Source organism: Diabrotica virgifera, chromosome 6, assembly GCF_917563875.1.
Source record: "Diabrotica virgifera virgifera chromosome 6, PGI_DIABVI_V3a".
NCBI classification, from domain to species: Eukaryota; Metazoa; Arthropoda; class Insecta; order Coleoptera; family Chrysomelidae; genus Diabrotica; species Diabrotica virgifera.
The window spans coordinates 252,075,450-252,147,538 of NC_065448.1; the positions used below are offsets into that span (position 1 = coordinate 252,075,450).

Below are 72,089 nucleotides of genomic sequence, written 5' to 3' on the forward strand. Positions count from 1 at the left end.
TAAAGATGGATTTATCAAGTATAGTAGTATTTGTGTGGCTATTCAATACATAATTCGGACTCCAAGTATTGCTTGCTTTGAGTGTCAAGATGGTCATAAAAGCTCCCCCAGAAATATACAATTCCAGCTGAGGGAGACCTGTGATAGCTCATGAAGCTGTTCCTATACTATTCAAGGCTCCTGTTGTATTTAGAACAGTAGAACAGTAGTTCGGATTATCAAAGTGTTCGGATTATCGAACATATGTTCGAAATACATACAAAGCTCATAAACATAGTACATATTTACATATGTACATACGTTTTAGTTACAAGGAATAAAACACCTGCATAATAAACAAATATATTGTATGTATTTCTGCATAAACAAAACAAAAATCCGCGGTCATATTTTGCCCATATTGTCATATTAAATCCAAAAATTCGGTCCGCGATCATATTTTTTAATTTTATAATTTTTTTTGCGTTCGGATTACCAGGGTTCGGATTATCGACGCTCTACTGTGGTTGTCTTTGTAGGGTGGTGAGAAAGGTCAATGGAAAAGCTGTCTTTCTCCACCAAAGTACTGAACCATAAGTAACTGTCGGTTGTATCACTGCTGTGTATAACTAACAGATTACCTTTGGTTTCAATCCCCAGGTTTTACCTACAACTCGTCTGCAGTTCCAGAAGAGTCGTTAACCTATTGGTCATATTGTTAATATGAGTATTCCAATTGAGTTTTATACTTAACTTTTTATATATAATAATTCGATAGTAATTAATTTTTTTTAAAACTGGTACGTTTGGTTTTAAAGCTGGTAGTTTTTCCTTTAATTTCCATAAATAAATCCGAAGAACCAACAGACTGAATATATAGAAGATTATTTTTTTCACCTGTCAAATTCTGACGTTTTTGCTTTTTCAGCCAATCACCACGCGTCGTTCTAGCCAATCATTGAGTGTAATACTGCTAAAACAGCCTCTTCCTTGATAAAACAGTATCTTCCCTGATAAAACTTAAGGTACCCTAAATTTCACATAATACGTACATACCTGTGTTTAACAACTTAATTTATGAACAGCCCTGGTACATAGATATTTTAAAAACACTAACCACGATATACTCAGATTTTCTACAGTTTTTTTTTTTTCAAAATAAATATTTCTAAACTTTTCATAAACGTCAAACAGAACCGATGTAAACCGTACACAGAACACAGAACTAAGTAATTCTTCTATTTTGTTGCCGATTTCAACAAACCAGTGTTATTACATAAAAGGATTCGAATATTTACAACGTAATATTTTGGAACAATAGTTACTTTTAAAATACACATTATATTAGTAGAATTAGTAAAATAGTTCTAAAATTACATTCTCCTATTTTATTATTACAAAAACACGGGTGAATAATAATTAAATAAAATGCATTCACCTGGGGGTTAGGCAAAACCAATTACACCACTGCACTGTGGTGAACTCACCCAGCGTAGCTGGGTAAGACCACGAAGCAAGTAGGCCGCGCAATTTTGACCGATTTAAATTTTCGCGATTTAACATCGTCATAATTTAATTTAAACAAAATGGACGTTAGCGTTAGATTTGGTGACAATAATCATGAACAAATTAAAGATTTTTTAAAAAATAATACGCCTCAAAATGCAATTAAGACAAAAAGGTCTGTTTGGACACAATTTGAGCAATTTTGCACAGTAAGGAACTATCAGTTGAATGATAATACAAGTATTCAAGAAATTGCAAAAGTTCTTGAAGATTGGGAAATGAATATGAAGAAAATGAATGGTGAAGATTACAAGCAATACTCTGTTAAAACTATTTGGAATGTAACAGCCAAAATGATTCAAGAAAAATATTTTTCAGAGTTTAATATAAGTTTTAACCCGTTTATCGACATTGAATTTAAGAAGGCAAGAGACGTGAGAAATGCAAAAAGGAAAGAGTTACAAAGTCGTCCCGAAAAAAGAAAACAAAGTGCTATAGCGCTGGATGAAAAAGAGTATTTGAGTATTATAGACTCGTGCGATGAAAATAATCCGCTAGGATTAGAGATGAAATTTTTTCATGTTGTCTCTTACGAGTTAGCATGGCGCGGTGGTGAGGGTATTCATTGTAGAATTGATTATTTCAAATATGAAATAAATAATGCCGGCAAAGAAACAGGAAGGATTGAATATAATCCAATTTTTACCAAAACATGCCAAGGTGGCCAAAAAAAGTGTTCGGATTCAAAATGGCTGACACCAAACATTAAAGATCCAGAAAGGTGCCCAATAAGACTATATAAAAAAATCATGGAGAAGCGTGGTAAAAATATTACCAGCAATAGATTTTTCCTTGCCCCAAATCCATACTGGCAAACAGGTAATGGAATATGGTATAAAAATAGTTGAAAGACTGATAAGTTTGTACACACTTGAATGAATAAGGGAAAATGAAAATATAGTATGTCAAAGTGTGTAAATAATTTATTTCCTTAGCTGAGCGCTTTCGACATAAACGTCATCATCGGAGCTAATGCTAAAATAAAAAAAGAGATCTTGTAAGAAAAAGAAGTACAAAACTCTTTTTTTACTTACGTCAAATACTAAAAAAGTACCGCTACATAGAGGTGTAAACAAGTGCATCTTAGGAATGTAAATTTGATTTTTAAATTGTGAATGCTAACTTAGTCCTCCGTACAACAGCAAACAGCAAAAAAACAGAAAGAAACGGCCACATACACGTTGCACAAAAACATATAAACTTTTTTCATGGTACGGGTGTCGATATCACCCGTCCATCCTTGGCCTAGTAACAACAGCTGACTGACAAGGTCGGATATTCAAATCTGCTTTTATCTGTTCTGCGTTGACGTTGAAAAAGCAGATTTGAATATCCGACCTTGTCAGTCAGCTGTTGTTACTAGGCCAAGGATGGACGGGTGATATCGACACCTGTACCATGAAAAAAGTTTATATGTTTTTGTGCAACGTGTATGTGGCCGTTTCTTTCTGTTTTTTTGCTGTTTGCTGTTGTACGGAGGACTAAGTTAGCATTCACAATTTAAAAATCAAATTTACATTCCTAAGATGCACTTGTTTACACCTCTATGTAGCGGTACTTTTTTAGTATTTGACGTAAGTAAAAAAAGAGTTTTGTACTTCTTTTTCTTACAAGATCTCTTTTTTTATTTTAGCATTAGCTCCGATGATGACGTTTATGTCGAAAGCGCTCAGCTAAGGAAATAAATTATTTACACACTTTGACATACTACATTTTCATTTTCCCTTATGGTATAAAAATACTCCCATTGGACCAAATGAAATGGCTAAATGGTTGAAGAACTCTGCAAAAAATGCGGATTGGACACACAAAACCGAAAAATAAAAAAATCATTCAAGCCGATCCAGTGTAGTATCTCATCTTGTTAAGGCAGGAATTCAAGAACAGGAGGCAATAAAAATAACTGGACATGCCACAGCTTCTTCGTTAAAACCTTATTTACAAGTTAATGAAGAACATCATAAAAAAATTATTAATAAACTTAGAACAACTACTACAACTGAGTGCATTGCCAGTACATCAACTGCGACTGTAAATAATGATACTGAAAGTGACGACAGATTAGACGTTACGAACGACATTGGAAAATCTCATATTAGTTATAAAAATTGTGTTTTTAATAACTGTTCATTTTCGATTTAAACAGTTTTTTATGTATTAACAATATAATAAATAAATTGGTTCATTTTTAAATCATAAAATAATTTATCTATAACCTTAAGACATTGATCCTAGTTGTCTTAAAAATATTTCACAGGTGCCCGTATTTACTAATAATACATATTGGTTCACAAAATAATCTTTTCAAATACCACTCGTCCTCTAAATTTTGCTTGATAAATTTTTTCGTTTTCATACTTAAACTTCTTTATTTAGGGTAAAATCACTCAAACAAACCGAAATGGATAAAATCACTCGTCCTTCGGACTCGTGATTTTATCATTCGGTTTGTTTTCGTAATTTTACCAAATAAAGAAGTTTTCGTGAAAATAAAAAAAATATCGATAAAATTTAGAGGACTCGTGGTACCTTTGAATAATTTCATTGAAAGTCAGAAATATACCTATTAGTATGGTATAGTTAGACTCAAACCCGGACATCCAAAGTAAAAGTTCTATAGGTTGTTCTATATGCTCCACATATAGTTCACTAAAAAGTTACACTATTTGACTATTTCGTTACACGTTATACTATTTTTAGCCCAGTAAATGAACGCGAAATTCGGCGATACCGTGTAATTTTCAGGGGCAACTCCGAATTGCATGAAAATTTGGATTTAGGTTCTACTTACCCTCCACTTCAAAGTTGAAATTGTGCCGTTGGTTGCTTTTACTTAGGGGTGACAGTCACCCCTTCTCGGGGTTGAAAAAACATACGTTCAAGATAAGACCGGAAATGGATAAATTGACTGATTTTAAACAACTTTTATTCTATAGAGTTTTTTACGTAAGACAGTACTTTTCGAGTTATTTGCCATTGAAAATGTTGATTTTTCGACAAAAAAACTACGTTTTCAGACGGTTTTTCGCAAATAACTCAAAAAGTAAATATTTTATCGAAAAAAATATCCTTAGCAAAAGTGTAGCTTATAAAAAACCAAAAAAAATGGTGTATCAGTAAAGTCTATCAATCAAATAAAAACAAAGTTGTAGCTCATGAAAAATACGTTCTTATTCGTCTAATTCCAAATCGAATATTTCAAGATGAAATCACCGAAAAATTAAGCACTTTTCGGGAAAAACCCATTTAACCTTTGTTAAAGTGTTTATAAAAAGCTTTGTTTTAATTGTTATCAAAAGTTTTAGCATTAAAAATAAGCGAGTTACGCTCAAAATAAAGTTGGCCCTCATTTTTTTTTTGTAAAAAATCATGAAAATCTCGCCGTGTTTAGCTCCCCAAATTAAATTAATCGCTACCGCTTTACAAACAATTTACTTACCTATCTTTTTTTATATGATCTGTCAGTCTCGCCGGTTTAAAGTGTTTATTTTTGAACGGGTTATAATTGAGAAAGCTTGAATGGGTCACTAATCACGAGTGTATGCAAATTTTGAACAGCCATATCTTAACCAATTTTTGTCTTACGGCATATGTCTACGGCATATGTCTAACAAAATGAAACTAGCATATTTATAATAGCAAAACCTACATTTTTTTACTCTTTAATATTTGTCTTATCACTAATACTTTTTAAGTTATTTTGAAAAAATGAAATTATTCAAAAATCTTAGAAACATTTTTTTACTATAAAACCAAATGTTTTCAAAAATAAGCACTTCAAACCAATCAAACTTACAGATCATATAAACAATACACATAGTTAAAATAGATGGTAAAGCCAAACGATTAATTTCATTTAGGGTGCTAAATAGAGGGAGGTTTTCACGATTTTTTTTACCAAAAAAAGGGGCCAAATTTTTTTCAGTGTAACTCGTTTATTTTTGATGCTGTAAACTTTTGTAAAAAACAAATAATAAGCTTTTTTTCGATACTTTAAAAATGTTAATGTTTTCCCGAAAAACGCTTTTTTCTTCGGTGATTTCGCGTTGAATTATTCGATTTGGAATTAGACGAATAAGAACGTATTTTTCATGAGCTACAACTTTGCTTCTACTCAATTTGTAGACTTTACTGGTACACTAATATTTACTTTTTGAGGTATTTGCGAAAAATGGTCTGAAAACGTAGTTTTTTTGTCGAAAACTCAACATTTTAAATCGCGAATAACTCGAAAAGTATTGACTTACGTAAAAAATTTATAGAACAAAAGGTGCTTAAAATAAGTCAATTATCCATTTCCGACCTTATTTTAAACGCGCGTTTTTCACCCCCGGAGAAGGGGTAAATGTCACCCCACAAGTAAAAGCAACCAACGGCACAAATTCAACTTTGAAGTGGAGGGTAAGTGGAACCTAAATCCAAATTTTCATGCAATTCGGAGTTGCCCCTGGAAATTACACTCCAAAACGGTCATTTATTGGGCTATTTTACGTTTTTCGCAAATATTTCGAAAACTAAGGGTTTATCGTGAAGGTTTTATACAAAAATGTTCTACGTCAAAGTTAAAACAAGAAAGGCTGTATGCATAATTGTTCTAAAATCAACAGTTAGGGAGTTACTTAGGGTGTAAAGTGGAGGTTTTCCATATTTTTTATACGTTCTGGGCAAATTATGATACTTATTATTACTGTGGAAACTATTTTTTTAAAAGGCTTGTGTTTTCTAAATATAATTTGCTATTTCAGTGTCCGGTGGTATGTTACTCATAAGCCCTTGAAGGAACGTCAACCTCACCACTTTCAAGAGGCTTCCACGGGCCTAGGCCATATAAATCTATGGTACGGAGAAACCCACTCTGAACTTTCTATGGACAATGTCGCATTAATATAGTTCTAACAGTAAATTCCAACAAAATATCCTCTATTTGTAACTGTTAACTCTAAGGTATTCAAATTTAGTTAACTTTTCAAATTTATACTCTGTCATTCTTCCTTAGAGTGATTTCATTCCCATATACTTGGTTTTAGATTAAAAATGTAATGAAAATATGCTAATACATTTTAATGGTTGTTCAAATACACTCTGTATACATTCAACTATTGTATTTTTTATTTATTAAACTTGTGTGTAGTAATTCACTAAGACATTGAGTGTTTGATGGCTTGAACTAATGAGAGTTTGCAACATCATGCGGCTGGATACCATGCGGTAATTTTATTGTTTTTTTGCCTCTGTATTTTAGCCATATATCTTTCGAATGGTCCACGTGATGGCCGTAAATACCGAGCAACTTTTTGTCTTTGCGTAATTTACTGTAGCGCATAAAGTTTAAATGGCTTTTATTGTTGCCCAGCTAAATGGTCTAATGTAGTTGAACGTTGTTTTAAGACCACGTTTTCCTGGTTTCCCTAAAAGTTTAAAAAGGCTCAGAAAATGCGACAACGGTCATGAAAATCGTCGAATTAAGGGAAGGAGAAGTTTTGTCTGATGTAAAAAATATGATAATTTGAAAAAAAATTTCAGCAATACAGGGTGAGTCATGAGGAACTGTACATACTCCTACCTCGTATAGAGGCTCCTCTGGGGAATAACAAATGACCATTAAAAAGTGTCTGCTCCCCTTGTTTAATAATATAAAGGGCGAGTTTCGCATTTTGACAGAAATTTATATTCTTCATAATTTTTGAACGGTCAGATCGATGTGTCTCTTATTTTGGTCAATCGTTACACTATTACCACCTAATCAACTGATTTATTCAAACTAGAAAAAAATCAGGTCCGGCTTTAAAAAATTAGTTCGTTTGTGTCTTAGAAAAAATTTCACCCTGTATACGCTTTTTGAAAACTCTAATACGAATTTTACGAATTAGACAAATAAGCAATTAAAATGGCATATTTATTTTTTCCCCACATGATTACTTAATTTTTTATAAAAAAATCAAATTTGACTATGAATAATAATTAAAAGTTTGGTAAAGTGAACCATATATTTAAAAAAAAATTAATTTTTGAAATAAAAGAATAAAAATAAAATAAAAATTCTTTTATTACAAAAATTATTTTTTTTTTAAACAAATATTTAATTTATGTTACCACCCAATCAACTGATTTATTCAAACTAGAAAAAAATCAGGCCCGGATTTAAAAAATTATTTCCTTTTTTTTTTCTTAGAAAAAATTTCACCCTGTATACGCTTTTTGAAAACTCTAATATGCATTTTACAAATTAGACAAATAGGCAATTAAAATGGCATATTTATTTTTTTCCCCACACGATTACTTAATTTTTTATTAAAAAATCAAATTTGACAAAATCGGAATTTTAACCTAAAAATGAAAAAAAAAAAAGATGAAATCACGGTTTAACTCGCTACAACGTTCCATTTAAATTTTTTTTTTCTAAAATTTTAAAGCACATATCTCTTACCATTGTGAAGACTATGACAATTGTTGTAGACTTTCAGTCTTCTTCTCGTAAAAGTTATGAATTTTTAAAAATAAAAGGTGCAGCTTCGTGAATTGCAAAGTGAAATCGCAAAAATTAAGTGAAAAAATTTAAAATTTATCTATTTGATCACGACTATGTTAAACTATAGAGTCCAAAGAGAAGTGTTATGGATAATATTAGATCTAGACGTGTTATAGAACAAAAATGGTGAAACTTTTAATTTTAAGAAAAACGTTGTTTAATTCTTTTTATTTTTATGGTAAAATTGCGATTTTGACAAATTTGATTTTTTAATAAAAAATTAAGTAATCGTGTGCGGAAAAAAATTTATATGCCATTTTAATTGCCTATTTGTCTAATTTGTAAAATTCATATTAGAGTTTTCAAAAAGCGTATACAAGGTGAAATTTTTTTTAGAGACCCAAACGAACTAATTTTTTAAAGCCGGACCTGATTTTTTTCTAGTTTGAATAAATCAGTTGATTAGGTGGTAATAGTGTAACGATTGACCAAAATAAGAGACACATCGATCTGACCGTTCAAAAATTATGACGAATATAAATTTCTGTCAAAATGCGAAACTCGCCCTGTATATTATTAAACAATGGGAGCAGACACTTTTTAATGGTCATTTGTTATTTCCCATAGGGACCTCTATACGAGGTAGGAGTATGAACAGTTCCTCATGACTCACTCTGTATTATAATGACAGCTATAACATTAAAATGACACTAAAATGAAAGACCGTTTATGTTACATTTCGGTTCAGAGATGATCAATCATCCCCTTACGTACGTTTCAGTCTCCACTGAACTCATCAGAGGGGCTGTATGATTACCTCTGAATAGAAACGAAACCAAGCTAAATTAAGTTAAATTATAAAATATATTCTTCTGATATATTTTATAATTTAACTTAATATTTAATTAATAAAATTAAGTTCTATAAAGATCTAATTTACGATGTATATTATTAAAAGGGCCGGTTTCACCAACGGCAAATAGTAGTTTATTCTATGAATAAAGTTATTCGACCAATAAACTGACATTTCTTAATTTTACTAACGTCAAATACGACTTATTTTATTTATTTATCAAATTAATATTTACTCTTGGAGTAAATTGGCAAGTTAATATCGCTGTAAATATCTAGAAGAAAGTAAATTGTCAGTTTAGCTTTAAATTATCAGTAGTAATTGCACAAGAGCTCTGGAATTATTGAATTTTTCCCGAGTGACACTTTGACAGTTTTAATTTCACGAGCCGAAGGCGAGTGAAATTATGTCAAAGTGTCACGAGAGCAAAAATTCTATATTAATTTCAGAGGTCGAGTGCAATTTGCTGCGATTATTTCATGAATAAAACTGTTCAAAACCAAAATTTTATTGTAATTTATTTATGTAAGTAACATTAAACACACAGTTTTTCTAAATATTTGACGATTGAAAGTCATCACTTTTATAATTTTTAAAACATTAATTGTGATTAATGTCACTGAATGTATTTTTTCGTAGCAACGAAGGGCATCTGACGTAATATACTTAACGACGGGAGATTATTAAAAATTATCGATTTAATTCAGATTTCTGTAGCTTTCTATTGGTCAGGATCTCCTATGAATGAAATAATCAAAATTATATTGAAGCAAAATAAAAATATAAACGTCTAATAAAATTTATTCGACGAATACCTATTCATTGATTTATTTGTTGTTGGTGAAACCGGACCTAATTCTTTTAAAAGAAGTAAAGAAGTACATTGTTTGCCTCAAAGAGATGAGATGGAAAAAAAGTATCAAGCAATTGTGTATGGCACTTAAAAAATTAAAAATTAGTGGAGCTAACTGAAATATGCGTGACAGACTCATATTATGCACAGATAAAGATAGAAAATAGAACATCGATGCCAGTTAGTATAACATCAGGGCTTAAACAAGGAGACCTCTTAGCACTTTTGCAGTCTTTTGCAGTCCAAGGAATTTTCAGAATACGCCTATATAGCCATATTTCGAATGCTTCCAATTTTTTACGAATTGGGCTTACTCGCAACCGTTATCTCAACTCACAATGTTATATTTAGTCGAAACCTAGTTGCGACATAACATTCGACTAACCTCAATCTGATGATAGTTATGTTAGGTCACTTTAATGTTGATTCTCCTTTGTCTCCTTATAATTAGATCCAATTACCCTGACTTTTCTCTGTTCATTCTCTACACTCTATTACCCAGAGCGGGGTAACGCATATATGCCGTGTACTCCAAAGGATAAAACTTTCAGCCACTTATAAATTTTATTATCTTCTCTCACATTCAGCCACGCTTTGCTAAAACGAAATTTCAACTTTTAGCTATATAAGCTGAGTATGCAACTAGACATTTTTTCAAAAACAAGATATTGTAAAATGTGATCCTACACTGAACGAAAAATTTGTGGTTTGAATATTATAATATTTACTTCAACCATTTTAAGCAATAGTGCTTTTAAACAGTTTGCCAACAAATTTTGATACATTTTTTCAGAGTATATTTTTTCTTTTTATGTAATATATAATACATCAAACTCTCCTTGTTTGTTTAATTATTGGGCGTTCTTTGTTAACAGAGATTGCCTTAGCTTTCTCCGTCATTCTCTTTGTCATTGTCCCTATGCGGGGTGGGCTTCCCTAATTGCATTTCTTCATACGTTTCTATTGCTTTAGCATTTAGTATTGCTCCGTAGTATATTATTAATTAATAATGCTCTGGAATTCAGGACATTCTAGCATTATTACTGTAAATTGGTTGCGTTGCTTCCTGTTGCGTTTCTCTTTATTGATCATTTTTAAGTTTATTTTACTTTTTCAAACTTGGCTACACCGTGCTGATGACGACCAACTAGTCTGAAATACGTATATATGGTTGCCTTTTTCAGTATGCATTTTTAATCCTGTCTTACAAAATTAGACCAAATTAGCAACATAATACCGAAAACCGCATGTCGATACCTTTTTTCTATCTCGAGATATCTTAAGAAACGTGTAAGTTTTAAACAACTGTTAATGTCACCGGTAAACGAAGTTAAGGAAAAGTAGTGTGCTATGGAAAAAACAAAGAAACATTTTCCAGATGTAAACGTATATAATTAATTAAAACAACAATAAGACAAACAACACTATAAAATATAACAAAGAAATAAAAGCAACTACATACTTACTTAGTGACGACTCAAATGTTCAAATTGTTGCCCATCATTTTCGATGCAAGTATTTACTCTTTCAAGAGTAGATTGAACAGCAGTCCCAATTTCTGCTTTCGCAGTGCTTTGAATGGCGTTTCGTATTCTCTAGATTCTAGATCATGTTTTCTCGAATAGTGGTCCAAGCGGCAAAAACAAAGTCTTTAATCCGTCCCCATAAATAAAAGTCTAAAACAGTTAAATCTGTTGCTATTCAATCTACTCTTGAAAGAGTAAATGCTTGCATCGAAAATGATGGGCAACAATTTGAACATTTAGGCAGTCATTCAGACTAAGTAAGTTGTTGCTTTTATTTCTTTGTTATATTTTATAGTGTTGTTTGTCTTATTGTTGTTCTAATTAATTATATACGTTTACATCTGGAAAATGTTTATTTGTTTTTTCCATAGCCCACTACTTTTCCTTAACCTCGTTTACCGGTGACAGTAACAGTTATGTTTAAAATTATTTACACATTTCTTAAGATATCTCGAGATAGAAAAAAGGTATCGACATGCTTTTTTCGGTATTATGTTGCTAAATTGGTCTAATTTTGTAATACAGGGTTAAAAATGCATACTTGTATTTAATATTTTTCAAAGAAAACTAGATTTCTGAAAATAATTAAATAACACCTAGCTTGCATTACTTATTAGGCTATTTCGAAAATATGACACTTACATTGACAAAAAAGAGCTGTTTTCAGCAAGACGAAGTATGCAAAATTCGATTTAGCAGAACTGGACTTACAGCCATTTTTTCATAAGAAGGTTCCCACTCACCCCCACCTCTTATTTGCAAAGGTAGACTTAAACTTGTGAAATCAAATATGCGCAGAATTTTATGAAGAATACGATGATTGGATTTCCAGTGCCCTTTCATTAGGTAAATTTGGTAAAATTTAGATTTATTAATTTTTGATATTCAATTACGCCCTCTAGCGGTGGACCTACAATTATGAAAATAATTTCTAGGCTTTTCCCGAGATGGCTTTTGTTATAAATATTTTTTTCTCAAAGCTGTACTATAAACGGTTCCTGAGATATGGCCGAGAGCCATTCTTATTGGGACACCCGGTACATATAGACAAACGAGGCAGGTCAACTCTTATTTCAAAAGCTTCAGTGACAGTGTGTTCGAATCATGGCCCGGTATGGAGAAAAATAAAAATACTAACACAGTAGTTTAAAATTCGAAATAAATCTGCTTTGACTTGCTCTTAAGAGAGGAATCAACATCTCCTTCTGAGACTGAAAGTTCCGGTGACGAGCAGAAATGATCAGATCTGTGGGCCTATCCTCACATAAAGAGTGAGGGCTCCCAGAATTAAGGGAAGAGCTAACTCAATATCTCCATATTTTCGTAAGGAATCTAAAAGAAAGTTCATTCCTGGTAACCGATGGGTATATATTTTATATATTAAGAGAGATAGAGTTATCTTGTACCTATATCATTGTGAAATAAAAGAGCATTTTGAAAAATAAAAAAAAATGTATAAAAATGGGATAAAATATTTGTCTGTTGACAATATAGTGAAGTTTTATATGCTCTAATCCATTTTCTATTCATAAATTTAAAATATATGGCATTACTTTTTGAGAAAACTTTGAAACATAAAACAACGGAAATATTCAAGTTTTCAAGATACATGTACATACATTTACTAGCGACGTTATATTCCCAAATGAATCCGGTCTACCAAAGTGCATATAGTCCAGGGCGCATCTGTTTTGAGATGGACGTTGAGAGGTGACTCAAATTTTTTTGCAGAAATTGCTTGAAAATAAATCATATAATGATATTTGAGTTATCGTCCCTCTCAAAAAGGTCCGGAACATTGTTTAAATAATCAAAATGTCAAAAAAAGAAGGAAAAATTCGATTTTTTTCTTCGTTTTTTGATTATAACTTATAAAGTATTCATTTTTGAGAAAAGTTGTACTAACATAAAAGTTGCGTAATTAAATTTCCTACAATATGGAATTGGTTAAGAATTTTAAAAAATAGTCACCCTTGTTGCAAAATAGCAATAATTGCGAAAAAAACATACAAAAACAAGTATTCGCATTTTACGTTCTTAAACCATTTAAACTACACTTAGGACCTTCATATTGCACCCAGAAAAACTTTGTGATATATTAAAACAATACTGTAAATTTCATTAAGATCGGCTGAATAGATTTTGCAAAATAAATTTTGCAATCCAGCTTTCGCAAAAAAAAATCATTTTTTCAAAATGTTACAGGACCGAAAATAAAGCAGATAGCAAGTTGAAATTTTTTTTGCTTATAGAAGTGTACTGTACCTTCCATTTGCAATTTGCAAAATTAAAATCGATTAATTACCACGGCGTAACGAAATTTTTTAAATAAACATTAATTTTTGGTGCTACGCGCAGGACAGCGGTGTTTGATTCACATAAGTTGATTTCCACCAAAATTTCTTCTAATCTTTATCTAATATATTATTTTCTTACTCTATATTTTGTTGTATTTTAATATTTTAATTCCATAAAAATCAAACTAATTTTATTATTGTTTGTGAAATATTGTTTAAACAATTGCATACGTTTAAAAATAGTAAACTTTTATTCTCTAATTTAAAATATAATAAACAATAAAGATTTTGCTAATAAAGTGTTATTTCAAAGGGTAGAGTATGTGTTTTTATTTTGCAATAAACAAATTTATTTATTTATACCGAAATGTAATAAAAATTAAAATGTATCAATCATTATCAAAGGTCATTGGAATGCCCAATAAGAGCAAACTGTCCGCTGTCCTGCGCTTAGCACCAATAATGAATGTTTATTTAAAAAATAATTTCAATTCAAAATCAAAATAAGTTGGTTAAATTCAGAACCGTCAAAAGTTTAATCCGTTTAATTAGTTGATCTTCGCACATGATGACACATGGTCTCCGTGGGTAAAAGTTTAAGGTGAATGAATTTCAATACTAAGTGCGCTGATAAGCGGGTTCGAATCCCAATGGAAACTTTTATTTTTTTATACATTTTATGATTGTAAGTTTATTTATTATATAATTTTTTTTCAGAAAATACGTATTTAGTTAAAATTTTTTCCTACATTGTTCAGAAATCATTTGTGGCATTTTTCAATGTGTTTGTCTGTGTGTGTTGTATTCTTTTATTATTTTAATTTTTGGCACTGTTTTAATAAAAAAATTTGAGAAGTAGGAAGTATTCAAATTAGTTTAATATTTAAATAAAATATAAATAAACTGTTTAAAGTATATTAATTTCGTTGAAATCATATAATAGAAGTATAACTTCTTACGTGCGTGCAAAGTACACACACGTTCTTTTTTTTTATTGGTACCCCATTTTGCTTATTTAAAGTACGCCTTAGCATGTTTAAATTCAACTTTCAAAAACGCATGTGTTACCATGGCAACATCAACCGTTTTAAATATTGATCTCATCTGACAGAAGTACATAGCTTGTAACGTCAAATAAATAAAATATGAATAAAATATTACTAACAAATGCCAAATGTTTCAAAAGTTTTATTCGAATATTTGAAAATCTTAATCATTTAAATCAATGTGAAAAGTACTGTAAATAAATACTTGTATTGTTCCGACATTCATTTTCTGAAAGTAAGCAAGTACAACTCGTTCATCTGTATGTTACCTTTTGCTCTTCCGTCCATTTAATGAACTTGTATGCTTTTTTATAAGCTTCTTCCGATTTTTGCGATGTTAAATTTGCTTTGCTATTTAAGTAATAACTATAAAGCAGGCCGCACATCAAAGAAACATGAAACGTAAATTACGTTTCAAGGAAATAAACCACTGCTAAACAAATATATGTCCGGCCATTTATGAAACTCTCCGAAAATAAAAATGTGTCATGAGCATGAATCACACTCGTTTCATTGGTAGGCGGACTTTGAGATTTGTTTAGCAGTGTTTTCTTTTCATGAAACATGTTTTTCGTTTCATGTTTCATGTTTTTCGTTTCATGTTTCTTTGGTGTGCGGCTTGGCTTAGGCACATCAAAGAAACATGAAACGTAAATTACGTTTCATGGAAATAAAACACTTCTAAACAAATATACGTCCGGCCATTTATGAAACTCTCCGAAAATAAAAATGTGTCATGATCATGAATCACACTCGTTTCATTGGTAGGCGGACTTTGAGATTTGTTTAGCAGTGTTTTATTTTCATGAAACATGTTTCACGTTTCATGTTTCATGTTTTTCGTTTCATGTTTCTTTGGTGTGCGGCTTGCCTTAGGACTCATTTTTAAGCAATATACAATCAGTAATAACAATTAATCTTATGTGACAGATTGCAAATTCATTTTTGTTTTTTTCATTTCCATAACAACGAAAGGTATACTGATGCACATCACAAATTCAACCATTTTACATTATGGTAGGGGAGCCCAAGCGGGGATTTTTGCAGTTACTCGAGCGCGTCAGATTATCATATGGGGAGAAACCTGCTACCCTGCAGATGTACCTCTACCATGTATTAGCTCGTAACACAGGGAAGTTCGTTAAGGGGGGCCCGAAAAAAATATATCCCTAAAAATACTCGAAATTGTCAGATTAAGATAATGGAATGGTACTAAACATGACCCCCACGGAGAGGGGTAGGAGGTAAATTTTTAAAATTTTAAATACAAACCCCGCGATATTTCGCAAAATGAACATCACATCGAAAAACTGCAAAATACACTTTCAAATTTTTTTTGAAAAATCTATCGAATGTTGTTCTGAAGCTATTTCCTTGTGGCATTTTTATGATTAATTATTTATATGGGAAATAAGCCACAATTAAAATGAAAAAATAATTTTATTAACGTTTCGACGCCCAAATCGGGTGCCGTTGTCAAAATACAAAATATTACTAAAATAAACAAAAGTGTTGTTGCTAAGCAAAAAAATTCTTCTAATAATTTATTTAATCTCACTCATTTATATTGGCAATTCAGACATATATTATACATTTTAAAGTAGAAGACTTTAAAATGATATTGCCAATATTTATGAGTTGCGTTCCTGGGACGACTTACTGAAAGATAGTTCATTCGGTTACATGAAATCAACCCCAACTCAACAATATCCGTCATAAAAAATTATAGCATGTGATATGTCTTTAAAAAGACAACCAAATGCAACGACAGTAAAATTCTCGCGTTAGAGAAAATTATTAGAAAATCGTCGAAACGTTAATAAAATTATTTTTTCATTTTAATTGTGGCTTATTTCCCCTATAAATAATTAATCTATCGAATGGTACTAAACATGACCCCCACAGAGGTGGGGTGGGAGTTACTTTAAAATCTTAAATGGGACCCCCAAATTTTTATTGCAGATTTGGGTTCTTTACGTAAAAATAAGCAACTTTTATTCGAGACGTTTTTTCGAATTATGGATAGATGGCGCTATAATCGGAAAAAACGATTGTTGGAAATGGAAGATTAAATTAAAAAATGGAAAGTCCCCACTAAAATGGAAAATTTTACTTAACTTTTTTTGGTTTTAGGACCTAATAATCATAACCCAATAGGTCCCCATAACGCTCGAGAGACTGCAAATTTGGCATACTTTGTTCCCCTACCATTATTAGCTCTCGTTTCAATTTTTTGTAGTATGTAATAATACATGATTTCCAAGTGTACCAATAAAAAAAAGGAAAAGTATTTTTGGATAACTCGTATTTAAAACAATTGCTCTATTTCGGGCACTCGTGCGTGTTTTAAAGACCTCAGTATCCACTTTAATACTTCTTTTATACTTCATTAATACTTATACTATTTTTCGACATCCTTTATTTTGAAAACGGATGGCGTTACAAAAAATTGTTAACCAATTATTATTCAGTTTTTTACCTATTCTAGAGACAGTGTTACCTTTTTTCAAAACACTCTGGATATAGCGTCTTTATGTATGACTATAAAGTGGGTCCTAAAATGAAACCTGCTCAACAATTGCAATTTGAACCATGACAGTCATCCAGTATAAATGCGATCGTGAGAAGGGTAATATAAACTCAATTTCAAGAATGTAGTGAACCTCTATATTGAAATTCTAGCGCTGAGATGTAGTGACAGCTGGTGCCGGTACGGAAACCGCAACGGCCAAGCTTGCACAAATGTTTAGAATGTAAGTACATCGATTGCCGAAACCTAATCGTGCTTGTAGATGGAATGTTATCTCAATCAATGAAGACACAGTTTCAGACAATAATGTATAGTATATGAAAAAAAGGATCAATACTCACAATCCTTATTATTAGTGTTAAATGAAGCGACCGGTTTCGAGGCCTACAATTTATGCCTCATACTCAGGTCCAGTGGAAGAGTTTTTTATAAAAACTTAAAAGATATCAGATCAGTTTTGAGAAGTTTTCCGCTAACATCAGAGGCATCTTCTGTCTTCAATTCTTACTTAGGACACTATCTATTTAAGTGAGGATATGTGTAGTGCTTTATATAGGTACTATTAAGTAATTAAGCTCTAGGATAGTAGTCTGGACAGATTATCGGAGAATAGGCCATTTTTGGGAAAACTTATTTATAGTCTGTTCGCTCAACTCAGACACAACTGACTAGTGATTTTTGTTGGTGTTTTTTTTTATGAATGGGTTGCATGTGTGAGTCCATACTATTGTAGTAAAGAAAAGAGAAACGTTCTCACAAACAATTTATTTTACAACTGACGACCGGTTTCGCTGTCTACAATATTCACAGCATCTTCAGGTCACGGTAAAAGTAAAATTAAATGCTACAAATAACAAAAAACCAGAGTTAGTTAAGTGGTCTGGTTGAAATCAAAGGGTAATGATCAAGCCAATATTAAAGTACAGTGGAACCTCGATAACTCGGATTAATCGGGACCGCGACCGATCCGGGTTATCGAAAATCCGAGATAGCCGGAGAATATGGTAAAAATTAATAAAATACGGTATCCTTACAGATAAACTCCGTTAGAATTGAAATAACATGAAATATATTTATAAATATGCACAGTACCTACTCATTAAAATTACTAAAAAAAACACCAAACACAAACGTAAGCAAATGGAAGCGAACAATACAAGACACACAATACAGTTACAACGATGTAATGTTATTATTAGAACAGTGAAAACTAAAGACCATTGTTTTTAAAAGAATTTTTTAAATAGTCTTTCCTAAACAATGCTAAGACAGTTTGAAATAAAAAGGAATAGATACTACAGACAGGTGCCTGTTGTTTCTGCGGCGTGTGCTATGAGTCATTTTTAATATCGTATAGTTCAAATTACCCACATACACATTATCTCTCAAATATTATATTACATACATTTTTATTGTTGAAAGGTTTGTCTGATAATTAACTATTTTGATGGGAAATAAGCCACAATTAAATTGAAAAATACAAAATATTGAAAATCAAAATGTTTATCTGATGAAAATCGGTCCGGGTTAGCCGGATTTCCGGGTTATCGGGGGCCGACTTATCGGGGTTCCACTGTATATATATTTATGCATACATATAAATACTAACATGAACGTAAATATGGTTTACAACCCTCACACTCACATACATGCACGCATTCAAATGTAGTGGCAACAAAAGTATGTTAAGTATAAGTATAAAATATACACTTACTTTCCGGTATAAGGGAAGAATATAGTAGTATTCAATATCATACTTTTTCTCTATATTATGCTAAAGGGAGAGATGGTAGAGGGACAGATTTGAATGTAATGCATTACCTAACAAAACAAAATAATTGGCAGGATCTTGAGGGGATTAGTAAGGAAACACGACATTCAACCGTGAAACCAAAAAAAAAAAGAAAAAAAGAAAAAAAGAAAACAAAGAAAAAAAAAGAAAAATAAAATTGTTAGTTATATACAGCGTGTCTACTTAAGTTGGAAACATATGGGAAACTTTTTTGTTATTCATTTTACGAAAAAAAGTTATTCTTTATAAAAAGTTCTGCATGCCCTAAAACCCAAGATTCAATCATCAAATATCAAATTTTGTCAATATTATACGAGGTATGTCAAAAAATATGAACTTCGTTCAAGAGTAAAGTGGTACCTCACTTGAGGTAATGAGGTACCTCAATATCGAAAATTCTTATTATGAAAAGTTGTTTGGAAATAAAAACTAAGATCAAATATGCAATTACATGCTTCTAATTGAAACAAAAAATATTTTCCAAATTTTTCTCAAATTTATTGATACTTAACTTCGTTTTTATTTATTATACATACGATAACTCTTTTATTATTACTTTTACGAAAAAAAGGTATTCTTTATAAAAAGCTCTGTATATCCTAAGAGCGAAGATACAACCATCAGATATCACATTTTAATAATTTTATACGAGGTATGTCAAAAAATATTAATTTCACTCAAGAGTAAAGTACCTTTATTTTTCACAATATTGAAAACGGTTATTAAAAAAAGTTGTTTAGAATTAAAAACTATGTTTCAATATGCAATTACATCCTTCTAATTGAAATATTGTGAAATATAAAGATACTATAATCTTGAGCGAATTTCATATTTTTTGACACACCTCGTATAAAATTAATAAAAGTAGATATATCATGGTTGTGTCTTAGATTTTAGACCATGCAGAGCTTTTTATGAAGAATAACTTTTTTTCGTAAAATTAATAAAAGAGTTATCATATTTGTAGTAATTAAAAACGATGTTGGGTATCCATAAATTTGAAAAAAAAAATTTATTTTTTTTTTTTCAATTAGAAGCATGTAATTGCATATTTGGTCTTAGTTTTTAATTCCAAACAACTTTTTATTATGAGAATTTTCGATATTGAGAGAAATAAAGGTACGTTACCCTTGACCGAAATTCATATTTTTTTACATACCTCGTATAATATTGAGAAAATTTGATATCTGATGATTGAATCTTAGGTTTTGGGGCATGCAGAACTTTTTATAAAGAATAACTTTTTTTCGTAAAATTAATAATAAAACAGTTTCCTATATGTTTCCAACTTAAGAAGGTATAAAGTGATGTTATTTTTATATTTTTAATTAATAGTGTATATTTTAATTTAGTTGGGATTATTAGATGTTGTTCTGGATGTTCAAGAACTAATAGATGTAAGATTGGTTGTGCAATTTTCCTAAACCAGAATTGGTCAGTTGTGTATTAGTTGTGGTGTGATTGTGAAAATATTTTAATTTGTTTTGTTGGAGATATTGAAATTAAATTGAACAATAGTAATTAGGTAAAAATTTGCTAAAATTTTTTAATGTTAAAAGTGTCAAACAATAAAATCATTAATAAATAATTCAGAATTAAAGTCAAGTGTAAAGGTAACTGTACATGAAATTAAATTTATAGTAATATAAAGTTATGATTATTTGTGCAGCAATGAGATTTTATGAGATATTACTAAAAAAGTTAGAAAAAGGTAGAAAAAGGCAAATATGAAAAAATTATAATAATAGATGAAAAAATCATTCATTTATGTTAATATCTGTTGAATATAATAAATAGTTGAGTAGATTGAAAATTAATCTCAAAAGATCTTTGAAAAAGTTACCTGGTTGAGCTGAATTATATGGTTTCTTTGTAAAGTTAAATTTTTTTTTTCAGAAGACGCATTTCATGGCTTCAAAATTTACGAAAGTGGTATAACACGACTACCACTGAACTGTTCCGCGCTGCGGTAAACAAAGTCAAGATAGCCATGATGATCACCAACATCCGGAACGGATAGGCACTTTAAGAAGAAGTGGAGGTGATTGGGTGAATGACTGCTGATATGTACATTAAAAACATTTTAGAAGATCATGTTTTGCCATTTGAAAGCCATATTGGACAACAAATTCGTGTTAATGCACCCTGACGCAGGTCTTCATCTCGGTAGAATAGTGAATACATACTTACGAACCGTTTTTGCTCAATAGGTACCTTTTCAACTTTTTGGACAATTAATTTATTGGGATTCCCTTCAATTTCCTTTTTACAATTTTTTTGTGCGGTCAATTATTTCCGAGTTAAGAGGGAAATAGTGGAAAGGGAGAGGAAGCATAATTATTGAATTATCTCGATTATTATTATGTTTACGACATAATTGTACATAATACCTCTACAAAAATGGAGAGAATTATATTTTAAACAATTTTCAACAAAGAAATGATAGAACCAATAATGGAACCAATGTCGAAGGAGTACATAGATCAATATGCATAACTTTAAACAATGGTAACTCCACAAATAATTACTTCCAGAACATTAAAATAGGATAGAAAAAGCTGGAGCAAACTTAAACAAAATGAGAAAAGTGCTCTGCACAAGAGATTTAAAGTTGAAGCTAAGAGTTAGGTTGGCTAGATGGTTTTCTCGACTTTGTATTAAGCAACGGAATCTTGTACGTTGAATCCAGGATTACTTAATGAAAAAACTTAAATCAGTCGAGTTGCGGGTGTATTGAAGGATTCTGAAAATATCGGGGACAGAACACGTCACAAACAAAGAGGTTCCGAGAAAGGTGAATAAAGGAAATCAAAACTAGAAAATTGGAATATCTCCGACGTATTACAAATGGAGAGAGATACAACTTGCTCTATTGATTATGCAGGGAAACAGTCAAGGAAAAAGAAGCACAGGGAGACGTAGAATATCGTGGTTATGCAACCTGAGAGAATGGTACGGATGTACCGGGTGTCCCAATAAGAATGGCTCTCGGCCATATCTCAGGAACCGTTTATAGTAGAGCTTTGAGAAAAAAATATTTATAACAAAAGCCATCTCGGGAAAAGCCTAGAAATTATTTTCATAATTGTAGGTCCACCGCTAGAGGGCGTAATTGAATATCAAAAATTAATAAATCTAAATTTTACGAAATTTACCTAATGAAAGGGCACTGGAAATCCAATCATCGTATTTTTCATAAAATTCTGCGCATATTTGATTTCAGAAGTTTAAGTCTACCTTTGCAAATAAGAGGTGGGGGTGAGTGGGAACCTTCTTATGAAAAAATGGCTGTAAGTCCGGTTCTGCTAAATCGAATTTTGCATACTTGGTCTTGTTGAAAACAAGTTTGTTTTTTTCGCCAATATAAGTGTCTTATTTTCTAAATAGCCTAATAAGTAATATGCAAGCTAGGAGGCTTTATTTAATTATTTTCAGAAATCTAGTTTTGTTTGGAAAATATTAAATACAAGTATGCATTTTTAATTCTGTATTACAAAATTAGACGAAATTAGCAACATAATACCGAACAGGGCCGTCTTAATCATACACGGCGCCGGGGTGCAAGACTCATCTTTGCGCCCCCTTTTGTCAGAAGATTATACAGGGTAGCGAGAGAGTATGGAAACCGAGAGAAGTAATTTCTCGGAAACCGCTAAAACGATTTTTATAGCTTTTTGTGAGCCAGGGTCTTCTAATGCGGCCGATATTATAGTGGTAATTACATTGTTGTCAAATCTTCCGTTTCTCTGGAAATCTAATGAACTTTCTTATTTTAAATAGATCTATATATTTTTGCGTTTTTAAGTATCTAAGAAATACTGATTATTTTTCATGTTATGTTCCCTATACCTAAATGCCACAATTTCGGAGTTATTATGACATTTATTAAAAACAATTTTAAAGAAAATTTTAAAATCAATTTTTTCGGCCCGGTTAGCCATTTTTTTAGGTTTTTTGGATCATTGGGAATAAAAAAGGTCTTTTATAATTTTTCTCTAAAGCTAATCGTTTCCGAGTTATAAACAATTTAAAACTGAAAAAAATCGAAAATAGCTGATTTTCTAGGTTCAAAAACTTAAGTAAAAAATATTATTTTTGAAACTACAAAGTGCCTAAATTCAAACTCAAACCTTATTTTATCAGCTACCGATAAGTGATTTGGTCTTATTTCATTCTAAAATATTGTTTTTTAGTTGTTAATGCAGCCCGATCGCCCGTCCTCTCTTATGAGTTTCATTAACAATAAAAAACAATGTTTTATAATAAAACGTGCCATCAATTCTTATAAGGAGCTGATAGAAGAAGGTTTGAACTTGAATTTTGGTACTTCGTAATTTTAAAAATTATTCTTTTTACTTGTGTTTTTGAACCTTTAAAATCGCCATTTTTCATTTTTTTTTTCAGTTTTAAATTGTTTATAACTCGGAAACGATTAACTTTAGAGAAAAATTACAAAAAACCTTTTTTTATTCCCAATGATCCAAAGAACCTAGAAAATGTCTAACCGGGCCAAAAAAATTGATGTCTATAATTACTTTAAATTTTTTTTTAATAAATGTCGCAATAACTCCGAAATGATGGCATTTAGGTATAAGGAATATAACATAAAAAATAATCAGTATTTCTTAAGGACTTCAAAACGCAAAAAATATACAGGTTGTTCCATTTAAAATAAGAAAGTTCATTAGATTTCCAGAAAAAAGGGAGATTAGACAACAATTCGTGTAATGTGTTCTGATGGCGTATTATCAAAATTGGAAATACATTCTATTAATTTTAAAAAGTTATCCTATTCATGCAACCTTTGACTGGTTCCTCTTAATGGTAAATTTTGTCATGCTAAAAATGATATTATTTCGATAATTCTTTCTAAAACCGCCGTCCACCTTTTTCTTTCGCGTTCAACTGCTGCTGAATTGACAGAGTCTACTGTATGACTTTCTAGCAAGTCTTTTTTTAGATCTAGGTACATATTTTTTTTACAGAAATTAAGTGGCTACCCTTCTCTCATGTCTTTCTAAAAACGTAAAATAAACGTCTTTCTTGTCGCAAACGCAATGAAGAAAATTAGGTTTTAGAGAATCAGCATTTATATTTTCCTATTATAAAAGGCGTCGCTAAAAGTGGGATACATACATAGCCCCCCAACGGCAATTATACTTTTATCAGCAGAATCGTTTCGTATTACATTTGCGTATTGTAGGTGTAGTAAGATTAATAAATAGCCTTTGTAAAAAATGTCGGAAGCGCACTTGTATGTTTTTGTTATTTTTAGGTTTTTTAAGGACAAACAGCGCAATTTTGAGCTTAGCAAATGTTCGGCTTGCGCCCCTTGGACTTGGCGCCCGGGTGCCTCGCACCCCTTGCACCCCCGGGTTAAGACGGCCCTGATACCGAAAACCGCATGTCGATACCTTTTTTCTATCTCGAGATATCTTAAAAAATGTGTAAATTTTAAACATAACTGTTACTGTCACCGGTAAACGAGGTTAAGGAAAAGTAGTGGGCTATCGAAAAAACAAATAAACATTTTCCAGATGTAAACATATATAATTAATTAGAACAACAATAAGACAAACAACACTATAAAATATAACAAAGAAATAAAAGCAACAACTTACTTAGTCTGAATGACTGCCTAAATGTTCAAATTGTTGCCCATCATTTTCGATGCAAGCATTTACTCTTTCAAGAGTAGATTGAATAGCAACAGATTTAACTGTTTTAGACTTTTATTTTAGGGGACGGATTAAAGACCTTTTTTTTGCCGCTACGCCCACTACTCGAGAAAACACAATCTAGAATCTAGAGAATACGTAACGCCATTCAAAGCATTGCGAAAGCAGAAATTGAGACTGCTGTTCAATCTACTCTTGAAAGAGTAAATGCTTGCATCGAAAATGATGGTCAACAATTTGAACATTTAGGTCGTCACTAAGTAAGTAGTTGCTTTTATTTATTTATTATATTTTATAGTGTTGTTTGTCTTATTGTTGTTTTAATTAATTATATACGTTTACATCTAGAAAATGTTTCTTTGTTTTTTCCATAGCACTCTACCGAGCACTCTACCTTTCCTTAACTTGGTTTACTGGTGACATTAACAGTTGTTTAAAATTTACACGTTTCTTAAGATATCTCGAGATAGCAAAAAGGTATCGACATGCGGTATTATGTTGCTAATTTGGTCTAATTTTGTAATACAGGTTTAAACATGCATACTTGTATTTAATATTCTTCAAAGAAAACTAGATTTCCGAAAATAATTAAATAACGCCTACTAGCTGGCATATTACTTATTAGGTTATTTCGAAAATAAGACTCTTATATTGACGAAAAAGAGCTGTTGTCAACAAGACCAAGTATGCAAAATTCGATTTGGCAGAACCGAACTTACAGCCACTTTTTCATAAGGATTCCACTCATCCCCACCTCTTATTTGCAAAGGTAGACTTAAACTTGTGAAATCAAATATGCGCAGAATTTTATGAAGAATATGATGATTGGATTTCCAGTGCCCTTTCATTAGGTAGATTTTGCGATAAAAAAAATTTACCTAATGAAAGGGCACTTTTTTCCCGAACAGGGAGAAGTTGGTTTTTTGCGGTTTCCCAACTTCATTGCACAATTATACCTGTTCGTCCCAAGAAAATAGCCGCAACTATTTTCATCACTCGAACGCTCACTGTCCACGCTGCACTCAAAACCACCTCTTGACCGCCGACGAGGGCCGCTGGTTCTACCAGTTGGCGTACAATGGTTTCTAGAGGGGTGGTCGAGAGCAAAGCACGGACAGTACACGTAAATGTCAATGGAACCAACATCAACTCCATCTAACTTTCTTCTCTGTTGTCTTTTGGCCTTCTGGACACCATCGTCCGGCATAATCCCAGGAACACCAGGAACACCACACTTGCCCCAGTGCGTTTTTCGGACTGTTTCCTTTTGCGATCCAACACAATACATTCATCACAAACCCTGAAGAGGACAAAATCCTAAACGGGGACACTCATTGATAGCATTTCCACAAATTATTTTATCTTTACACGCAAATCAATACAATGAGATGAGGTAAATTTTGTAAAATTTTGATTTTTTAATTTTTGATATTCAATTACGCCCTCTAGCGGTGGACCTACAAGTATGAAAATAATTTCCAGGCTTTTCCCGAGGCAACTTTTGTTATAAATATTTTTTTCTCAAAGCTGTACTATAAACGGTTCCCGAGATATGGCCGAGAGCCATTCTTATTGGGACACCCGGTACATCAAACGAAAAATTAAAATTAAATGCAACTCATACTTGCTTTTAGAAATTTATTCTTTACACACAAATTATTAAGATTACAAAAGTATAAAAGTATATTATTATTATCGACTAGTATCGCTAAAAAATATATATAAAATTACATTTTTTGTGCAGGATGCAACATGGCCTAGGATACAGTATTTTAATAATACTTCTCATGGATTTCCAAATGGTAACGTCCAAATCGTAACAAAAGGAAAATAAAAATAAAACATCTACAAAAAAAAAGAAATATAAATTAAGTATAATAGTAGAAACATAAATATAAATAATACATTATTACATAAAAAAAATAATTAGAAAACAAAATAAAAAATTATGTTTATTGCCGTCTATTATTATGGCAGGGGAGCCCAAGCGGGGATTAAGCGGGAAATTAAACAGAAACAATCTACCTAAAAATTATTGCCACTGTAATAATGTACAGTAGCATATTCCCGCTGTAATAATAATAATTAGTCTAGGCGCCAAATAGAGGTCGCCGTGTCCTTTTCAATTCTGATGGACAAACTCATCGGTTTCTTATGGATTTTTGGCTGCTGATTACGAATTTCGGGGGGTGGATTTCGCTCCGAGTGGTCGAAAAATTGTTATAAACAATTTAATTGTTCATAAGGCTCTGGCTCATAAACTAAAAGAGATACAAAAAAATATTTCAAATAAAATTTGTTCCTTAATAAAAAACGAAGAAAAAATCGTTTACTAAACTCAAATCTAATAATTAGAACTCAAGATATTGGAATATTAGTTCACAATGCAAATTGGAAATTCCAAAATAAGTATTTTTCGAAGCTTTATCGATCGTAACTCGGCTTCTACGCATGCAAATGAGCCTTAGAAGGTCTCATTTTAAAGCCTAATTAATAGGCTTCCAAACAAAGTTTGTTAAATTACTTTGTCTTCATTTGTTTTAAAGTTATACCCGTTTGAAGTTATAATTTTCTTTAAAAAATTGGACATTAATTTGTTTATAAGGGTTTCAAGCAAATTTGAGCTATAAACATTTATACTTTAATTAACAATAATGATAGAAGAACTCAAAAGGAACATTTTGAGCTTACGAAAATGTTTGTAAGTTTATTTTTGGCCAAGATATCGATATTTTAATAGTGCGCTCCGAGGCGCAAGATCGTCTCACCGCGTAAAGGTTCACGCGCTAACTTCTCGATGCAAATTATAATTTCTATGTATATATACGTTATCTTCATTTTTCATTTTTTAAGATCCTAATAAAATTTTATATAATTCTTATATTAAATCATCATACTGCACCTCGTATAACCTTTCATTCTATTTACTTTGTCTTTTATTTTTTGTACTAAATGAGAAAAAAAACATTAAAAACTAATATTTTAGAAATATAACTAAAAAGTCAGCTGATATTATTTATTAAGAAGGGGCAAGGCCTCCTGAGCAAAATAATGTAACACGAGAGCAGTCGATCGGTGGCTTTACCGCGATATTACTTGACGGTGAGCCGATCTTGCACCTCATAGAGCGCCATTAAAATATCGATATCTTGGAAAAAAATAAACTTACGAACATTTTTATAAGCTCAAATTGTTCCTTTTGAGTTCTTCTATCATTATTGTTAATTAAAGTGTAAATTTTTATGGCTCAAATTGGCTTGAAATCCTTATAAACAAATTAATGTACAATTTTTTTAAGAAAATTATAAATTCAAACGGGTGTAACTTAAAAACAAATGAAGACAAAATAATTTAACAAACTATGTTTGGAAACCTATAAATTAAGCTTTCAAATGAGACCTTCTAATGCTCATTTGCATACGTAGATGCCGAGTTACGATCGATAAAGCTTCGAAAAATACTTATTTTGCAATTTGAAATTTGCATTGTGCACTAATGTTACAATATCTTGAGTTCTAATTATTGGATTTGAGTTTAGTAATCGTTCTTATCTTCTTTTTTATTAAGGAACAAATTTTATTTGAAATATTTTTTTGTATCTCTTTTAGTTTATGAGCCAGAGCCTTATAAACAATTAGATTGTTTATAACAATTTTTTGACCACACGGATCGAAATCCACCCTCGAAATTCGTAGTCAGCAGCCAAAAATCCATAAGAAACCGTTGAGTTTGTCCATCAGAATTAAAAAGGACACGGTGATCCCTCTGGCGCCTAGACTAAATCTGATTGGATAGAATTATGTGATGAAAAATCATAAATACGTGATGAAAAATCTTACTACACGATTGGAAGTAAAAATCATTAAAAAAATAACCGCTGTAATTTTTATTCTTGTAGGTTTCTATTGGTCAGAATCTCTATGAATGAAATAATCAATGTACAGTGGAACCTCGATTATCCGTCAGGGCACCGGACCAAGAGTATGACGGATAATCGAAAAGACGGTTAACAGAACATTAAAAAAAAATAAAAATTCATAATACATAAATATAACTCTCAAATTGTATTTGTATGTTTTATTTGACAATATAAGAGGGATTTATGTTAGTACAGTCGAATCAGTTTGATTTAAAATATTCCGAAATCTTTGTTTGTTTTATTGTTACTTAACATTTTGCAACGGCTGAATGCTGAATTTCTTAATCGACGTATAATCGTCAAATCTAATAATTATTGTGCCGTGCGTTTTTATTTTCGGCTTGCGATTCTAAAAATAGAACTCTAAAATCACGGTATCATTTATCATTACCTATTTAAATTGAAATTTAATCGAGCCCTGAATAAGAACAAAAATTGTTAAAAAATGCAGTGGTGGTATAACTGCACGTGTACATTTTAACGAATTTCGTTTAGCTTATCGCATTGCTCAAACAAAATGAATTGATGAATAAATTTTTACTTATGTATGGACATGGACCCTGACGGTTAACAGAGGTGACGGTTAATAGAGAGACGGATAATCGAGGTTCCACTGTATTCACTGCATCTTGACGTTCAAACTGTACTCAATCTGTCGCACAATTAATTTTGTGTTGTTTCGTGAACATATAAAATTGTGAGAGCATTTTATATACCATTTAATGGTAATAGAGGTTTTGGTAATTTTCAAAAACCGTTTTTCTCCTTCGTTTAACAGATTAGTGATCGTGTTTTCTTTTAAGAAATGGCGGCATGCTTGCGATCTAGTTAGCGTTGTTCCCTTCTTTTGTTGTTTACAGAACGTGATAACTTTAGCTGATTTTTTCTCGATATCAAATACTCTCAAGTTGGATGAAGATACGAAACTTTTATCTAATTTATTTTATTTCAGATTGCCGTGTTCGTTGAATTTCCGACCCTTATTCAGTTAAGCCTAGAGATTAGTTTTTTCCGAAAATAGGTTTTTTCACAGAGAGCACGTTGACGTAAAAGGTAAATAATTAATTTTCATTGTTATTGCCTTTTCGTGCTAAAATATTGACATAACCAGCAAACACTATGCATTTATTGAAAGCCTTTTGTTGAGAGTGTGTTGTTATTAAAATACAGAGTGACGCAGTTTATTTTTGATATTTTTTAAATTATTTCGACCCTTTCTTGTTATTTTTTTTCCTCATCGAATTTTTTCAAATTGCTGTTGATAGTCAAATGTGTGACGATAATATAATTTTATCGTCTAGAGTACGCCAATGTACTAAGCAAAATGTGTTTTTATACCGTCTCTAACAGTATAAAAGACAAAACGAAAAGCCATTTGATTATTTTCGGTATGCTGAACGGAGAATAATCAACAAGGTATAATACGTGAGTTAAGTATATCCCGACCATTTTCCAAAACCTTCCGAACCCCGTCGTCTTGACAAGTTGAGCGATTTCGACGGTTCACAAACCCCATCCCATACGAGAGCTGATCGTAGATCTTTACGTCTTTCCACTAGCCAGTTTAGCGAGATATCCTCTCCTTATACGTCCATTTCACATTTATAAATAAATGCAATTCCTAATCCACGCGATCGTCGTTTAGTATCATTCATTCATGTATCAAATATCGTCACATCGGCCCGAGTTTTACGAAAGTCCGATATGTAGATTGTAATTAACAAGTAAATTAATAAGTAAGTAACGCTAATTACCTTATCTTTGTATGTTTTGGCTTTAAAATAAATATCTTCAAAACGAATTCTGTCTCCGACTGAATTAGTTACCCGATATCATCATAAATGTTTTTTTTAATATTTTTTTATTCAGCTCAATCAGTGGCGCCGTTCTAGAAATGTGTGTTGGGAGGGGGGAACTTCAAATGAAACACCAACCAAAAGACATCACAAAGATAAAACCAAACTACATAAAAGGCATAAATAATAACTTAAGTATATGCATTAAAAGGGTAAACCCTGTAGTTGGCTGTATACCTTTGTTAAGACAACGTAGAATGAAGTAAACACTTCTGTTGTATATAGGTATATTATAAATTTATTAAAAAATTTTTAAAATTCATCCACAAGGGAGTGGTTGTACAAAACGTTTTCGGTCAAACTGACCATCCTCAGTGTAAACCTGGAAATAAGTGAACCACTTAGATTGAAATGCAAAAGGGTGAAATTTTGACAGTTAAAAAAGAAAATGTGGTTACTTACGTCCAGTGTACAAGTAATTGAAACTAGCCACTTCCTATTGAAACTAGCCACACCTATTCAAGTGGCTAGTTTCAATTACTTGTACACTGGACGTAAGTAACCACATTTTCTTTTTTAACTGTCAAAATTTCACCCTTTTGCATTTCAATCTAAGTGGTTCACTTATTTCCAGGTTTACACTGAGGATGGTCAGTTTGACCGAAAACGTTTTGTACAACCACTCCCTTGTGGATGAATTTTAAAAATTTTTTAATAAATTTATAATATACCTATATACAACAGAAGTGTTTACTTCATTCTACGTTAAGTATATGCATTAAGTTCCCTTAATTTAATTTCTCTAACTAGCGGGTTTATTGGGTTAAATTTGTCTAAGTTTCATGAATCCTGGACCTTCTTGGGGGGTCCTATTTCCCCTATTTTACCACGTAGATCCGTCACTAAGCTTGATTCAATTTTTATTCATAACTCGAAAAACAACGCTTTAACTAAAGAATAATTAATAACAAGCGTAACACGGCAATCTGAATTTCATTAGAAAACAGGATTTAGAAAAAAACGTATTTAAAATTTCTTTAATTATTCTTAAAATTTTGCATCCTTTGGGAAAGCTTTCAGCTAGTTCGTCCTCGTTTACGATTTTTCTTTTCTCTTTTTAGGACTCTCGAGAAAATTTATTCAAAATAAAAAGTTAGCTTTCTTTTAACAGGATTGGCTTTTCTTGTAGGAAAGAAAAACTTTAATGTTATTCGGAAACTATTTTCTTATGACATCTTGATACAATTTGCTATTTTTGGGGATAAGCCACAATTTTAGTTTCAAATACGTTTATTTTGACGTTTCGATTTTCCCCTTTGGAAATCGTTATGAAAATACAAAGCATGTTAAGGGGGTAGGCGCAAAATCTTGTTGCATATCATCAAAAACACATTAAAAACCTATCTACATTACCAAATACCTCAGGAACAAACGGGGTTTGTAAAGGGTAAAGGTACAAGGAAACAAATCCTGAACCTGAGACAACTCATTGAAAAGTCTAGAGAATTTCAAGTACCTATGATTACATACTTCGTTGACTACCAAAAGGTATTTAAAAGCTGGATAAATCTGTGGTCAATTTTAATAGAAATAGGCGCACCAATGCTCCTGGTGACACTTATTAAAAATCTGTACCAGTCCAATATAGCGACAGTACGACTAGATCATAAGTTGTCAAACCAATCCAAGACCGAGAGAGGTGTTAGACAAGGATGCGTGTTGTCACCTGACTTATTTAACATTTGTGATGATTATGACATGAGGATGGTTTTAGAAGGATGGGCCGGTGGAGTAACAGCAGCTGGTAGGAAAATCTTCAATTTAAGATTTGCTGATGATACTACACTTATAGCAGCAAATGAGCAAGAAATGTTTGATCTTCTGCGAAGAGTTGAGTACGAAAGCAAAAAAGTTGGTCTGTAAATCAATAAAGCTAAGACAAAAATAATGGTGGTCGACAGATTCGACACTATTCAACTGACTAACATGTTTCAGGAATACCAGATAGTAAACACCTTTATCTATCTCGGGTCTAGTATAACTAACGATGGTAACTGTGAAGCAGAAGTTCGGAAACGTATTGGTATGGCAAAAAATGCGATGAGCCGCCTAACTAAAGTTTGGAAAGATAGATCTATCTCTCAAAATATCAAGATGAGAATGGTGAATGTCCTTGTATTCTCAATATTTCTATACGGAGCAGAAACTTGGACTCTTCGCGCATGCGAGCGCCAAAAAATTGATGCCTTTGAGATGTGGTGATGGAGAAGAATGCTGCGCATACCTTGGACAGCTCATAGGACAAACGTTTCCATTCTAAACCAACTCAATATTAAAAAAAAGCTGTCCACAATATATCTGCAACGAATTCTGCAATTCTTTGGTCACGTGGTTCGCAGAGGTGACGACAGTTTGGAGAAATTAATTGTTTCTGGAAACGTTCCGGGGTGAAGATCAAGAGAAGATCACGAACTAGATGGTCTGACCAAATAAAGCATTCAGCTGAAAACTTATTCTGCGAAGCTCTTAGAGCAGCTGAAGATAGACACCAATGGAGAAAAATTGCTATTTAAATGCATTCATTTTTTTTCGAATCCTGAGAAAACTAATAAATATTTTTGAAAAATATAAACGCAGAATGAAATGTTAAAAGTCCCTGAAAACTTCTACATATTATAACGTTTATTTTAATAAGTTACATGGGCTATCTCTTGAAAGAGATTATACAAAAAATCTCATGGGAATATTTTTCCGAACGGTCCCGACCTTTTCACCTTATGTATGAAGAGAGTTAGCACATTCTACCTACGCAATATACGGATTCGTCTCTTTCATTTGAAAATAATAGGTATACGTCATCATCAACAACCACTAAGGCACGTGTTGAGTGTAAACAGTGTATTTGCTTCTAAATCATCAATTAGAATACCACTCACGGAAATACATCTAAGAGCTTTGTTTCAGATTATTTCATGAAACGTATATTCCTAAAATATTGTTTGCCATAACGAGGTATTAAGTATCGAATAATAACGTTACGGTAGGGGAGCAAAATATGCTAAATTTGCAGTCACTCGAGCGCTTTGATGACCTATTGGGATGTGATTATTAGATCCTAAAACCAAAAAAAGTTAAGTAAAATTTTCCATTTTAGTGGGGACTTTCCATTTTTTAATTTAATTTTCCATTTCCAACAATCGTTTTTTCCGATTATAGCGCCATCTATCCATAATTCGAAAAATTGTCTCGAATAAAAATTGCTTATTTTTACGTAAAGAATCCAAATCTGTAATAAAAATTTTGGGGTTCCCATTTAAGATTTTAAAGTAACCCCCCACCCCACCTCCGTGTGGGGTCGTGTTTGGTACCATTCGATAGATTTTTCAAAAACATTTTGAAAGTGTATTGTGTATTTTGTTTTTCGATTTGATGTTCATTTTGCGAAATATCGCGGGGTTTGTATTTAAAATTTTAAATTTACCCCCACCCCTCTCCGTGGAGGGTCATGTTTAGTACCATTCGATAGAGTTTTGAAAAATATTGAAGACGTATTTTTTAGTTTTTCGATCTAACGTTCGTTTCGCGAAATATTCGCTTTTTTGTGAAACTTTTTGACTCACCCATTTCCTTACGCCCCGCTCAAATCGTCAGATTTTTTAAATATACATTCTTTTGTATGTACTTAAGAGGATGGGTACGTATTTTCGGCTGCAATGCTATTCAAATAGGGATTCATTTTTTTTCGAATCCTGAGAAAACTAATAAGAAGTATTTTTGAAAAATTTAAACGCAGAATGAAAGATTACGTTATTAGCGAGGGCCGAAAGTCCCTGAGAACTTATATAATGTTTATTTTAATAAGTTACAGGGGTGAAAAACTAAGAGAAAATTTAGTGTGATTTTTAATTTCAAATATGTATCTGATTCAAAATAAACTTTTTATTTATTCTAAGGGACTTTTGGCCCTCGGTAATAATTTAGTCTTTCATTTTGCGTTTAAATTTTTCAAAAATATTTATTGGTTTTTTCAGGATTCGAAAAAAATGAACACAATATCCGTGGTAATATTTTCCAAATGTATCTTTGTCTTACAACGCACTCAGCCGAATAGAATATTGTCAGCATAATTGTCAGTCAGACACTGACAATCAGTGACAATTTTAAATGTTTGACATGGCATCGGGAATATTTTGAGTTGTTGATTAAATACTATTATAATAGTGTATTTGATAAATAATTGATTTAAGACGTGAACTTAATAAAAAGTTATTTATTGTGTATTATTTGTGGAAGATCCCAGCAGAGAATACATCAGGATAATATATTCTGTGATCCAAGTATTTTGTTGTTAAAGATGTTCAAAATTGTAAGCGTTCCATAGTAACAATATATTATTAAAAAATCACTGTCTTCTTTTCTCGATTCAGTATTAGTTTTTTGTTGTACAAATAAATTATTACAATCACTGAATACATAGTTAGTGAAAAAATTATCACATTTATTAACTGAATTAATAATTTGCAATTGTACAAATAACAATTATCCAAGAACATTCAAAAGCCATCTCTTTAAGTTAATCAAGACATTTTCAAGTAGAATGATATTCTAGTAATGTTTACATATCCATACCAGTGTGAATTTTACTACACGTAAATTGCCGTGTAAAGACAGAAAAAGTAGGGATAGCCGTAAAATATTTGCGAATTATGCTCCCATGGTCTTAACTTACCTTATCTTAATCTGACAATTTCGAGTATTTTTAACTAACTTCAAACCTTCGAACTTTTCGGGCCCCCCTTAACGAACTTCCCTGTGTTAAGAATCATAATAAATATGGTAGAGGTACATCGGCAGGGTATCAGGTTTCTCCCCATCTGATTTTCTGACGTGCTTGAGTAACTGCAAAAATCCCTGCTTGGGCTCCCCTACCATTAGTGTGAGAGACTTCCGTAATATTGGAAGTAAAAAGTGGAAGTATTTCATAACGATTATTTACAAACAGTAAAATGGTATAAAAACATTATTGATTTGGGAGTTTATAGAAGTTATGATATTATAGTACGTTCTTTAACGATAAAATATTGCAAAACCTCTAAAGTTTAAAGAACCGCTTGGATTGACATGGAATTTGGCATACACATAGCTAACAAGTCAAAGAAAAAAAGTGATATTGTGCCGATATGTGCTTTTGCCCTGGGGGTGGTTTTCACCCCCTTTTGGGGGTGAAAAAATATTCGTCCAAAGTAAGTCCGGAAATGAATAAACTGACTAATTTTAAGTAACTTTTGTTCTATAGAGTTTTTTCACTAAGTCAATACTTTTCGAGTTATTTGCCAGTGAATATGTTCATTTTTTCAACAAAATAAACACGTCTTTAGACGGTTTTTCGCAAATAACTCAAACAGTAAGTATTTTGTCAAAAAAACATTCTTAGCAAAAATATAGCCTGTAAAAAATTTTAAAAAATTGTGTATATATCACGTCTCTATACCTAGTAGAAGCAGAGTTATTGCTAATGAAAAATAGGTTCATATTCGTCAAATTCCAAATGGAATACTTTAACGTGAAATAACCAAAAATGAAGCACATTTCGGGGGGAAAACTCATTAAAACTTATTTAAAATGTTTAAAAAAAGCTTCATTTTTGTTTTATAAAAAAATTTCTAGCATCAAAAGTAAACAAGTTACGCTCAAAATAAAGTTAGTCCCTTTTTTTTGGTAAAAAAATCGGGAAGATCACCCCCTAATTAGTATCTCAAATGAACTTAATCGTTTCGACTTCACAAGTTTCTTGACTCGTGTATATATGGTTTATATGATCTGTAAGTTTCATCGGTTCAAAGTCCTTATTTTTGAAAGGGCTGTAGTTAAAAGGGGTTGAACGAGTCACTGATCACGAAGGTATGCAAATTTAGAAACACCAAATCTTAATCAATTTTTATCTAAAAGAAAAACAAAAAATTACATGATATTCAGAAAAGCAATGCTGACTTTTTTGGTTTTTCGAGATTTTTGGTATCTCTAACAATTTTTAAGTTATTTAAAAAAAAGCATATTTTTCAAAATTAAAATGTTTAAAAATTTTATTTCCAAACCAATTTTTTTCAAAAATAAGCACGTTGAATCGATGAAACTTACAGATCATATAAACACAAAATAAGTAAAATAATTTGTGGAGCGGTAACAACTAATTTCATTAAAGTTGCTAATTAGGGGGTGGTTTTCCCGATTTTTTTGCCAAAACAAAAGGGACCAACTTTATTTTGAGCGTAACTTGCTTAAATTTAATGCTAGAAACTTTTTCTAAAAACAGAAATAAAGCTTTTTTTAAACACTTTAAAAAAGTTATAATGGGTTTTCCCCAAAAAGTGCTTAATGTTTTGGATATTTCACTTCGAAGTATTCTATTTAAAATTTGGTGAATAGGAATCCATTTTTCATTGGCTATAACTCTGGTTCTACGAGGTCCAGAGACCTAACGCGTACACCATTTTTTTTAACTTGTTTGCAGGCAATATTTTTGCTAAGAACGTTTTTTCGACAAAATACTTACTTTTTGAGTTATTTGCGAAAAACCGTCTAAAAGCGCGGTTATTTTGTTGAAAAATGAACATATTCACTCGCAAATAACTCAAAAAGTGTTGACTTGGCGAAAAAGCTCTATAGAACAAAAGTTCTTTAAAATTAGTCAGTTTATCCATTTCCGGACTTATTTTGGACATATATTTTTTCATCCCCAAGAGGGGGTAAAAGTCACCCCCAGGGCAAAAGCACACATCGACACAATATCACTTTTTTTCTTTGACATGTAAGCTATGCGTATGCCAAATTTCATGTCAATCCAAGCGGTTCTGTAAAATTTAGAGCAAAAACCGTGAAAGAATGTACTATTATGAGTATCTTGGAGATACGAAAATTTGTGTAGAGAAATAGGACCGAAAAAAAGGTTCAAAGATCACCTTCTATTGTTTCTAATAACTTTGCCGGTCAAATATAACCGGTTGAGATCCGCCCTGTTCTATTAATTCCCAACTAAAGTAGAAACATTGAATTCTAACATTAGTGTTCGGTCTTAAGAGCACTTAAAAAGTGCTCTACAAACACCAAGGGCGTTAAAATGAATATTGATACCTAACAAGAATAGATGTAACATAAATCAGCAATTACCTCGCCAGCAGAACAGAAACTGCGCCTCGCTGAGAGCCAAATGGTACAAGACCGCAGCAATATTCGCCAAAGCCCTTTCAATCGGCTCTTTTGTTTGCTATTTGGGTCAATATTTAATTACGAAAGACTTTTAATTGGGTATTGTGGACGGTCGTAATTATTTATCGCTTCGATTTAGATCTCATTTGTTATCTAACAAAAATAAAATACGATTCAGATCCGATGAATTATCTTCTTGGTTTGAACCGTATAAAAACATTTATATTAATATGATCTGAAATGGTATATAAAGAAAAATTTATAGAGAAAAGAAGAAGAGAAATTTGTGAAATTATGTTAATTATGTAAATTAGGCTATTGATTATGTTTAAAATAAGAGAGCTAAAAGGAACTACAACGTTAACGGGATTTTATTGTCTCATATGGTCAGTGGACCTCTAAATTTGAAAAAACCGCGGAGTGCTACCATTTAAATGGGTGCGTTTTTTAGAAAGGGGTGAATTAGTCCCTAGGCACAGGGTAAATTAGGATGAGTTATATGCACTTTTGGTACAAACACGTCTACAGGAAAATTATTCCAGGTTAAATTTACTATCGAAATATCACATTTTAAAGTCAAAAATATTTTTTTACAAAAATATGTTCAAAAGAAAAGCAAGAAAAAAACACGGAAGAAAGCAATTTTGTTTTTTGCCCCATAACTTTTTTCCACAGAGATATAGGCATAGGCATTGCTTCAGCGAAAAATAAGTTCCATCTTTTCTCTTTAAAACGAAATTGGGCAAAAATCACTAGGATTTATAGTTTCCGAAATAGGATTTTTTAAAGCTCGCCGCTCACAGCATTTTTGGGCCTTTTTCCTCATTATTTCGCAAACATTATTCTGTAACTGTTTTCTACGTATTTCTAGGTATATGCAATGGTACATTTAGTAGAAAGATAAGTTAATTACCTTTAAAATGGCCTATTTTATAAAACTATACGGCTCTTTTTAAGTAAGTTATGCTTCTTCATGGGCTTATACTTTTAATGATTTTTGATATTTTTAATGATTATTTTTTAAATTCTCATTATGACTTTTTTTCTTGTAAATTTAGGTATATACATTGTAGAATATCAAATGGTTATTTTCTTTTCTTTAAAATGGTATATTGCAAAAAAATTTTAGGACTATTTTTAAACAAGATATCCGTAGGATATCCAAGAGTACCCGTAATTTGAGAAAAATTTTAATTTTTTTTTTCAATTAGAAGAATTTCAATTAGAACACTTTTCGATAGTGTGAAATATAAAGGTACTTTACTCTTGAGCGAAATTCATATTTTTTAACATACCTCGTACACTATTGATAAAATTTTATATCTGATGATTGCATCTTAAGTTTTAGACTATGCAGAGCATTTTATAAAGAATAATTTTTTTTCATAAAGTTAATAATAAAAAAAATTTCCATATGGTTCCAATTTAGTGGGACCTATTGCATGTGTATGTATAATATGTCACATTTTGAAAAAGTGTTTAAAAATGGTCCTAGAATTTTTTACAATACACCATTTTAAAGTAAAGAAAATAAGCTTTCTTTTTTATTAGACAATGTATATACCTAAATATTCAATAAAAAAGTTATAATGAGAAATTAACAAATAATCGTAAAATATATCAAAAATCATTAAAAGTATAAAAATTTGAATAACCATATCTTACTTAAAAATAGCCATACAGCCTTCTACAATAGGCCGTTTTAAAGGCAATTAACTTTTCTTCCTTCTAAATGCATATCCCTAGAGGTACGTACAAAAAAAGTTACAGAACAATGTTCGAGAAGTAACAAGGAAAATGGGCGAAAATCGCTGTGAGTGGCAAACTTTGAATAATCATATTTTGGAAAGTATAAACCATAGAGACTTCTACCTCACGTCATTTTAAAGACGAAGGATAGAAGTTTTTTTTTCGTGAAGCAATGCCTATACCTATATCCCCGTGGAAAAAAGTTATGGGGCAAAAAACAAAATTGCTATCTTTCGTATTTTTTTCTTGCTTTTCTTTTGAATATATTTTTGTAAAAAAAATATTTTTGACTTTAAAATGTGACGTTTCGATTGTAAAAACCTGAAATAATTTTCCTGTAGACGTGTTTGTACCAAAAGTGCATAGCATTCACCCTAATTTGCTCTGTGCCTAGGGACTAATTCACCCCTTTCTCACAAACGCACCCCTTTAAATGGTAGCACTCCGCGGGTTTTTCATATTTAAAGGTCCATTGACTATATGAAACAATAAAACCCCGTTAACGTTGTAGTTCCTTTCTCAAATACATAATCAATGGCCTAATTGTCTAGATTTAAGGTTTAAATTTATTGTGTTGGTGTAGTGTAAAAGAGTGCAGATTATAAATATGTAGTGTAATATACACTTCCACATCTGAATATAATACTTCTACATCCGAAGTGGAAGTTGAAACGTCAATAAAATCATTTCTTAACTTAAATTGTGGCTTATTTCCGTTTAAATAGTAACCGTTTTTATCTACGAACCGTAACAACGAATAATGGTTCAGACTAATAAAAATCATCAAAAACGTTAATTCGCACAAACTACATTATTAAATTCAATAACTAAATTAACAATATTGTAAAAGTCCGTTATTTTATGTTTGGTTTTTACACAATTTGAAACACATTGTTGCCGAATGTGTCGTTCATTGCAAGCAAAAGTGAATTATGTCATAACTGAATTTGAAAATACAAATAGTTTGGAAATGATTGTCATTGTCATTGATCAAAAAGACAGGTATTGTCTAGAAAAAAAAACGGTTATAATTTCAGTGTACAATTAAGGCATGTACAGTACATATATGAAACTATTAATATGTATCTATAATTTCACAGTTATGTGGACTGTATGTTTTTAGGTTGCTGGTTTAGGGAAGGTATGGTTTGAAATATTCAATTTTTTATTATATTAAATAAAAGTGCTTAACTTCAAGAATACTATCTGGAAATTTCAGATAAATCGGAGTAAAACTACCAAAAATACAGCATGTTGAATAACCCTACCTTCGACTCGCTTTGCCGCGGTTTCGCGTCATGACCTCGATTTTTGACCCTTCGCTTTGTTATTATCGAACGTATTCGCTTCGTATACTAAACAGGTACGAAGCGAATACGTTCGATAACGAAGCGAAGGGTCAAAAATCGAGGTCCAGGACGCTTGAGCGTAGTGACAAAAACGTTCAACTGTTCCCCTTCTCTTTAGATTACTCCGCGATTCCAAAAAAAAATTATTCCGGCGTACGCACTTTACGATTTGTCAGTCAAAAATGAAGACGAAAACGAAGTTGTCAAAATTTTAAACGCGTTTTTCCAAAAACTACTTTTTTAAAGGCAACATTGCAACTCCAAGACTACTCGAACAATCCATCTAAAATAGACTAAGAGCCGCTATAGGTGAAATTTCTTTATCATTTTAGGCAATATTAGGCCCTATAACTTAAATAGTAGAACCTAAAAGAAAACGTTTGAACACTGTGCCGTCACTTTTCAGTGGCATATGCGTCGACAGTGGCGCATCAAACTTGCCACTTATGGACGGGATACATAAATTAAAAAATACCCTCCCTCATTACCAGAATTCAATTATTTTCATTTTTTTAAGTTATATGTGATTAAGACATAAGATTCATCGTAATTTTAACCCACCACCCTCTTCTCCCTGCCCCAACCATCAAAAACTTTATTTTTCGATTTTATTTTTCTTTTGGTGGGATGCAATCAATCTTAAAATTTCAAAAAATTCACGCGCATAGTTAAGGCTTTTATAAAACACGTCTATTTTTTATAGACCTGTAGGTTAAGTGTACATAACCTAAAAAAAATTTTTTTTTGGAAAAAAGTATATAACTTTTTTTGGGGGATAGCTGCAGATCTAATTTTTTCTTAGTCTTGTGTATTTTATCAAACACTATACTTCTAATTTTTTTCAGATTTTTCTGTAACGCTGGTCACCTTCAAAAATAAAAAAAAAAACTGTTTTTTAAGGAGGTTTTGGGGGGTTTGAACGTGTTTCTCTCATTTTTAAATATTCTAAAGAACTCAGTTACTTCAAGTTACATATGACCTATAAAAACGAAATTTATTTGATATATTATGAAGTCTATAAAATAGGGAAAATCCCCAAAAACACCCCAAAAAACAATTACGGAAAAATCTGAAAAAAAAATTAGAAATATAGTGTTTGATAAAACACACAAGATTAAGAAAAAATTAGACCTGCAGCTATTCCCCAAAAAAAGTTAACGCTTTTTTGAAAAAAATTTTTTTTTTTTTTATTTTATGTACACTCTACCTACGGGTCTATAAAAAAATAGACATGTTTTATAAAAGCTTTAGCTATGCGTGTGAATTTTTTGAAATTTTAAAATTGATTGCATCCCACAAAAAAAATAAAAACAAAAAATGAAGTTTTTGATCGTGAAAGCAGGGGGCAGGAGGTGGTGGGTTAAAATTACGCTGAATCTTATGTGTTAATCACATAGCACTTAAAAAAATAGAAAAAATTTAATTCTGTTAGTAAGGGAGGGTAACTTTTAATTTATTTATCCCGTCCATAAGTGGAAAGTTTGATGCGCCACTGTCGACGCATGTTCCACTGAAAAGTGACGGCACAGTGTTTAAACGTTTTCTTTTAGGTTCTACTATTTAAGTTATAGGGTCCCATCGTGCCTAAAATGATTAAGAAATTTCACCTATAGCGGCTCTTAGTCTTAGGGCCGGTTGTTCGAACGCTAATCAACAATTATCATTATCAAATATTTAATTACTGTCACCAAACTGTCAATGTCAACTTTGTTTGGGTTGCTGAAAACATAATTAATTAAAATTATGAGATTTATTATCAATTATGTTAATAATTATTGTTATATTAATTGATTATAGTCTCAGAATTGTAATCAATTATGTTTTTAGCAACCCAACCAAAGTTGACATTGACAGTTTTGACAGTAATTAAATATTTGATAGTGATCATTGTTGATTAGCGTTCGAACAACCGGCCCTAAAAGTTTGCATAGATTTTATTTAGACATTTCGTGAGGTAACGCTGCCGAGATATATTTGTTTTTATGCTTATTTTTTGTTTAACAATAATAAATATGTTGATATTCACCGTTTTGTTACAAATAATTTCGTTTTTTGACTTCTGAGTGATAAAAAGAACTAAAATATCGTTAAAAATAAAAAATTCGACAGCCTTACAACGACAAATTTATAAGCTAATAAAATATTTTTGAATTTTTTGTTTCACATGATACAGTGACGAGTTCTGATGTCCACTGCAAAATCCATTATTTTAGGCATTTGTAAAAATGGGCTTATTTTTCAATATTTTTCGTTGAAAATTATTTTGAGAATTCTTTGAATTGTACTTAATATGCTTATTTAATATGTTATATTAAATATTTTTTTATAGGCGGCAGGCAACCCCGAAGCTAGAATCTCTCGCACTAATAACAAATCTCTAGAACTAATAATAATCCCAGTATTTCACTTCACTCTGTCAAGTTTGTACATAATATGATATAACAATATATTTACTGCTTACTCAGCAGAAATCACTGTGTCATCAAAATAGGTGTGCCTTACTTTCGTGGTAAACGTTGATCGTCTGTTTGTTGTTTAACATTCTATATAAACAACATCGTAGTTAAGTATATCGTATTTTTAAAGGTTTTAGAATTATCTGAAATATTGTACAAGGGTTCATAAGACTTGCCATTTACAATATTCTAAGATTAGTTTCGGTGTTCTGTTTTAACTACAACTTGAACCTAAATAAACCTATCAGCTCGAGAGTGTATCTTATACACAGTGTCGGCAATTTTCAATTCCCCATACCCAAGTATCGTGCTAATCAAGCTTGAAAATAGAAAAAAAAACATCTACGACGAAATAAAATAAATTTGTAGTTTCGTGTTTTCGACGACCTGGACGTAATCAGATTCTATGAAAAAAGAAAAGTCTCTAGCAAAAGCTGTCAGGGTTTCTAATCGACAAAGAGATATACCTTAAATAAATTACTAAGTAGAAAGAACGTTCGACAAAACGAAAAAAGTTTTCCGAATAGTGTATGGAAACTCTATTTGTAGAGCAGGGCATTCAGAACAAAAACACCGGAATAAATCGATTTTTAAACAAGTAATTGGACTTCGTAAGTCCTAGGTTTTCACCCAAAGTAATCGAGAGTAGAACTGGAAATCGATATTTGAACTCTTCGTGTAAATTTGCGTCGATTGATATATGATTTTAATAATTTTGAGTCATTGTTGCAATAATGTATCGCTTGTACTATTTCGGTCACTTTAAAACAGTACTTCTGGTCACATTTCTAAAACCGGAAGTCCTAGGTCAAATTTCTCATCTTTAGTACCATCCTTGGATTATAAGCTTTCATTTGACACCTCATTTGTCATTCTACCTGGTATAAAGACGGAGGAGTTATATTCGCGGTCGGACGAACAGACGGAGAGACAGCCTAGGTCAAATTTCTCACCTACGGTACCATCTTTGGATTATAAGCTTTCATTTGACACCTCATTTGTCATTCTTCCTGGTATAATGACGGAGGAGTTATATTCGCGGTCGGACGAACAGACGGAGAGACAGCCTAGGTCAAATTTCTCAACTTTAATACCATGTTTGGAGTATAAGCTTTCATTTGACATCTCATTATCATTCTACCTGTTAAAATGACGGAGGAGTTATATTCGCGGTCGGACGGACAGACAGCATAGGTCAAATTTCTCACCTTTGGTACCATCCTTGGATTATAAGCTTTCATTTGACACCTCATTTGTCATTCTACCTGGTATAAAGACGGAGGAGTTATATTCGCGGTCGGACGAACAGACGGAGAGACAGCCTAGGTCAAATTTCTCAACTTGAATACCATGTTTGGAGTATAAGCTTTCATTTGACATCTCATTTATCATTCTACCTGTTAAAATGACGGAGGAGTTATATTCGCGGTCGGACGGACAGACGGACAGACAACATAGGTCAAATTTCTCACCTTTGGTACCATCCTTGGATTATAAGCTTTCATTTGACATCTCATTTGTCATTCTACCTAGTATAATGACGAAGGAGTTGTGTTCACAGACAGACAGTCAGACAGACAGGGGGACAGACGGACGTGGAAAATTCAAAGTTTTCACATTTTTTTCAAAATTGGGTGAAAACAATACAGCACCTATTGACTTGCAACTTTTTTATTGTGTTCAGGATGAGGTCAGGAAAGAGGTCTTCAATATAAAAATGTTTGGAAATGCATAATCGCATTAACAGTGCCGAAAGTGCATCCCAAAGTGCATAAAGATGTCAAAATCAGTATATTAAGGGCCAGATTTTGTTACTTGGAGGTTTATAGGGTTGCTGAACACGAAAACACCGTCAGAACCGACCTCCGGAGCACCTGGTGCTCAAGGCACTGCTGAGGCGCGTCAACTTCCGGAGTTTCGAAGGTTTTTGACATTAAATTGATGCAAACATATTAATCCGGGATTTGGGGTTGCTGAATACGAATATAACATCATTGCCGACCCTAGGAGCACAGGGTGACTGCTATGCACGTCATCTGGAATTTAGAGACTTTCCGACAGTAAATTGATGCAAACAGGAATACGGATGACTCAGGACACTGGCCCCCTCACCATAATGATAATGGTATTTTGTATCTGCCTACAGATTGTAGTACATAACACTGTAATACACTGTAGAATGTATTTAGAATATATTTAGAATGGTGTTCATTTAAGCAGAGAAGAACAAGTTGAGGAAACTGAGTTTGTAGATGATTTAGCAACTTTAAAATGTGATGAGTCAGCTGAAATAATGGCAGATTTGACTTTTTTACCGGTCTAAGGAAAGATTTTTTGGAAAACCATACGTTGTAAAATTAATTGAAAAATTAGACTTAATCGTATGGTGAAAAGGTACATATTTCGGAACAAAATTAACCAAAATAGCAGTTGATATCCTTCGTCCAGTGCAGCGACTGAAAGAAGTTTCAGTGCTTATGGATTTTTTATCCACTCCTTTAAAAGAAACCGGCTCACTGCTGAGCGGGCTCGTAAAGTAACTTTTATTGGTCACAATTTAAAATTGTTAGACGTAGACCAATCCATGACCGAGTTGGCCACTCGTGAAAAACAAAATCCCACAACTCATCAGTACATTGAAATGCAGATTGTAGATGACTAGGATGAGCTAATGATAGAAATAGATTCTGAATCTGAGGTCTCATCTTTTATCATATCACATCGATTATTTGCTGTTAAGAGGAAAATTTCATTTTTTTATCAAAGAAATTTTGTGTTTTCTGTTGATTTTTTTTATATACAAATAACACTGTTGTTTCGTCTCATAATTTTGTATATACGATCATAATTTTTAAAACCCTATTTTTCATCTTCAACAATATTCTTAAGTGCCTCATGGGGTTCATTCTCAGAAAATTCTCCATATCGAGAATATTCTCGAGAATATTCTCCGATTTTTCATTCTCGAGAATTTTTCAATACTAACCCTGGGCACTAGGTACTCCGACGTTCGGTTCTTATCTTATATTCTTGTTCAAAGAGCCCAAAAAACCACTAATAACAAAATCTGACCCTTAATATAGTCATTTTGCCATGTTTTGCATGCACTTTTGGATGCATTTTATGTACTGTAAATGCGATTGTGCATTTCCGCCCATTTTTCTATTGTAGACTTTTTTCCTGACGTTATCCTGAATACAATGCAAAAAGTTTCAAGTCGAAAGGTGCTATATTTAAAAATTGATTTATTTTCCTAAATGCCCTGGCCTATTTTGAGAAGACGCTCTTACAACCAAGGTAGAATACTTTTAGGTCTGGATCCCGCGTATGAAAAAAAAGTTGATTAATAGCAAGCTGAAAATTTGTTAATAGCTTAAGGGTGTCTAGTTGGACAAACTTTGATATATGGGAACACTGGAACAGGGGAAGTTTTAACTGTGGAACAGGTTAAAAATTTGGAACGGTCAGACCACGAAAACGGCACATGTATTTTGTCCGATAGAACAGACTTAAACTCTCCAAATAGAGATTAAACTCTCATGCAAAAATCAGACTGCTATTTATCACCAAATGGGCGTTTTAATGAGTGGAACATGTAAAATATGTCAAATGACAGGAATTATGACAGGTGATAAATAGCAGTCTGATTTTTGCATGAGAGTTTAATCTCTGTTCGGAGAGTTTAAGTCTGTTCTGTCGGACAAAATAAATGTGCCGTTTTCGTGGCCTGACCGTTCCAAATTTTTAACCTGTTCCACAATTAAAACTGCCCCTGTTCCAGTGTTCCCATATATCAAAGTTTATCCGACTAGACACCCTTAAGCTATTCACAAATTTTTAGCTTGCTATTAATCAACTTTTTTTTCATACGCGGGATCCAGACCTATTTGGTTGTAAGAGCTTAGAATACAAAAAAGATACATTATGGAAATAAATATTCAGTTTTCCAGAGTAGTTCTTGGCTTCACCTATTTTCCTTTCTCAAGGCATAAATTATTTATTGTACATACTTCTTAGACATCTAAAAATATATAACTTCCTCTAGCACTCCACCAAACGAGGTGCATTGGTCTCCATGTTTTATTCAAGTGCATTAATTTTTAACACAACCCTTTACTATTTATTTATTAATAAACTATATAGTGCTTTTATCCGTCGCCATGCGACGGGGGTCCAATCAATGACCATCTACAGTCACTTTACTGAATTTTTTTCTGCTGCATATACATACACTAAGCAGCAAAATTAACGGGACACCTTAAAAATGGGACATATTAGATGTCTCGAGTTTCCTAAACCTATTGTCCAATTTGAGTGATTTTTTAGTATGTATAGTCTTATTATTTAAGAAAATCGATGTAATAATATTGTTGCTAGACAGGTAAATATCATTTTTACCGGGTGTAATAATCATACTGTGTTTTTTCCTTAAAATTCGGAACATCCTGTGGAATATTGTAGCACATATAAAATATTTAAATTAAAACTCAATTGTAGCCCTAGGCTTTATTGATATTTTCTTTTTTGATTCATTTGCTTATGTTGGATAATAAAAAAGTTAGGTACGTTAACAACTAGCCATAATTTTCATCAATAAATCCTCATTTTCTGCTTAGTTTAATAGACAAGTGGGCTATGAGAAATGGGCACGCCAGGTTTCCTGAACACGACTCTACCTTATTGGCAAAGTCTATGAGAAGTGTAGGGTAAATTGAAGATGTAATTACAAAAAAAGAAATATGTATGTCTTTGTACTCACTTTATAACGCTCAAATAATTACGGTATCTGGATATCAATGCATATATTTTTTATAATTCTCGTATCAAAGTTACGCGTGAAGTTAGTCATATTGATGACAGTTCGGAAAACATGATCGACCCATGAGAAATTAATAATTTAAAAGATGTCAAATTATTAAGTCAAAAAGTGTGGTGTGTTGTGAAAATTAGTAAATTTATTATTTAAAAGTTCAATTAAGTCCGTATTTTTTTTTTGTTTCTTGGTGGAAATGGAACAAGCTACAAGGAATTTGACCCGCGATGAGTGTATAATGTATAATCCCTCTGGAGCTCAGTGGAGAACGTTGTTCAGATGGAAACACCAATAGCGATAAAGGAATTTATTTATAGAACCGACACTAGGGTAATTTTACCCCGGGAGAACTTTTGAACACTGACTGGTTACTGGTACGCGTTTAGTTGAAGACTGATGAAGACTCTATTTGAAGTTACATCTTGACTGCTTGAGTTGATTCTTGAGAATGATTCTAAAAAGTCTTATTTCTCAGCGGTGGCACTTAGTATTGGTGTCAAGCCACGCGCTGAGTATATTTACAAATATTGAGAACAAAGAAATATATTCGATCATCAATTTAAATAATGCAATTGTCCGAATTATTGTTTACAGTTTACTACTGTGAACTAAATTAGAGACCCGTACATGTAATTATACAATAACAAATTGGTTCATGTCATATACGGGGTGATAAAAATATACTGTTCAATATCGAATATGAATAATGAATGTTTGATATTGGACAATTAGTGTGTTCAATCAGTGATCTTACTTAGCTACCATGCTATCGGCTCCTTATATTGGTAACAATTTTTTGCTAATGCACGATAATGCAGGACCTCACGTTCTCAAACAGTAATCGAATATTTACAACAGGTAAATCTGCGGACTTTGAATTGGCCATTGCATAGTCCAGATCTTAAACAGATCGAACATGTGTGTGACATAATTGGCAGAAGACTACGACAGTGTTTGCCACCTCCTAGAGCCTAGAACCTTACGAGAGGTAGAAACATTAGCTCTCGAGATTTGGAATGATATTGATCAAGACCAAATTAATAGCATACCTCATTTGTAATATAACAAATACATTAGTACATATCTTTTACTATCAAACATAAGTGAATGAATTAAAAAACAAAAGGTTAAGAAAGCCTAAGGCTTCAATTTAGCTTTAATTGCAATATTTTATATACGCTAGACTATTCCACAGGGTGTTCTGAACTTTTAGGAAAAAACACAGTATGATTGTTACACCCAATATCAAATGACACACTTACCTGTCTAGCAACAACATCATTACATCGGTTTTCTTAAATAATAAGGCTATAACATACTAAAACATTTCTCAAATCGGACAACAGGTTTAGGAAATTCGAGACATCTAACTTATCCCATTTTTAAGGTATTCCGTTAATTTTGCCACTGTGTGTATATAGGATTTTAGACACTTAAGAATGTCGATAATCATTGTACACATTGGTATATCCTGTTTCACTTTCAACCTATTTTTAATACAAATATACTTTAAGCTCTAAAAACCTAGGTAACTTTTGCATGTCTCTAAATGAATTAAACACACTACGAGTACGAACAATAGGTAGCTAAATAAATAATATATAAAATCTCATACTCACATTTAAAAACTTAACTTCTAAATGTAAACTTAAACGCTGAATGGTCACCAGCCCCTAATTCCCACCATCGGTTTCTTTCTCTTTGTACAACCTTAACAAATCCATGGCATCCTGAGCTTGTCTCTTCTCGCACAAATACCGTCCAGAGGCTTCCTTCAAACTTTCCAAAAAGTCCCTGTCTGGAAAGGTAATGTCGACCAATGATTCTGGATCCATATCACTCAGCAATTCCAGTTCTGCGCCACCAAGCAGAGAAACGTGGCAAAGGTTGTTTCTGAGTCTGCCAACCTAAGAGTAAAAATAAAGTTTGAAGCAATTTAAAACATTAACATAAAATTTTTTAGAATATTTCGAAAGGAAAATGGAGTAAAATTTAGTTTTAGGGCCCAGTAAAAATACTTTTTGTATTTTTTTTTTTTCTGGGGGAACTGTTTGTTTCATATTTCAAGTCAAAATTTGTTTCGTGTTTTTTTTAATTATTGAATTTAATCCAAAATAACAATTTTTAGTACTTTTAGACTACAACAGAGACCTTGAGCATGAAACATACATGCGTTTTGGTAAAATTGTGGGTTAGACCACTTTGCATCTCACAGCATCATACAATGTATAAACTACAAGACAATAAAACTACTTGGTCACGCCATGAAAATATGGTAGAGAGTAACTGATAGACAGATACATGCAGAAATATCCGATAATCCCAGATCAACAATAGATGCAATTGTCATTATAAGACAGTTGATGGAAAAATACAGGAATCAAGAAACCAATGCTCATATGGTATTCATTGATCTTGAGAAAGCATATGATGTATCTTCCTGGAGGAGAGATTATGTGGTGAGCACTAAATAAGAAAGGAGTCCCCGGTGAATATGTATTGTGAGAGTTATATGTATGTTGTTCTGAAGCTACTTCCTTGTGGCATTTTTATGATTAATATATTATTATTAAGATATATGTATGAGGGAGTAACAACTAGTGTTAGGACAGGTGTGGGAGAGACGAGAGACTGATAAATTTCATGTGAAAGAAGGATTGCACCAAGGGTTGGTGTTTAGTCCATTTATTCTCATTATTTTTGTATCTCATTATTTGTAGTGTAGGAAATAGTGAAAGCAACGTAGAACAAAAACTGTAACAATGGAGACAAGATCTTGAGGAAAAAGGTTTAAAATTTAGCAGGACAAAAACATGAGTATTTGGATGTGCATTTAAAGATGGAGTTAATACAAATAAAAATATATCTTTGGATGGTGAAATGATTGTCAAAAGTAATAGTTTTAAGTGCACTAAAACCTCGACCTAACGGACCTCTATTTAACGGACTTCAGATGAAACAGACAAAAAATCAAATCAATCAAATGTAAAAAAAATCGAACGTAAAAAGACATGAAAAATAGAATTCTGAAAGAAAAATCAGCAAGGACACAATCAAAAATTTTTTTTTAATAATTTGTACCTGCAGTGAGAAAATTTCAAGAGAAGAATGTGGAAATACCGTTGGAAGAGATGAAAAATATTTATTGAATTTAGATAACAGTCCTGCTCATGCCTCTGAAAATATTGTATGTTCAGAAGATGGCAACTTTAGCTGTATTTTTTTGACTAAAAAATACATCGTTTGTTCAACTCATGGATCAGGGAGTAATTTTGGCAACCAAACGAATATACAGTAGAGTGTCGATAATCCGAACCCTGGTAATCCGAACATTCGCTAATCCGAACGCAAAAAAATATATAATTAAAAAGTATGATCGCGGACCGAATTTTTGCATTTAATATGACAATATGGGTAAAATATGACCGCGGATTTTTGTTTTGTTTATGCAGAAATAATGTACAATATATTTGTTTATTATGCAGGTGTTTTATTCCTTGTAACTAAAATGTATGTACATATGTACTATGTTTATGAGCTTTGTATGTATTTTGAACATATGTTCGATAATCCGAACAATTTGATAATCCGAACTACCCCTGTACCAATTAGTTCGGATTGTCGACGCTCTACTGTAATGCTGAAAGTTTTTAGTTGAAGTAATGGTTGTATTGCATGATGAAGATAACGCAGAGGATACAAGAGGAGAGCATAATTTTAGAGAGTTGATTATAAAAAAACAGCAAACTTCAAAAGTGCAAACAAAACTTATTCCTTTTTCAAAGCAGGATTACCGAAAGCAAACACGTCAATATCAAACAGCAACGTCATTTCACGAGTAAAACAATTAGGTAAATACAATTTTGTTTGTGATTTGTCTTTTTTATTTATATCTAACTACATTGCACTTTTTAAGTGTTTTGATTAGTTTAGATAAAGTTTTTTGATTTACTTAGTTTTTTTTTAATGGCTTTGGCAGTTTGCCATACAGCCAGTTACATGATTTTTTAATTTCATTAGGCGCAGTAAATTTTGATTTAGTTTAAATCTAATTTTATATATCTAAAGGACTTTCAGCCTTAACGGACACCCCATCCCCCCAATTATTCTGTTATAGTGAGGTTTTGCTATACCTATGATCAGTATTACAGAGTAATGGGGAAATAGATGTAGATGCATGCAGGCCATGCAAATTTGTTTTTATTCTTATAATGTACAGCTGGTTCCTAAAAAAACTGATACGACTCAGTACTAGTAAGATTTGGCCATTTTGAGCATTGTATTTGATTGGTTTGACATTACTATATTAGATTTATTATGACAGACAAATAATAAAATAAACAAACAAACAACACACAGCTGATTACATATGTTAATAATTAAATTAATTATTCATAAATTGTAATAATTATTAAGGATATTATTTTGAATTCCTGCATTTTATAAAGAGGTTTAGTTCTTGGAGTTTTCACATCTTCAAAAGGATTCTCTTCTAATCTCTCCAAAAGCGTAGGATCTTCATGAGCATTAGATATTTTTGGTCTTCCAGAACCTTGCTTTTTTCGAGAGTTTTTTGTCCTCTCCATCTTTTATTAATATTAAAAACTGTTGCTCTGCTTACGTTAAAATGGTTCGCTACAGCAGATAGTGACCAACCATCTTCTAATTTCGTTACAATTCTTGCTTTTAGTTCTTTGCTAGCATGTGAAGTCATTTTTTGAGGTTTTTTTGAGCCAATTTTAAGATTTGGCAGTGGCAATGACATTATGTAAATAATAAGTATTTATCCGTCAAAATACACTGCTCATTTTTCTACAAAATACGCTTTACGAGTCGTATCAGTTTTTTTTTAGGAACCAGCTGTACATTAAATGTATTAGTATTAATATTTAATACATATTTAACCTTAACACTGGGTTGGAAGCAAGTATCAAATTTAGTATTGACTTAAAAAATACAATAAAATCAAAAACTAAAGATAATACAGTAATTAACAATCATAAAACATTACATTGGTCAACAGCAGACGTTCAGATACAATTATTATATCTTTTTTTAAAGACAATCAAGTCGACTTTACTAAGTAACAAGACATTTACTCAACACACACACTACACATTCACTGTAATCTGATTGCGACTGACTAAATGATAATATTGATAATATCTATGCTATTAAACAAAAAAAAATACATTGATCAAAAGAGTAATAAAAGGATCAGGAAAACTAGGTTACAAGCCTCTTGTTATTGTTCTAGGTAAAGATCTACTAGCACAGATATGAAAATAAATCGTGACCTATCTATACACTCACCAATCCAACCAGCCCTGAGCATCCTTTACTATCATCCACTTGATCCATATTCAGAGGACAGGGGGCACTAGGCGGCCTCCAATTTTCCCCCTCAGTAAGGATCATCAAGCTGGTATTGGGATCTAAAGTACCAAAATATTCTTCGTCGTCGATTTCTGTTCCGTCTGTTTCCAAAACCACCGTAATATTTTCGTTTTCTTCGATGTTTAGTTTATCCCGCACTTTTGAGGTTAGGTCTTCCAAAGACCCTGCCACTATTCCCTTTTTGGTATCTCGAGATTGGTTCGTTATTTTAAAAGGTTTTCCACCGTTATGCTCTACTTGTTCCATTTTTGTGTCAATGTTTTTATGTCAACGAGAAAAACACCCTATCAACCCGGCTGCTTTGTTTAGACTACAAGTTTGAAAGGTTGCCGCCCTCTCAGCACATGAGATTCGTGTCGATGTTGCCGAGAATATCTCAGAACATGAAGTTTAGGGGAATTACCGGGTACCGGGTGTCATAATTCTAAAGACGGGATCCCATGGAGTGCGCCGTGGCACGCTTCACCCGTTAAACGCCGGCAAACAGAAATAGAAAATATACACTCCCTGGCAAAAATTCCGCCACTAAAAATTTTTGATGTTTGATAATTTATAACTTTTTTATTTTTGTACTCCGATTTTCAAGATTCTTACATCAGTCTGTAGGCACTTGTATTGACATTATTTGATAGTATGGTTGGTATGGTGGCAGTGGCGGTCCGTGAGGTAGTGCCATAGAGCCATGGCACTACCTTCCTAACTATGCAGAAGCATATTTTTTATTTTTAAAATCTTTTAATGCCTGTTAATTTTTTGTGCGTATTTCTTTTTATCTTCATAAATTATATAAAATCTGGCAACTGTGCGCGTAGTACAATCGCTGCCACTTACAGTGGAGATTATTCGGCTGGAGAATCTTGAGCCAAAATTGGTACTGGCACGGCTGAAAAGAGAAAGATTTTACGAGCATCCTATATAAGTGACAGAGAAAGAGCTATATTGGACTATTTAGTATACCTTAAATGAGAATCTCGTGCCGGGCACGGTATCTATTTATTTTGAGTTTCTTTAAGTGCTGGCTTGTCGCTTTTGTTATGTCCATTTTCTGGTAAAGTTTTTGTATTTATAATATTATTATTAAACTTTTAGTGCATCATGATCGTGGGTGTAGTATAAATAATATTTTGATTATTTCTTAAGTTTAATTTATTAATTGACAATGAATCAGATTAGTATCTTAAAAAATTCTTTTGGTGGTTTTTCTTTACAAATTTTATAAGGTTTTGTGGAGCTTTCGAGTTAGCTTAAAGAGGTCACGACGAAAAAAAATTCACAAAATAGAGGCATATTTAAGTAACTGGTCAATTTTAGCGCCGAATTAGACAACGACTTAAAGGTTCATAATATGTAAAGTTCCAGATCTTTCAAAGGTCTACCGTCTCCTGACATGTAGTTGCTTCTAATTTATTTATGCCGGAGAAGTTTTCTGCTTACAAGCGTCGGTTCCCTGAATCATTTTTTAATGAAACATGGAGACAATTTTAATTTTTAAAAACAAAACTCGGTTTAAAACTGAATTAGAAGTACTGTATTAGTGAGACGAATTATTAAGTACTACCTCTGGGGCTATTCCGCTATGAGTTTTATTAAATGAGGAAGGTTTAAAAAGCACATTGGAAGAAACTATTAAACTTTTAAGCATTTTAATTACCATTTCTATATCAATATCTGAAGCAGAACGCTGTTCTTCGATGTTAAAACGAATTAAAACATTAGTTAAAAATACAACGAAAGAAGAACGACTTAGGTATGTTATCTGCAGAAAAGCATTTTGTAAATGGTATTGATAATTTTAATAATAAAGTCATTGAAAACTTTGCAACCAAAAAAAACAAGAAGGATGTATCGTAAACTTTAAAAGTGGTATTGACACAACTTTGTGCATGTGTATAAATAATGAAATAGTATTATTTTTATAATTTTGTAAATGAAGAGCTTATTGCAACATAATGGTAAGCCACAAAATAATAAAACAGAGATATCAATGTTTAAAGTTTTAAAAAAATCTAAAAAATATTGGTTTAAATGTAAAAACCTGAATGCTTGTTAGTTAGTTATATTAGTTATTAAAATACATGTACATTTATTATTTCACAAAAAAAACACATATTTATATTAAAAAAATAGGTTTATTAAAAAAAATGTGGCTTAACATATTCTTAAATTTAAAAAATCGCAATACAAAAAAATCAACTAAGTTATGTTTCTACAATTTCCACTTCCACCAGAAGCTGCGTTTAACTGATTATAAAAAGTGTGGTACACTGGCGGGATATAAACAAACTTTTTATATTGTCCAGTTTATTTTTCGCAATTTTCAGAGGTTCGTTATATTTCTTGTGAATGTTTGACAACTCTATTATTGCAGGTCTGCCTTTCCGTAAAACGGAATTTTCTTCGCCAATTTCACGTGAACTAATAATCGTCTTGGTTTTCTTAGATGTATACTGCTGTCCTGAATTACGGCTTCTTTTTCTTTCATTTCGATCATAGTGTTCCTCATTTCGTTGTCTCCATCTTGTTGGTTTTTTCTTCTCTGAATTAACCTCCTTATCTTTAAAAAGCCTGAGTATTGGTTCCTGCAATTCATCCTAGAACAACAAAAAGAGACTGTATTACACTCTAGAATTTGCGAATATTTCAAAAATTTTATATCAATAACTCGATAAGCCACATGGCATACCATATTGTTCCATGTAATATATATGAATATTTTTGTGCAAAAACATGGTAAGCCAAAAAATCAGAAAATAAAGCTTACCTCACTAGATTGAGACGGAAAATCATCGCCACTGGGCTTATGGTCTTTGTCTGCTACACTGTCATCCCTATCATCAATAAAATTGACATTTAAACTGCTATTTTCGCTTAAAACCGCTCTTAATTCAGCACGTGCACCTGGACCTGATGTCGGCGCCATTTTAATGTGGCTTACCACGTTTTACGCGAAAAAGTGAACAGAAATGGGCGACTGTATAAACACGATACAGCAATAACTCCGCCATCTATTGCAGTAATCACCAAATAATTTTTATATGGCTTAACATAGGTTTCTTCAAATACATAATGCAATAAAAGAGAATTCTGTAGAATTGTGGCTTACCATTATGTTGCAATAAGCTCTTCAAATAGATACTAAATAGTAATACAAGCTAAGTAATATTAGCAGTAAATAATGGTTGTAAGTTGAGAGTTTTTTATTGTTAATGAATTTACGGAACTGTTTTGATAAATTTTGAACAATTTCTTGGCACCTCAGATAAATATATATAAGATACATAAGGTAAAAGTATCAGCGCCTACTTTTTTTTAAATTTTTGTTTTATAACTTTTTTGACAATATCGTGAACCCGTCACTAAAAATTTTAGCGGCTATCCGAATTCTGGCACTACCTTTTTAAAGTGGTACGAACCGCCACTGTATGGTGGTAATAAACAATTTTTGCTTAGATAGCAGATGGCATTATACGCAGGTGAATGGAAGCGTTGTATTTTCTCCTTCTTCTTCTTATGGTGCCTATCCGTTACGGATGTTGGACACTAACATGGCTATTCTGACTTTGTTGACTGCTGCCCTGAAAAGTCCGGTAGTGGTTAAGTTAAACCATTTTCGCAGGTTATGCAGCCAGGATATTCGTCTTCGTCCTGGACCTCTTTTCCCATGCACTTTACCTTGAAGTATGGTCCGAAGTAGGTCATATCGTTGTTCATTGCGCATTACATGGCCCAGGTATTCCAGTTTGCGACGTTTTATGGTTACGACTAGTTCGCGCTCTTTACCCATTCTATCCCTAATAGCACACGACGTCCAATGGACGTCCAAAATAGGTCCATTTTTGGTCCTAACGTCCATGGACTATAAATGGACGTCCTTTGGACGTCCCATGTTGGACGTCCTTCGGAAGGAATAAATATGGACGTCCTTTGGACGTCCGACGTTGGACGTCCTTCGGACGGAATAAAAATGGACGTCCTTTGGACGTCCGACGTTGGACGTCCTTCGGAAGGAATAAATATGGACGTCCTTTGGACGTCCGACGTTGGACGTCCTTCGGACGGAATAAAAATGGACGTCCTTTGGACGTCCGACGTTGGACGTCCTTCGGAAGGAATAAATATGGACGTCCGACGTTGGACGTCCTTCGGAAGGAATAAATATGGACGTCCTTTGGACGTCCGACGTTGGACATTCTTCGGACGGAATAAAAATGGACGTCCGACGTTGGACGTCCTTCGGATGGAACAAATATGGACGTATATATACTGGACGAAATACGGACAATTCCCTAATAGCACACGACGTCATTTGGACGTCCAAAATAGGTCCATTTTTGGTCCTAACGTCCATGGACTATAAACGGACGTCCCATGTTGGACGTCCTTCGGAAGGAATAAATATGGACGTCCTTTGGACGTCCGACTTTGGACGTCCATACTGGACGAAATACGGACGTTTTATGAACGCTTATATTGGACACATTATACCAATTACGAGATCAAATAGCAAAATAATTCAATAAAATATTAACTTGCGTTAACTTTACGTTAATGAAATACAGTCAAACCTGTCACTAACGGCCACTAAAATGAAAGAACTATTGGCCGATATAGAAAAGTGGTCGTTATTGCCAGTTTTTGTAGCCTAGATATACAGTACAACCTGTGTTACTGGCCACCTGTACTAACGGCCAGTTTAAAAATTCCCCAAACCAATTATATCTAGACTACAAAAACTGGCAATACCGGTCACCTTTCTATATCGGCCAATAGCTTTTTCATTTTTAGCGGCCGTTACTGACAGGTTTTACTGTAATTAGTGTGGGGAATTTTTAAACTGGCCGTTAGTACAGGTGGCCGGTGTTGGCAGGGGGCCGGTAACACAAGTTTTACTGTAGTTTAAATCGATTAGATCGAAAGATTAAATCTTAATTCAAAATTGTATATTAAATTATTACAATTATAAAACTATATAGTTTAATATCCAAAACATGTTTTGATTTCATGTAATGTAATGAAAATCTTATTTGTAAATTATTGGTTACAATGTTTAACAACAGGAAATATTCAAGAATAAATAAAATAAAAGTTTCCCCTAACAACAAAACATTCCAGGAATTCTACTATCAAAGTTCTATTCCGTGAACATCTGATTAAATTATGGCTGGAAAGTTACCACAAGATATTCTATGAAAAGAGTACAATGTCCTCCTGGAGGGGTAAAATTTTCCATACTCTAAAGAGAGGCCATTTACTATTCAATTTGCGTTCATTTTCAAATTTGCCGCGCGAGTATCTATGTAGCGTCGCGTGGTCATTGGTCATCAAGTCATCAATTATTTCATTTTCATCATAAGATAACCTAAAAATTTAGTAAAAATTTTGATTGGAAAAAAATGCATCGATAAGGGGGTGAAAAATGGAAATTAGTGGCTTTTTTTGCTGTACTCAACTGTACTGTTTAATATGCTAGTTTTGGCTATGGCTGGATCTCTTAAACAATTATGTAAGTATTATAAAATCCGTTTTCAATTTTCTTTATGAAACGAATTATTTATGCATGTATTACCTGTAAATATTTTGATTTTTAATTGTAAAGAATAGAAAAATTACCGTTCATTTTAATTTTTTTTAGAATCAGCTGAAAGTGGTCTACAAAAAACCAGATATAACCAAAATAAAGATATAAAAAGTGTATTGGCTAATTGGAAGAAACAACATTGTCCATGCATAATAAGTTATTACTTTATAAACAAATATTAATACCTAGGAATGGAACCTGGATATAATCATCAAGAAGATAGCAGGAATCCCGACAAACAACTTAAATAAGTACAAGAATATTGAGGAAATCCTCCTCGATACTACTGGGCAAACTAGAAGATTGAAGAGGACAAAGCCTTTTGAACTAGTTTGAGTGATAGGTGATAGTGAAAAGCAGAGCATAGTGCGTGATGTGGCTGTGTATGTTAGAATAGTGCACGATCTTGTTAGATTAGATAAGAGACGCTATCGGGTAAGCTCTTCATTTTAAGAAACATTAGTAATTTAGGTTAAATTAAAATTGCTCATTGGTCAGTTATGACCAGATTGCTTTTTTTATGTTTGGCAAAAAGGGCGTAAGTCAGAATTGCACATTGCTAATGTTTTGATGATTTCTGGACCAGCAAAAAACTGTTGTAGACGTAAACTGTATGTACCAATAAAAAGAGCCGATTTTTCTGGTCCAGAAATCATCAAAACATTATCGATGTGCATTTCTGACTTAAGCCCTTTTTCCCAAACATCAGAGAATTGTAATGTACAAATTCTCCTATCTGATTTTTCATGAATTTTGTAGGAGACGAAAAACCATTTTTAGGATCATCTCCTGCTTTCACATGTAAATTTTGACATGTCTTGTAGTAAATAGATAGTTGAATTTACTACAAAACATGTCAAAAAATATATGAAAACAGGAGGTAACCATAAAAAAGTTTTTAGTCTCTCTTACAAAACTCATGAAAAAACAAATCGGAGGTATGTCACATCAGTGACTATATCCAGGGAATGTCTAAAAAATATACTTTGATGTCCCAAGAACCAAATATAACCTTTATATATATACAGGGTGTAACAAAAATACAGGTCATAAATTTAATCACATATCCTGGGACCAAAAATAGTTTGATTGGACCTAACTTACCTTAGTACAAATGTGCACAAAAGAAAAGTTACAGCCCTTTGAAGTTATATATTAATAGCACCAAGGGCCTTAGAGGCCCATGGCTTGAAAAGTTTGTTTTTTCTTCATTTTCACGTTTCTTTATGTAAGATTATTTTTTATATTATATTATATTATATTTCTTACTGAGATCTTCTCTGGCTTGATATGTGATTTTTCTCCATTCCTTCCTCTTATTCATTTTTCTTTTCTGACCCTGTAACACCATTCTTTCCAAATCTTTTTCGACCTCTTGCTTCCATCTATTTTCCGGTCTTCCTCTTCTCTTTCTTGAAGCTATAGTGTAGTTTAGTACCCTTTTCGGAGTCCTCGTTTTTGGCATCCTTTCAATGTGACCTCGTGATCTAAGTCTCTGTGCCTTTATCACTCATTTGAAGTTACAAAATGAAAAGTGATTTTTTCCAATGTATCGAAAACAATGTGCTTTTGTGCACGTTTCAATTTAATTATTATTGTAGTACCTACCATTTAAACAACGTTTTAAAAACTTTTTTGCCTCTTATTGCTTTTTCGAAAAGTCAATTTTTATCGAAATATTGTGAATATTTGTCAAATCCACCACATATTTGTATATGGTTAAGTACGATTATGGAGACTTGGTAATAATATGCAAACTTATTTATGCTTTACATTTTTAGGTATATTTTGAACCATATTAAAAAAGAAGCCAGACTCGATAAAACGTGCCTTATCGAAAAAATACAAAGAGGCAAAAAAGTTTTGAAAACACTCTGTTTAACTAATGGTACCTCAGTAATAGTTTAATTGGAACATACAACATTTGGGGGGTTTAAAGGAACAAAACCCCCATAAAATTTTTACGTGGACATATTAAAAAAGAAGTCGCAACTCGATAAAAACTGCCTTATCTGAAAAATACTAAGAAACAGAAATATTGAATTTAACTAATGGTACCACAATAATAAAATTGAATTGGAACATACACAAAAGTTTGGGAGGATTTAAGGGATCAAAACCCCCATAAAATTTTTATGGGGTGCACAAATTTCACCATAATTTTTCTTTAAGATATTCCTGCCATAATAATGCCACATGTCACATGTCCATTTTCAATAAAAAATCGCTAATAGTTTTCGATATAATCGAAAAAATCCATTTTCATTTTGTAATTTCAAAGGGCTGTAACTTTTTATGTGCATATTTGTACAAGGTAAGTTAGGTTCATTTGAACTATTTTTGGTCCCAGAATAATGTGATTTAATTTATGACCTGTATTTTTGTTACACCCTGTATATACAGCCCATTACGCACCACCTTAAAAATTGGGCATTTTTGATGTCTCGAATTTCCTAAACCTGTTGTTGCATCTAGGTGATTTTTTTTATAATATTCTAGCCTAGGCCCTAGAATATGTTACCTCCTTATGCTTGTCATGCACAGGGAGCTATACTGTAATATATATTATATCACATTACTATAGAGAGCGATATGATATAATATACATATATTACAGCATGACAAGCTTAAGGAGGTAACCTATAGCCTAGGCTATAATATTATAAAAACATCACTTAGATGGGACAACAGGTTTAGGAAATACGAGACATCAAATATACCCCATATTTAAGGTGGTGCGTTAATTTCTTGGAGAAGTGTATTGTAATTTAATGTAAATACTGTAATATCCAATAATTGTAATTTGATATAAGATGAAATATAAGTTCCTTAAAAAATATATTTTTTATTTCCCACAATACATTCTCCACAGGTCTAAATATCGTCGCTAGACGTCCACCGAATGACCTTCCAGGACGTTAAATGGATGTTCAGCAGCAAGACATTGGACCAAACTGGGACATCCTATGAATGCCCAAATGACGTCCACCGAACGTCCCCTCCGACGTTAGGTGGACCTCCATTGGACGTTTAACAACTTGGCCTTTGGACCAAAATTGGACGTCCTGTTAAGGTCCAATTCACGTCCCCTAGGACGTCCGATTAAGGTCCAATTCACGTCCCCTAGGACGTCCGATTAAGGTCCAATTTACGTCCGATTAAGGTACAATTTACGTCCGCTTAAGGTCCCATTTACGTCCGATTAAAGTCCAATTTACGTCCGATTAAGGTCCAATTTACGTCCGATTAAGGTCCAATTTACGTCCGATTAAGGTCCAATTTACGTCCGATTAAGGTCAAATTTACGTCCTATTAAGGTCCAATTTATGTCCGATTAAGGTCCAATTTACGTCCGATTAAGGTCCAATTTACGTCCGATTAAGGTCCAATTTACGTCCCCTAGGACGTCCGATTAAGGTCCAATTTATGTCCGATTAAGGTCCAATTTACGTCCGATTAAGGTCCAATTTACGTCCCCTAGGACGTCCGATTAAGGTCCAATTTGCGTCCGATTAAGTTCCAATATACGTCCCCTCGGACCTTAGATGGACGTCCAATGGACGTTCGGTAGCGCGACATTTGGACCAAAATAGGACGTATAAAGGACGTTCCTCGGACGAAAACGGACGTCCAAAGGACGTCCCTAAAGTCCGTGAAGGACGTCCAATGGACGTCCATTGGACGTCCTTGTGCTATTAGGGATGTAGAACTTCTTCGTTGGTAACTCTGTCTATCCAGGAAATCCTCAAAATGCGTCTATAGCACCACATCTCAAATGCTTCGAGTCTCTTCAGTGATGCTTCAGTTAAGGTCCATGACTCCACGCCATATAAAAGAACGGAGAATACGTAGCACTTTAGTAAACGAATTGTTATTTCCAATTTTATATCGTGACTGTTAAAGATTTTTTTCATTTTGACGAAGGCTGATCTTGCTTTCTCGATCCTTATCTTAATTTCCGTCGATTGGTCCCACTGTTTATTTAAGTTTGCACCCAAATAACAAAAGTTGGTGATTTGTGTTATAGGTTGTTGGTTAACTAGTAATTGACCAGGTGGTATCCTATTTTTGCTTATAACCATGTATTTGGTTTTTTTGATGTTAAAATCAAGCCCAAACCTGCTACTTACTTCTGCCACCCTGGAGACAAGTGTCTGCAGACCTTCAAGACTGTCTGCAAAAATGACAGTATCATCCCTAATAGCACAAGGACGTCCAATGGACGTCCATTGGACGTCCTTCACGGACTTTAGGGACGTCCTTTGGACGTCCGTTTTCGTCCGAGGAACGTCCTATTTTGGTCCAAATGTCGCGCTACCGAACGTCCATTGGACGTCCATCTAAGGTCCGAGGGGACGTATATTGGAACTTAATCGGACGCAAATTGGACCTTAATCGGACGTCCTAGGGGACGTAAATTGGACCTTAATCGGACGTAAATTGGACCTTAATCGAACATAAATTGGACCTTAATCGGACGTCCTAGGGGACGTAAATTGGACCTTAATCGGACGTAAATTGGACCTTAATCGGACGTAAATTGGACCTTAATCGGACATAAATTGGACCTTAATAGGACGTAAATTTGACCTTAATCGGACGTAAATTGGACCTTAATCGGACGTAAATTGGACCTTAATCGGACGTAAATTGGACCTTAATCGGACGTAAATTGGACTTTAATCGGACGTAAATGGGACCTTAAGCGGACGTAAATTGTACCTTAATCGGACGTAAATTGGACCTTAATCGGACGTCCTAGGGGACGTGAATTGGACCTTAATCGGACGTCCTAGGGGACGTGAATTGGACCTTAACAGGACGTCCAATTTTGGTCCAAAGGCCAAGTTGTTAAACGTCCAATGGAGGTCCACCTAACGTCGGAGGGGACGTTCGGTGGACGTCATTTGGGCATTCATAGGATGTCCCAGTTTGGTCCAATGTCTTGCTGCTGAACATCCATCTAACGTCCTGGAAGGTCATTCGGTGGACGTCTAGCGACGACGATATTTAGACCTGTGGAGAATGTATTGTGGGAAATAAAAAATATATTTTTTAAGGAACTTATATTTCATCTTATATCAAATTACAATTATTGGATATTACAGTATTTACATTAAATTACCATACACTTCTCCAAGAAATTAACGCACCACCTTAAATATGGGGTATATTTGATGTCTCGTGTTTCCTAAACCTGTTGTCCCATCTAAGTGATGTTTTTATAATATTATAGCCTAGGCTATAGGTTACCTCCTTAAGCTTGTCATGCTGTAATATATGTATATTATATCATATCGCTCTCTATAGTAATGTGATATAATATATATTACAGTATAGCTCCCTGTGCATGACAAGCATAAGGAGGTAACATATTCTAGGGCCTAGGCTAGAATATTATAAAAAAAATCACCTAGATGCAACAACAGGTTTAGGAAATTTGAGACATCAAAAATGCCCAATTTTTAAGGTGGTGCGTAATGGGCTGTATATACAGGGTGTAACAAAAATACAGGTCATAAATTAAATCACATTATTCTGGGACCAAAAATAGTTCAAATGAACCTAACTTACCTTGTACAAATATGCACATAAAAAGTTACAGCCCTTTGAAATTACAAAATGAAAATGGATTTTTTCGATTATATCGAAAACTATTAGCGATTTTTTATTGAAAATGGACATGTGACATGTGGCATTATTATGGCAGGAATATCTTAAAGAAAAATTATGGTGAAATTTGTGCACCCCATAAAAATTTTATGGGGGTTTTGATCCCTTAAATCCTCCCAAACTTTTGTGTATGTTCCAATTCAATTTTATTATTGTGGTACCATTAGTTAAATTCAATATTTTTGTTTCTTAGTATTTTTCAGATAAGGCAGTTTTTATCGAGTTGCGACTTCTTTTTTAATATGTCCACGTAAAAATTTTATGGGGGTTTTGTTCCTTTAAACCCCCCAAATGTTGTATGTTCCAATTAAACTATTACTGAGGTACCATTAGTTAAACAGAGTGTTTTCAAAACTTTTTTGCCTCTTTGTATTTTTTCGATAAGGCACGTTTTATCGAGTCTGGCTTCTTTTTTAATATGGTTCAAAATATACCTAAAAATGTAAAGCATAAATAAGTTTGCATATTATTACCAAGTCTCCATAATCGTACTTAACCATATACAAATATGTGGTGGATTTGACAAATATTCACAATATTTCGATAAAAATTGACTTTTCGAAAAAGCAATAAAAGTTTTTAAAACGTTGTTTAAATGGTAGGTACTACAATAATAATTAAATTGAAACGTGCACAAAAGCACATTGTTTTCGATACATTGGAAAAAATCACTTTTCATTTTGTAACTTCAAATGAGTGATAAAGGCACAGAGACTTAGATCACGAGGTCACATTGAAAGGATGCCAAAAACGAGGACTCCGAAAAGGGTACTAAACTACACTATAGCTTCAAGAAAGAGAAGAGGAAGACCGGAAAATAGATGGAAGCAAGAGGTCGAAAAAGATTTGGAAAGAATGGTGTTACAGGGTCAGAAAAGAAAAATGAATAAGAGGAAGGAATGGAGAAAAATCACATATCAAGCCAGAGAAGATCTCAGTACATAAAGAAACGTGAAAATGAAGAAAAAACAAACTTTTCAAGCCATGGGCCTCTAAGGCCCTTGGTGCTATTAATATATAACTTCAAAGGGCTGTAACTTTTCTTTTGTGCACATTTGTACTAAGGTAAGTTAGGTCCAATCAAACTATTTTTGGTCCCAGGATATGTGATTAAATTTATGACCTGTATTTTTGTTACACCCTGTATATATATATAAAGGTTATATTTGGTTCTTGGGACATCAAAGTATATTTTTTAGACATTCCCTGGATATAGTCACTGATGTGACATACCTCCGATTTGTTTTTTCATGAGTTTTGTAAGAGAGACTAAAAACTTTTTTATGGTTACCTCCTGTTTTCATATATTTTTTGACATGTTTTGTAGTAAATTCAACTATCTATTTACTACAAGACATGTCAAAATTTACATGTGAAAGCAGGAGATGATCCTAAAAATGGTTTTTCGTCTCCTACAAAATTCATGAAAAATCAGATAGGAGAATTTGTACATTACAATTCTCTGATGTTTGGGAAAAAGGGCTTAAGTCAGAAATGCACATCGATAATGTTTTGATGATTTCTGGACCAGAAAAATCGGCTCTTTTTATTGGTACATACAGTTTACGTCTACAACAGTTTTTTGCTGGTCCAGAAATCATCAAAACATTAGCAATTTGCAATTCTGACTTACGCCCTTTTTGCCAAACATAAAAAAAGCAATCTGGTCATAACTGACCAATGAGCAATTTTAATTTAACCTAAATTACTAATGTTTCTTAAAATGAAGAGCTTACCCGATAGCGTCTCTTATCTAATCTAACAAGATCGTGCACTATTCTAACATACACAGCCACATCACGCACTATACTCTGCTTTTCACTATCACCTATCACTCAAACTAGTTCAAAAGGCTTTGTCCTCTTCAATCTTCTAGTTTGCCCAGTAGTATCGAGGAGGATTTCCTCAATATTCTTGTACTTATTTAAGTTGTTTGTCGGGATTCCTGCTATCTTCTTGATGATTATATCCAGGTTCCATTCCTAGGTATTAATATTTGTTTATAAAGTAATAACTTATTATGCATGGACAATGTTGTTTCTTCCAATTAGCCAATACACTTTTTATATCTTTATTTTGGTTATATCTGGTTTTTTGTAGACCACTTTCAGCTGATTCTAAAAAAAATTAAAATGAACGGTAATTTTTCTATTCTTTACAATTAAAAATCAAAATATTTACAGGTAATACATGCATAAATGATTCGTTTCATAAAGAAAATTGAAAACGGATTTTATAATACTTACATAATTGTTTAAGAGATCCAGCCATAGCCAAAACTAGCATACTAAACAGTACAGTTGAGTACAGCAAAAAAAGCCACTAATTTCCATTTTTCACCCCCTTATCGATGCATTTTTTTCCAATCTAAATTTTTAGGTTATCTTATGATGAAAATGAAATAATTGATGACTTGATGACCAATGACCACGCGACGCTACATAGATACTCGCGCGGCAAATTTGAAAATGAACGCAAATTGAATAGTAAATGGCCTCTCTTTAGAGTATGGAAAATTTTACCCCTCCAGGAGGACATTGTACTCTTTTCATAGAATATCTTGTGGTAACTTTCCAGCCATAATTTAATCAGATGTTCACGGAATAGAACTTTGATAGTAGAATTCCTGGAATGTTTTGTTGTTAGGGGAAACTTTTATTTTATTTATTCTTGAATATTTCCTGTTGTTAAACATTGTAACCAATAATTTACAAATAAGATTTTCATTACATTACATGAAATCAAAACATGTTTTGGATATTAAACTATATAGTTTTATAATTGTAATAATTTAATATACAATTTTGAATTAAGATTTAATCTTTCGATCTAATCGATTTAAACTACAGTAAAACTTGTGTTACCGGCCCCCTGCCAACACCGGCCACCTGTACTAACGGCCAGTTTAAAAATTCCCCACACTAATTACAGTAAAACCTGTCAGTAACGGCCGCTAAAAATGAAAAAGCTATTGGCCGATATAGAAAGGTGACCGGTATTGCCAGTTTTTGTAGTCTAGATATAATTGGTTTGGGGAATTTTTAAACTGGCCGTTAGTACAGGTGGCCAGTAACACAGGTTGTACTGTATATCTAGGCTACAAAAACTGGCAATAACGACCACTTTTCTATATCGGCCAATAGTTCTTTCATTTTAGTGGCCGTTAGTGACAGGTTTGACTGTATTTCATTAACGTAAAGTTAACGCAAGTTAATATTTTATTGAATTATTTTGCTATTTGATCTCGTAATTGGTATAATGTGTCCAATATAAGCGTTCATAAAACGTCCGTATTTCGTCCAGTATGGACGTCCAAAGTCGGACGTCCAAAGGACGTCCATATTTATTCCGTCCGAAGAACGTCCATATTTATTCCTTCCGAAGGACGTCCAACATGGGACGTCCGTTTATAGTCCATGGACGTTAGGACCAAAAATGGACCTATTTTGGACGTCCAAATGACGTCGTGTGCTATTAGGGAATTGTCCGTATTTCGTCCAGTATATATACGTCCATATTTGTTCCATCCGAAGGACGTCCAACGTCGGACGTCCATTTTTATTCCGTCCGAAGAATGTCCAACGTCGGACGTCCAAAGGACGTCCATATTTATTCCTTCCGAAGGACGTCCAACGTCGGACGTCCATATTTATTCCTTCCGAAGGACGTCCAACGTCGGACGTCCAAAGGACGTCCATTTTTATTCCGTCCGAAGGACGTCCAACGTCGGACGTCCAAAGGACGTCCATATTTATTCCTTCCGAAGGACGTCCAACGTCGGACGTCCAAAGGACGTCCATTTTTATTCCGTCCGAAGGACGTCCAAAGGACGTCCATATTTATTCCTTCCGAAGGACGTCCAACATGGGACGTCCAAAGGACGTCCATTTATAGTCCATGGACGTTAGGACCAAAAATGGACCTATTTTGGACGTCCATTGGACGTCGTGTGCTATTAGGGATCAGCGTATCTTATGTTGTTCAATCGTTCTCCGTTTATAAGTATTCCCTCGTCTATGTCCGTTAGCGCTAGGTTCATAATGTGTTCTGAATATGTATTGAACAATAATGGGGACAATATACATCCCTGTCGCACACCTCTTTTTATCTTTATGTCGTCTGTTAACTGATCCCCTACTCTAACAGCTGCAGTTTGTTCGTAATAGATATTGTTTATTATACGGCGATCTCTGCTGTCTAGACCAATTGAATTTAATATTTTCATCAGTTCGTCATGTTTTATTCTATCGAACGCTTTCTGGTAATCAACAAAACACACATATATATCACAATTCACGTCTCTACATCTTTGAAAGAGAACTTGTATTGCAAAAAGTGCCTCTCGAGTACCCAATGCATCCCTAAAGCCGAATTGTGTGTTTGTCATGTGTTCTTCACACTTTTTATATATTCTTTTATGTATAATTTTTAAAAAAGTTTTCAGGAGATGGCTCATAAGGCTTATTATTCGATAATCTTCACATTTTTTGGCATTGGGTTTTTTAGGGATTGTTATAAAAGTTGATCTTAGCCACTGTTGGGGTATTTTTCCACTTTGGTATATTTTGTTGAAGATCAAGGTAAGTCTTTTTACTTCGTCTTTATCCATAATTTTTAAAAATTCTGAGTAGAACTCGTCTGGTCCTGCGGCTTTTCCCTCCTTAATGTTGTTTATAGCAGCTTCTACTTCCGCTTCGAGAATAGGTGGTCCGGTATCGTCATTTTTATTTTGTGTGATGGTGACATTCCTATCGTCTTCAAATGTTGTTGTCACATATTTCATCCATGTTGTTTTTGTTTCTTCAATATCAACTATTGGATTTCCTTGAGCGTCTGTTAAGTGTCCCGGCCTTTTTGATTTATAGATGCCTGCTGCTTCTTTGATCTTTTTGTGGAGGTTGAAGGAATCGTGTTTACGTTCCAACATCTCGATTTCTTCACACTGTTCTTCCAGATTTCTGTTTTTAGCTTCTCTGACAGCTTTTTTTATCTCTTTGTCTAGAAACTGATATGCAACGTAGTCTTTCCGCTTGGATTCTCTTCTTCTGTCCATCATCTGTAATATACCGTCGGTCATCCATGGCTTTTTCTTTTCTGTCTTTTTCGGTCGCAGGTATTGGTCTAATATTTCCTTCCCAATGTTTTCTAAGTGGTTTATTTCTGTGTCAACATCATTAACTACTTCTGACTTGGATATGTTGTTCTTCAGATATTCCCGTACTTCTTGCTTTATGTCATCATCTCTTAGTTGTTTGAGATCGTATCTTATAGGATTAGGTTTGTGGATTTTTTTAAATTTCAGACGAAACTTACCGACAAGTGGGTTATGGTCTGACTTAATATCTGCACCAGGGTAGGCTTTCACTGATGTTATAGAGTTTTTGAATCTTTTATTTATTAAAATATAGTCAATCTGGTTTCTAATGAGATTTTCTGGCGTGTCACCGGGTGAGCGCCATGTGTATAACCTTCTGTATGGTAATTTGAAGAGTGTATTGGTGATTACCAACTCTTCTTCTGTAGCAAATGTGAGTAGGCGTTCTCCTCTCTCATTTCGCTCACCCAAACCCCATGAACCTACTACTTCACCATAACTACCCTTACCGATTTTGGCATTAAAGTCACCCATAACTAGCGTTACTTCATTGGTTTTTAACTTACTTAGGACTTTCCTTAAATCGTAATAAAAAGCCTCTATTACTTCGTCTGATTTGTCTGCTGTGGGTGCGTATATTTGGATTATGTTGGTTTTTGCTGGGAATAAATCCAATTGAATGAGCATGATTCTCTCGGATATTGGAACAAAATTCGTAACGTATTTTTTTATTTGTTTATTTAAAATTACTCCGACGCCATGCTTATGTTGACCTTCTGTATTTCCAGAGTAATATACTTGGTGCTCGTTTATTTGACATTTTCCGGCATCAGGCCATCGCATTTCACTGATGCCCATTATATCGATATTCAGTCTTTCCATTTCATGGATGGCATTATAAATTTTGCCTGCTTCGTACATGGTCTTGACGTTCCAGGTGCATATTTTAATAAACTGCTTAATTTTTCTAGGCGTATCCTTTCCTTTTACTTGGGGGTTTCGCTTGCTAACGACCTGGGAGGCCCCATGGTTCTGTGTTGTTATTCCTCCCTTGCCGGATCTTGCACTCCGATATACATGATCAGTAGTCTTCACTCTCAAAGCTGTAGCCATGATAGATGTACAAGAGATATCCATATGGATCTTTAATGTAGTGATTTCTCCTTGCCTTCTACATCCTTACGCCGTTGACCTAGTTCTCGGTTCATCCGCTTTTAGGGCCAGTTTCCCAACCCTAGGACAAAAGAGTGCCCTACCACTTACCCAACTCATCCGCCCGAAGCCGTTGGTAGGTAAGTGGAGGATTGCTTATACCGGCAATCACTCGGACGTCAGAGCCTCGTTTGTTATCTAGCAGGATGCACCGGATGACCAGAATCAAGATCATCACGCGGGCAGGTGAGGTTGACATTTGGATAGGAGAGACTATACGTTGCGCATCACTATCCCTTACATCCCTATTTTCTCCTAACTTTAAAAAATTCTGTGGAAATATTGAAGGGCTGATTTTGTTTAAGTTGTTTTTTTTAGTATCTCAGAGGAAAACCCTAAAGATTTTGTTTTTTGAATTATCGAAATACCTATCTCTTTTCTTGTAAGAGCTGTACCTACCTAAATAAAAACACTACTTTCAAGGTTTATTTAATTAAAAATAGCAAGCTCACCAAAATGAACAACACCGGGTATGTCCATCTCTCGTAGCAATGACTGCTCGCAATCTGTTTGGAATCAAATGAATAAGATGAGTTATCTTTGCCTGGGGAATAGCCCGATATTTCTCTACCAGATCCAACCTTAACTGTTAACTGTACCAAATTTTCTGGAGGCGGCCCTGGAGGATAAGTTTCTACACATTCATATACTAAGGCGGTCCAATAAGTAGGTACTCAGCATCCAAAATAATAACGAAAATTTTGGAAAACTGGTGATTTATTTCTGAAGGTAGTCTCTTTTTAGCTCGATACACTTGACCCAGCTATGCTCCGACTTCTTTACCCTGTCTGAAGAATACGTTTTCTCGCTTCCATAGGGGTGATGAACTCCTCATTCGAATAGGGTCAAATCTGGAGAATGTGGTGGATGGGATAAAAGTTCGAGCCAAATTCGACAAGTGTTGCCATGGCGACGGTGGAGGAGTGAGACGGGGCGTTGTCATGGTGGTAGAGCATTTTCTTCATCCACAATTGGGGCTGTTTTCTCTGTAATTCAGCGTCGAATCGGCCCAATAATGCGGTATAGTAAAGCCCTGTGGCCATTTTGAAGTTGGTTGAATATGGTTTCTCTGAGAATGCATATAACTTTATGAAATCTTACCTGCTTCACAGATCACAGATAGTAAAGGTGGTAGGAACATTTTCAGGTCAGTTTAATGCCATGTCAGGTGTCCCACAGGGTAGTAATTTAGGCCCTTTACTATTCCTACTTTTTATCAACGATTTACCAGCATCAGTAACTGTTTCAACCAGCCTA

General features: G+C 33.1%; 1 protein-coding gene across 1 annotated transcript; it reads right to left on the minus strand.

Annotated features, from left to right (window-relative positions):
• Nucleotides 1-26,212: 26,212 nt before the first annotated feature.
• Nucleotides 26,213-53,626, minus strand: LOC114338340 (uncharacterized). Its single transcript, XM_050653913.1, has 3 exons — nt 53,191-53,626; nt 49,497-49,784; nt 26,213-26,434 (listed from the first exon to the last, which is right to left on the minus strand). The coding sequence occupies exons 1-2, from the start codon at nt 53,518-53,520 to the stop codon at nt 49,551-49,553; spliced, it is 564 nt and encodes a 187-aa protein (XP_050509870.1). The 5' UTR covers nt 53,521-53,626; the 3' UTR covers nt 26,213-26,434; nt 49,497-49,550.
• Nucleotides 53,627-72,089: the final 18,463 nt, after the last annotated feature.

Excerpts from the sequence above, each read along its gene's own strand:
- LOC114338340 (XM_050653913.1), bottom strand. The coding sequence starts at position 53,520 with ATGGAACAAGTAGAGCATAACGGTGGAAAACCTTTTAAAATAACGAAC. Across the intron at positions 49,785-53,190 it reads GCTCAGGGCTGGTTGGATTG|GTTGGCAGACTCAGAAACAA; the intron begins GTGAGTGTATAG and ends TTTTACTCTTAG.